Below are 70,633 nucleotides of genomic sequence, written 5' to 3'. Positions count from 1 at the left end.
ATACAGTAAAGTTAATGAATCATGGGGGATGAGAAAAGGAGAGCCTATAAGGAAAAGTAGCTGTGCATGATGCCGGGACAAGGGAAAGGTAGAAAACAGTGGGTGTTGCATGAGTCATGGAGCCTTGTTGGAGACTAGAGTCAATATTAAGTGAGTAAGACTAATAATAAGTCTGAATAACAGAAAGGTGACTGAGCTCAAGTTACATGTGCCAGAGAAAGTCTGTTGTTTTATGTTTACCTTGACAATTCGTGCCTGTGAATACATGCATGGACTAAACTGCTTGCGTGATAAAGTGTGATCAAATTTCCATTTTAACATGAACCAAACCAGTTAATATCCTTTTCTGCCAGCCCAGACATAACAAAGAAACCAACACCTTGTCTCTGTTATTAATAATGAAACACAAATCAACCAGGACCATATTCTTGAAGGAATAAGACAGTTTAACATTTTGGAAAATATGCTAATTTTCCTTTTATTTTATTTATATATTTTATTTAATTTGAGGACCAATACCGCTCTCGGTTCTATGCGTTAATTATGGAGCCAGGAGACAATTAGCTTAGCACGAAGAGTGGAACAGGGGGAAACAGCTAGCCTGGTGGTATCAATATTTTCATCTAACTCTTGGCAAGAAAATAAGAATAAGCTTATTTCCCAAAATGTCAGATTATTCCTTGAAGAATCCAAACTTTAAATATGCAATAACCAATTTGCTTGTAAAACTTTGGATTGAACACAGCCTTTGTTAAAAGTAAACACAGAACCTAACCTCCCTGAGCCTTGTTATTTCACTTTTTTAGAAAATGATTTTGTGTGTGGTTTTCTTGGGATAATATGTGTGTGGTAGATGTATGGCTAAAGACAGTCTTTATGATCATCTGTAAAACTGATATATGCTGTATTGATATTTCACCGGAAAAAAAACATTCATTTAAAAAACAGCTAACTGATGTCACATGTCATCTGATCTTGTGGCATTCCCCATTTACATGGAAACGTGTTGGAGAAAGGAAACAGGAACTTGTGTTTTTGTTTATGCGAATCAAATGTTGGGTGTGACTGAAGTGCCATGTCTACAGTTTTTCCAACAATAGAAGCTGCAAACAGCAGCACAAGACTCAAAGTCACAGGACGGACATGAGGGGTATTACAAAAATCATCATCTCTAGTGCTCAGCTAAGAAGGCACTTCTCTGAGCGCCCCAGACGACAAGTCTCTAGACATTTATTTTCCCTAAGACGATCAGGATATCCAAAGCTTAATCTACAGAGCATCCTGTCTCAACATCTGCTAATACATATATGTGTCAAAGTCTCCTAATTTTGTCAGATAACATAAAACCAGATGGAAAGCTCCCTAGGGAGACAGGGCCCCTCTTTAATTATATTACTCTGTGTGTGTGTGCGCACACACACACACACACAAACACATCAGTCCAAGACATAAGCAGCTAGTGAAAACCACAGAGAGTAGTCCTTACAGATCTGAAGCTGCCCTGAAGGCAAGAGGCCCATGATGGATCAGACATTGATTTGATTTGAAGTGAGTGTGAAAGCCGCCGTCCATGCCCTCTGCCAGAGAGGTGAACCATGATTGACCAATGGCTGTCTGGAGGGTTCACTCAGGAAACTGTAAGTGGACAGGCTGGACCTGCTACTAACAATCACCTTTTGTACAAATCGGCTCGAAATGAATTGTTGATTCACAGAGTGGAAACAAAAAACGAGTCCCAGCTGCCAGCTATTCCATCACCCCATCCCTGAGCTGTTACTTCTTCTTGAATCCACAAATAGACACGTGCAATATACATGTAGGCTATCCATTTTATAGCATGCGAGTCATTCAAGCTGTACTTAGCAAAAGTTTAATCTCAAAGCACAACATATTTGTACAGTTGGCTCACATGAGAGAAGAGGGCCCTATATATGAGATTCTCCTGTTTACACTTAATAAAGTCACGGTGTGATCTGGGTTACTCGTATGAAATCTTGTCCACCTACACAAAGTGATGAATCACAACAAATTGTGTCTAAACAGAACTAAGCAGAGAAAAACTAAGATGTACCTGCTACAGTTGGAGCTGTTGCCTCTCTTGTCCCTCTCCTTTTCACATAAAGCATCACAGACATCATCCTGTAAGCAGTAGTGAATTAATATAATATATATATATATATATATATATATATATGTATATATGTATATAAATAAATTATTTAAGAAAAGCATCTGTGCCGCTCTACAAAATGCTTTGTGCAATACTACATACATGCAACATTTTTTATGTGTTTGTCGATGGAGTTTGAGCTCATTTTAACAGCTTTACATACTGTTGAGTTGTTTAAAGGGGCGCTATGCAGTTTTGACCATTTCTTCGCTGTTTTTCTCGCTTTTTGCTCGCATGTTTCTCTATAGAGATCCCCCCCCTACAGCTTCGGAATAGATATTTGGCAGCTCCTATGTTTACTTGTGTCTGACTCCTCGCTCGGACTCGTCAGTCTGCCGTTTCCTCTTTCTCTGTTCCTCCGACCATGCTTTCCTAGCTTTCTGCTTCTTTTCAGCCGGCTCAGCCATGACGATAGTGTGAAAAACTCTATCGCTACCTTGTTAGCCGGTTACTGAATGGGCGTATGTGTGCAGTGCCGTGAAGCAATTACCTGATATCATGCGATACTTCCTGACGGTGAGGCCGGCGGCTCGCTGGCCGAAAGTTACAAGGGTGGTTTTTCCTCTCACAGGCGATAGGGGGGACCGAGACGACCACCATTCAACTCGAAAAAAGTCATATAACCATTCCAATGACTCCGAAGCTGTAAAAAAAACGGCATAGTTCCCCTTTAATGTATACAAATTCTTTATCAGATCAGATGTTTTGTATGTTTAATCTGAAGATGATTAAAGATATTCAAGATAAGTAAATAAATGTAGTGAGTAAAAGTAGAACTTGTAGAGAAGACATATTTTAGCAGTAAAATGGGAATACTCTGGTCTCTTAACATGACACAGTAGTTGAGTAAATGTTTAGCCGCTTTGTGATCGCACAAATTTTTCCCAGGGACCTTTTGAGGAAATCGTTTTATTTCAACTGCAGGGACTAGTGTCTAAATTAAGTTCTAAGGACATTTTCCAGGGACATTTTACCCTCCAAAAAATACCTGCTCAGGAGGTAATACTTCCTCCTGAGCTATTCGGGGCGCTGTGTGCAAGGATGGCCGTTGCTGATTGGTCAAACACAAACAGCGCTGTTGCTTCAAGTCGTGTACTGCTTCATTCATAAAACAAGAAAATAGGCTAGTATCAATTTAGGAGCATTTTAGGATGAGGCATGAACATTGCTCTTTGTTTGATGACATTAAAACAATTAAAGGAACACGCCACCGTTTGTTGAAATAGGGTTATTCACCGTCTCCTCTATAGTTATATTGTAAAGGAATCGTCTATTAGATATGGATGCAAATAGGTTGTCAAGGAAAATATTTCTCTGGGATAAACATATTCTTGGTCTTTGGTCTAACGACATATGCAAATTGTTTTGTAATTATGGTTTTGGGGATTTGTTTCTTAATAATGAAAAGCTGAATATCGGTTTGTTTAAAGAATCTGTGTTTGCTAAAGACAAAAAGCAGTGGGATATATGGGCTAAGCCAAAATTGCGTATTTTTGTAATGATAAAACCAGAATATGGCACTGAGAATTATGTTGTATATAATTTGTCAAAAAGGCAAAGATCCTTATGCGCTCAAGTGAGATCTGGTGTTTTGCTTTTGACTATTGAAACAGGATGATATGTTAATGTAGAAGAGGAAAAACGTATTTGTCCTATGTGCTGTTTGAATGATGTAGAAAATGAGTTCCATTTTGTTTTCTATTGTCCTTTTTATCGTGAGCAGTGTGATTTTTTGTTTTGTAGGATAAAAGCAGAGATTGATTTGGTAAATATGGATGATGCTCAAAGATTGAGATGGCTGTTCACATATGAAACATAAATTGCTCTTTATCGAGTGTAGATGAGAACTAGTTGTTTGTGTGTCGTATGTGTGTACGTGTATATACATGTATGTATGTGTATGTCTATATATTTGTATTCATGTATTTGTTCGAAGGATTTGTATATGCAACGGGAAGATGTTTGTTGAATAAGTGAATTTGTGGTGTCTTGTAATCCCATGTGGGATGGGCCACGATGTTTGGCATGACACAGAAATAAAATATAACTAACTAACTAACTAACTAACTATATAGGTGGGCAAAAGCATTTTTGTCTCAGTGCGTGCATTGTCTTAGTCCTGCAGCGCACTAGCCTAGCTTAGCGTAGTGAATGGAATCCTTTGTTGCCGGTTAGCATGTTGTGCCAACAACAACAAAAAACAACCTAATTACTTCTTGTGGCCTGCGTATTCACAAGTACAAATAGCAATGCAGATTAAGACTAGACAATTTACTAGGCAGATAATGACTTTGGACTATATTGGGTGGAAGTACAGCCGAAGCACTGCTACTTTGGCGCAGAGATATCACGCAGCAATTCTGTGTGAGTACAGGTCTAATATTGGTCGATCTATCCCGTAAAAATAACCATGCGTCATGTTTACAATAATCACTTACTCTGTGGACAGCTATTTATTGGGTCCATTCAGTATTTTTTCCCAGTTGACTTTATCGCACCACTCCTGTGAGACTTTGCTGTCTGCTTACAGACTTATTTTTAAAAAGAGAAAAATCGTGCGAGCAAGCTGAAAGAGAGACAGAGATAGAAAGAGAAGTGAGTGAGTGTGGTGGTGCTGTGAATAAGAGAATTAAACGTTATTTTCAGATTTTTTCACAGCAGTTACATTCTAAAACATAAATAAATAACCATCAAACACTCAGCAGATAATTAACTGTGGAGACAAACACTCTTGGTTTAATTTTTAGTTCCTTACAAAGTAGTTTTAGGGACTGTTAATTCCAAGGAACTTTGGGATGAAAGTGTTACATTCAGCCACTGGTTTCCTGACGTCATGGAGCTTGACCAAATCACACATTTCCTGACTGCTTCTAATTTAAGTTAACCTTTCATGATTCCAGTTGCTGCGTTAAGTATTTTGCATTTTCTTTCTACAAATGATTCTGTTTTTTGTTTGTTTCAATTGCCACAACAATGACTCAACCTGTAACCAGTTCACAAAAGCTTTAATATTTACTGTTAGAATAACCTCAGGAAAACCCCTGTGATGCACAGGAAATGATGTGCTTTGCACCTGCAATTTGCCCGACAAAACCCGAAAAGAACAGAAACTGAATCTCCTTTGGCAGAAAAAAATTCTGACACAAGAAACATCCCGGTACTGTCCGCACAGTTTGATTGACAAGTGATCTCTGGTACAGAGCGGAAGCACAGCAGCAAAAAATAATGTGGAGATTTCAAGGACTGGCCTGTGGAGGAAGTAGGGCATGAAGGTTGCTAGTTAGTGTGCAGTTAACACTTCAAGATACACAAGGTTTATCTAGGTACAAGAGAAAAGTAAACAGTAAATCACAGCGGAGCACAGCGCTGACTGAAACACAAACACTGCTCTCGCTGTCATACAGATGGTATTGATGATAACCCACAAGCTTTTTGACACTCCTGATAATGACACACTCTGCCAGCTGCCTCGGGACCATCCTCTTTGGCCACCACAGCTCAAAGCAGATATCCAAGTGTCTCGATGCTTAACAGATAATAATCACTCTAAACAATATGAGTTCATAGGAGCTTGCGTGGACTGAAAAACCTCTGTCTGTCCCCGCGAAAGGCATCCCTTCATCACATCCTGCTCATCAAGCTTACAGTGTTGATAAGTCCTGTGCGCTTGCTGCTAATAATTAATGAATGGATATTTCCTGCCTCATTGTTTTTCAAAAGAGAGTGTGTTTTGACCCATTCGGCCTGCTGAGGCTGAAGGGAGAGCAAAATATAATTTCCAGAACCATAATGAGAACAAACAGCACAGCAGAAATACGATTCAAAACGAACAGTGAAACAAACAGCACCTGTCATATCCTGATCAATAGGCTTTCCTGTGGGAATACAGTGCTATTGGTATGCTGACAGAGTGACCAGCGCCCGTCCTATTTCCTGTCATAAACAACTCTGAAGCATGGGCCTGCTAAATAATCAAAAAGTTAGAAAACCGGATGCTGGTGTAGGCACAGCAAATCCAGATGTATTATTTACTCCACATCTTTGTTTACACAAAAACACAATAATCCTCACAGATTTGGGGCAGTGGGGGGTAGGAAAGGCAACCCTCCGAATCAGCGCAGGGATCTACAGTCTTTGCAGTAGAAAAGAAAAGCATTCAATTGTGTAGAGAAAATAAAGCCAAAGGCAGCCGAGTACAAAGGGCCGCAGGTCCCAAGCGAGCGCCTTTAGGATTCGACCGAAGAGTTGACTCGAGGAGGAAATCATAGGGCTGAGGGAGCACAGGGGGTTGGTTTGTTTAGCTATAAATCCTGGTATTTTTTAATTCACAGGGGGCACTCCCTGTCTGCCTCGATACAAACATGAGGAGAAACAATCAAAGACTTCTTTTCATTGGCATTGTGGTGTTCTTTTTGAAATAATACACATTTCAGACTAAGAGTTTCCTTTGTTTCCACATTCCCCGTTTTGCTGAAAAGCTACAGCATCACTGGCAAAGGACAACACATTCAGCAAAATAATGCGCGTACCTGTGTTTACTCCAGGTAAAACAGAAAATTGGCACATCATTTGAATTGCTTCACAATAGGCTCCAGCTTGATGAGCAGACTATGATTAACTCATGTGACTCATCAACTGAGGGCAGAAAAACAAAAAGAATTGTGTTAAAAGACGTGACGATTTTTTACTACCCACTGCCCTTTCCTGGCAACTGTAGAAGGAGGGAAAGAAAACGACTATTTGTTTTCTGAAAGCTCCAGGCAGTCAGTGTAGACGGTGTCATCTTTCAGACAAGGAGGCACCACAGGGGCGATAAAGCGTCCCTTTGGCCAGGGCTGATAAATGTTCCTCAGCCTCATGTCTCTCGTCACAGGAAGCTCCGTCCATCGACGAGGATGCTCATATACACAAGTCCAGCCTGTCGTTTTTCCATCACTGTGTTTGAATAATGAATAAAGTCTGTCTTCTTGTGCTGAGTGGTGCCATAAATCAGCACTAAAAGCAAAGTGCCGAAGGCGATAGTTTTATTTTACGCACGGATCCTCTCTGGAAAGGTTCAAATGTTTAGGTGTACTTGAATAATCTGACACTGAGAGGTAATGCAAGTGTTGCCATGTTTACTCTGGTGCTCCTCAGAAAAAGATGCTGAGTAGCAGAATGATATAAACGTCTTTACCCTTTTCTGCTAAAGTATCCTATGAAATAGTCTCTAAACGGTCTTTTTTAAAAGCCACATTTTCTAAAATAAATCCAAGATGAAGTTAAAGCACATTAATCAAACCATCACTAAATTGCAGATTGAAATACAGCTGATCATACATGTGCCTGATTCTTAAATCATATTCATGATTAACACATAAGGTGTAAAAAAACTAATGCTTTGTGCTGGCCATCGTTTGTGAGAAAAACGGCTGCTGACACGTCATTTCAAAAGAATCTCCGACAGGACTCTTGACGGTGGAAGTAATGAGGCGGTCTGGCTTGGCAGCAGGTTTATTTCCCTCTCTCCGTCCTCTGGTCATTTGACTCTGGAAAGCTTATCTGCTGTCATCTGGCCCATTGTCCCGTTATCTGAGGGGATCAGGGCTGAGCTGAGCCTCCTCCACCACTGTCCACACAGGACAGATGGAGTAGGACCTCCACCTGCAGAGAGCCTAAAAGAACACTTGCTGTGATCTTCTGTCGTATACAAATGCAGCAGAGGGATCTCCCAGTGTCTGGAGAAAACTCATTCAGAACGTGATTGCAAATACTGCGACAGTTACATAACCTTGTTGCTTTGGGAAAACCTGAAAAGGACAGGGTTATTTAGTGAACATCTGAACTGCCTTGTAAATGAATACATTCAAATCATCAAAGCAGGGCAGTTTGCATAGCATTTGTATAATGTATATACACACGACAGATAAACCTCCATGGGGCACTGCAGGCCGTTTGCCAGTGTTTTAATACTGTTGCAAGGTGAAACCACAATGGAGACGTTGGTGAAAAAGGAAAAGGAACTCCAGTTGCATTTATCATGGACTCATAGAAAACACCCTTCCTATGCAACAACACGCTGCATTTCTCAACCGGCCTTGTGGCTTGCTTTGGATCTTTGCCACATGTGGATATATATTTCTCCAGTAACTGCTCGAGTGCAGTGTCACCCATTTCAGTTTTTATTGGTACATGCCCCCGTTGTCTAATTCTGCAGGGACTCCATGTCAGGACAGGCAGCAGTAGGATTCAGGGTAATCAGCGTGAAAATGTTCAGGAGTAAAAAAAAAAAAAATCTTTTCAGTTGTTGCCCACCAACGTTGTCAGACGTCAGAGTAAGTTTGCTAGTATTCCAGTAAGAATAAATAAAAGTAAACCACTTGTATATTGCTATCCTACTGTCACCCAAAAATAACTTTAGCACCACAGTTTGTCAGAATAATGCACTTAAATAGCCTGGATAGCACACCTGGCAGAGCAGGTGCATATATATATATATATATATATATATATATATATATATATATATATATATATATATATATATATATATATATATAGATATAGAGAGAGAGAGAGAGAGAGAGAGAGAGAGAGAGAGAGAGAGGGGTTTACTCTTCGATGCAGCAGCTGTAGGTTGGACTCCGACCTGCGGCCCTTTCCTGCATGTCATTCTCCCTCTCTCTCCCTTTTCATGTCTTTAGCTGTCCCATATAAATAATGGCCTAAAATGCCCCAAAAAAATTATCTTAAAAAATGAATGATGCACTTATTTTAAACTGACTATGGACCGTCAGAAACAGATACAGTATTTAACAATATCCACTAAGTTACATACTTCAAACTCTTTCTGGAATTGAAGACTCCAATAATTCTTTACTCAAATGAGTTTAGGTGTCATTCCTTGGCGCACAAAACGATTGCAAAGACGTTGTTCAGTTCACCCTGGTAAGTTAACTCTTCATGGACAAATCTGAAGTCAAATTCTCTCATCCATCCAACTTTTTTGATGCAATTCTTATACATTTGTCATTGAAGAAAATTGCTTGAAAAAGGTAGATGATTATTGCTTATGTCAGTAATGTTAATGTAATTTCTGTTGAGCACACAGGCTGTTTATGTCATACTGTATTCACTGGGGTATTGTGAGCTTGACTGAGGTCGAGGAAAGAGTTTTTAAAAGGGCCAAGAGTACATGCAGCAACGCAGCAAAGTAGGAAGTTTATTACAAGAGGGTGCCTTCCAAAGATAAGGAGCAAGCTTTGTCTTTAAAGTGGGTCTATTGTTCCAATTCAAGCTCTTTTTTCAAAGACAAACATTTAAGCAAGCAAGCCGGATGCTTTTACAAATATTTCTTTCTGTGTGGAAATATAATCATTATTTTTTGTTTGTGCCAACTTTGCGAAGACAAAAAAAAGTTTCCAGTGGTATTGACAGCTTCTACGTGCCACTTAAATCAAGCCTCTTTGTGAGATTATGGTCACTTCTTCACTATAATTGCATCTATGATTAAAGTTGTGTGATAAATTGTGTATTATTAGAGAATCGTTTTTCTAATGTCACGTTTTACTCGCTGAGGCTTGATGCATCTTGACAGAAGACAAAACCCAAACACAGATCGGCGAGAATGAATGTTGAATATCTCACCTTGGCTAAGGGCCACCGACCCCCCCTACCAACCTTCTTCCCCTTAATATACTTCACAAACCAACCATGGTGAGATAGAAAAACAAACGCACCCTGATAGAGCCTTGACTGATAGATAGATAAAGAAGTTATGCATTCCAGCGTGAATAATGAACATGACTCTATGCTCAAAAATGCAGGATCATTCAGATCATCTTCAGTTATTTAAAAACAACAAAATCCAGACCTCAACCCCCCCCTCCCCTACTAACGTTACAGAGGTCAGGATGCAAAATATATGCCACAAAGTAGATTTAATACTTACAGTACCACAGATTCAGTGTGAATAATAGTAATGGGGTTGCGATATGAGATGAAACAAACACTACTTTAGTAAGTAGAGGATGTTTTGATGCTCTAAATCAAACTGCCAGTGAAAAAGAGCACTACAAATATACAAATATAACAAAAAACTGTCTCACTCCCACAAATTTCTGTCTACAATAGCTTGGCAAGCACATACAGTTCTTTTACACAAACCACTTTTCAGCGCTCAGACAAGAGATTACCTTTAAGAGATTAATGGTATTTAAGTTACCCAAAAACTCTGTGTGCCTGGGCAACACCCAAAGTCAGCTTCTACAACAAAGGCTGGATTTTTTTTTTTTTTAAAAGACAGAAAAGTAGGTGATATTTGAACAGAGGTATCATTATGAAAAATGATCCCGTGCTGACTTGCTGAGGGGGCCTGGGATGAGTTGGAACTGGAGGACTTGGTGTTGACTGAACAGCGCTGTTCATTCTTCTCTTTATCTCTCTGGCATTCTTCTGCCTCATTTCAATAGCCATTCTTCACTGAAGAGCCCCCTTCGCTGCCGTTCACACTTCTTGTGATTTGTATTCAAAGTAGCTCACAGATCTTTTGTATTCCGAGCCGATAGCAATCTGAATCCTCACACTGACAGCGGAGGCTGCAGATATCCTGCTAAAGCAAGAAAATAAAAGTTCTTATTTATTATGAGGAATGAAATCTCCTTTGTGAAAATCCTACAAAACGATTATCTGCATGAACACACAGACTCTGCAGATGATGAAAGGTGCATTGCGAAAGCAGATTGATTGCAATGCACTGATTACACCTAAAAAGCTACAAGACAGGGCACAAATGTGGCACTGGAAAAGGTGTTCTTTTTTTTTATGAATTTAAAATAATAACACCATCAAAATCTCCATATTTAATTCCAAGAATATGAGAAAACATTCATAACTTTTGTGTCACCTATCAGTATGTCTGTACCAAAGTCCCAGTATTTTTGATGATCTGGGCTTTTTATGTTGAAATTCCAATTGCAATTTCGGCACACAACATTCAATAAGTTTTGATTCATGCACTATTTGGACGTTCTTTAAATAACTTCATAAATAAGAAATTACAACATTGAATTGATTGAATATGTTCTCATTTAAAAAGAAATAAATTGCTATGTTTGAGACATTTTGCTCATAAAATGTATGTTTCATATAAGGTTAGCAAATTGATCCAATACCATGCAACTGCACCATTTCAGTGACCTCACAACACCCAAACACACATAATGTTGAATTCAAAAACAGCCGTCAGGAATTTGAGAAAAAAAAAGTATGAATGCTTCAGATGAACATTCTGAAAATGTAAAAAAATAAGTACTGTAGTTGTGCTTGCAGACAGATAACAGAGAAACTGTCAGTGTCTGAATGACGTTGATAAGAGCATCATACCAATACAGTGGCCTTTCTCTGAGCTGCAGATTCCCCCTGTTGCTCTCCTCAGGAGTCCAACTGCAGGAGGATCTGTTGAAGACACACACAGGATTAGTCTACAACCATCTGTGTGTGAATGCTGTTGTATAATTGTTCATGTTTTCTTATTATATTAAAGTAATAATCACTGAGCTGCTAATTTGTTTTTTGTCTGCATTTCTTCTACTAAGCGCTCCCATTGGCAGGGTGTTTCAACACTGCATTTTCACCTGATTGCTTGTAAATTAAACTGTTTCTTTGATTTCCTGCAGGTGCTTCACATGCTAACTACCCTAAAATACATAGTTTCCTTCACAACAGGGGATTTTAGTCATACCAGACACCAGGAGTTTGGAACAGCAAATCCTCCATGATTGTGCTACAGATTGAATCACCTTGTCAGTATGATAGAGAGGAGCAAAACGGCTCTATCAAATTGAGTGACGGAGTCAAAGATGTTTCAGTCATTTTAAACTATTCTGCGTTGGAGATTATATTTTGGGTTTTGTCGGTCATTTTCAGTGGTACTCGGTACAGTCACAACACAAATGACTGTGGTTTTCATTCCTCATTTTTAAAAGCACCCTATTGTATTACTTTTTATCACAGCTCACTGTTGATGATGATGATTGAAACCCAACTGGGAACTGTGGTGAGTTTTTGGGGGGTTTTCAGGCTACAAACAGAGTTGTTTACAGTTGCTAACTCTCCGTTGCTAACCTCTGATACAGCCAGGTGGGAAATGTTTTCAGTGCTGATATGCACAATATGGGTGTTCCGTCTGACAAATCCAAATAATAAAGCATGATCTGCTAATGCAACCTAGATGCACATAAATGAAATTTAGGTAAGAAAAAAATGTTGTTTATGTTTTATGAAAATGTGCTGATCTTTCCAAATGGTATGGGATGCTGCAGCTCTAAGAATAGCGTTTAGCTTTTTACACAAGGAGGAGACATCAATGGAATCAATGGTGCAGATTGACTCATTGCATCTATCACTGCTCTCATATATCAAAGGCATGAAATAGTATTTGAATGCCACATAGAGGAGATTCAGTTTCAGACATTAGACAACCGTCCGCTACATCTGAGAGGAGGGTGGGGAGTTTCGTGAGGGCTGGCCCTGTCACCACCACCTAAACTGAAATCAGAGAGGGTTGGTAAAAGCTGTGAGAAAATGAATGTTCTACACTCTGAGGCTCGATAGCCGTTTGATAGAAATCTCACATTATAGGGTGTGTGTGGTTCTTTTCAAATCCACTGGGGGTGATTTAGCACTTGGCAGCGCAGACATAACAGCACTTGAGAAGAGACAGGGTGTGTATAAAGGTGAGGACGGAGTCAGACCTTCGCTGATGAAAACTGTCATCATACACTGTGTAAAGTGTGTAAAATGATTTGTAAAGAGAAATATGAGGCATGGAGAAGTCCCTGAATGACCAATCTAAATGTCAATCCTTGATTCGCGCAGAATCAAGAGGGAGGTGCATAATGTGAGGCTGCTGAGCTGATGAAATATTACCAGAAAAGCGTGTGTAATCCTGAAATTGCTCTAATTTTCCAACAGCTCTCCTGTAAGGAAATCTGTAATATAATATTGATTACTACTGACCTTGTTGAACTTTACAGCACGTCTTTTTCCTGTGGTAATATTGTAACATTCCTATACTCTTGTGGCTCTTCAGCACTTAATATAAGTTAATAATCATATTATCACACTGTTAATCAATTCTATTTTCTTATTATAGGCTACTCCAACACATTTCCTGTATATATACTATATTTATAATACTCCTTTAATGATGTGCAACTGTTGATGCAATGCCATAATGTTTGTATATTAGCCTATTCTTGCCCCAAAAATATCATAGGATTAGTAGCCTATAGTTCTTGCTTGTACATGTCATTACTTCCCATCGCATGAAAAAAACAACTCAACATAAAGGAAGTCTGAGCTGAGAGCAAAAATCACCAGAAATCATTTCAAAATCATCTAAGCCATATGTCATTATATACCTGTCACAGTGGCCAAACTCACACACACACAACAGTCCTTTTCCACGTTGTCCCCAGAGATTTCAACGGTTCAACGGTTGTTGTTGTTGTTGTTGTGTGTTTTTTTTTAAGTTGACGAAATAACAGACACTTTTCGGACAAAACGTTCCACAAACTGCCGCCCTCACCACCGTCAGAGTTGTTGGTTTTATAGTCGACCTGTTTTTGGAGACGAGCGCAACCTACCGCTCCTCCCCCCCGGGGTGGAGGGGAGGGGTCAGGGGCACCGGTGGTGTAGAGCCTATATATGTAGCCATTAGAGAGTTTGCTTACAGACAAGCAACTGATCACCCTGCTACACACACTGGTCCTAACGATAGGCCTACATTATCAACGAGCGGTAAACATGGAGGTGAGTTTCTTTATTGACATCTTTCTAAACTAATATGTGACAGTTAGGTCTGTTTTTGCTTGAGGCTGTTTTATTGCTATTAATGAAAATCAATGTTTTTGTTTACAATGGTTTAATTCACTATAATCAATTTATTGTTTTCTCATTTTCAATAAATAAATTAAATGATAAAATGAGCCAGTTGGAGAAAAACACAATTTAAACTGTTAGACAACTCCAACTTTGGAAACAAGTTAGCAGAATTTACTTTTTTTTTAAAGAGAAATTGTGTTAAGTAATGCTAACAACTGCTTGGATCTCAACTGTTTTCTAACTTTTCAATTCCTTTTTTCTTTCAGCTTGATGTTACATACACCTTTGACAACAGCACTGACAACATGTCAGAGGAGTCTGGCGACTTTGACCTGGACTTCCAGGAGCCATGTGGCAGAGTGCTCAGCACTGAATTCAACAAGATCTTCCTACCGACAGTTTACGGAATTATATTTATTCTGGGAGTCATTGGCAATGGATTAGTCGTTGTTGTCATGGGCTATCAGAAAAAGGTCAAGACGATGACGGACAAGTACCGGCTCCATCTCTCCGTGGCTGACCTCCTCTTCGTCCTCACCCTGCCCTTCTGGGCCGTTGATGCTGCCAAATCCTGGTACTTTGGGGGTTTCCTCTGTGTCTCTGTGCATATGATCTACACAGTGAACCTGTACAGCAGCGTGTTGATCCTGGCCTTCATCAGTCTGGACAGATACTTGGCAGTTGTGCGAGCCACCAACAGCCAAGCCACAAGGAAGCTGCTTGCGAGCAGAGTGATCTATGTGGGTGTGTGGCTGCCCGCCGCTGTGCTGACTGTACCTGACCTGGTGTTTGCCAGGGTGCAGGACAAAGGCTCTGCAAACTTCCTCTTTTTTGACGATAGCATGAAGACTGAAGACTCCAGGATCATCTGCCAGCGCATCTACCCGCAGGAAACCAGTCTCATATGGACTGTCGTTTTCCGCTTCCAGCACATCCTGGTGGGCTTCATACTGCCCGGTCTGGTCATCCTTGTCTGCTACTGCATCATCATCGCCAAGCTGTCGCGAGGCGCCAAGGGCCAGGCTCTGAAGAAGAAAGCGCTGAAGACCACGGTCATCCTCATCCTTTGTTTTTTCTCCTGCTGGCTGCCCTACTGTGTTGGCATCTTTTTGGACAACCTGATAATGCTGAACGTGGTCTCTCAATCTTGCGAATTGCAACAAGCGGTGGAAACGTGGATTTCTATCACAGAGGCGCTGGCCTATTTTCACTGCTGCCTCAACCCCATCCTCTATGCCTTCCTGGGAGTTAAGTTCAAGAAATCAGCAAAGAGTGCACTGACAGCCGGCAGCAGATCAAGTCAGAAAGTGACCCTCATGACAAAAAAGAGAGGGGCGATTTCATCGGTGTCAACTGAGTCCGAGTCCTCAAGTGTTTTGTCAAGTTAACAAACATTCGAACCCAGAGTCTGTGACTTGATAGCATGAGGAGAGAAAAAAAAACTAAGCTTCAATTTCAAAGAACTTACTACATTTTGTACAATTGTAAAAAAAGAAGAGGTTTTTTTTTATACTTTTTGATTTGTTTGCCTTGTTTACTGCAATTGTGTGTCATCTGATGTTTTTTTATTGCAATTTTAGCAACTTCAATGATCCTCAAAGCAGATTGTGTCCTCAGGCAGTGCCTCATTTCCACTCATTCAGCTTCACAATCAAGATCCATTTTCTCTGTTTTCATCTTTACAATCTGTGTTGCTGCATCAAAGCTCAGGCATACAATACCCTATTCTGTTTTCATGGATGGTAGCTGCTCTTGGAAACCTGTACATAGTTTGTAGCATTTGTGTGTTCGCACTTAAGTTGTGTGATTTTCTGAAAGCTATTATTTATTGCTGTCATTCACACTGGAAGTTCTGTAAAATAAACAAACTGCATGCTGCTTTTTTTATACCATTTTATAAGTGTGTTTTTGTATGTAAAAAATAAAAAACTCAATGCTTCTCATAATGACTGTGTGGTGTGTGCATTTTCACCTAAAACCAGCTCCTCCTTCCCTCAGGGGCTGGGGGATGAGGTGTGTGTTGGAGGAGGGGCGGTCTCTTAACACAAATGTCTCCACCTGATCTGGCTAGAAAGCAGAGGGAGGACTGAGCAGGCAGGCCCTGTAATTGCAAGAACATCTGTGCACTTTTACATCTTAAGCAGCCATGACACAAAAGCTAAAATCTTTGGTTATAATTAGCACCCATATGGCTCTTCAACAAAGAAAATAGCATATGAAGGTCCCCTTTGACTCATTTTCTTTCTTTTCAGTTTGCAAGATATACTGCCTTCGTTATGTTTGGCTTGTAAACAAGTGTTATCCTCATTCACTTCACAGAGTGGGTCAATGGGTCAATTTAGCTATTTCCCAGCTCACAAAACAAAATATAATAGTATTCAGGACAAAGGTTATATATTCTGAAGATGCAAATAGGCAGACATAGTCTTTGTTGAGCTGTCATGCAATATATCATTGGCAGTAAATCTGTTGGAATTATATAGTGACAAGATAAGACATATAAATGACAATTGTTGGACACACGTTGACATCAATCTTTCTGTGGGCTCTTCTATCTTCAACACAAACAGTACCAGAGATTTAATCTGGGTGGACTGGTGACAGGGTGATGTTCAAATTGGAGACCAAAGGAAGCTGGCAACAATAGATGTCAAGGAGAATGAAATCGTCAAATGGCCGCTGTGCGATGTAATGCTGGCATCCATTCAGGAGGACTCCAATGGAGACACATTTCCATTTCTTTACATGTAAAAAAGGTGCGAAGTGCCCCCATCAAGCCACGAGGTTAATGGATATTTTGGGGCTCTGGTCTCTCACAGTGAAACAGGATAAAACAAAAGGAGCTGTTTTCAGTTGGAAATTATACCACATGATTCAGAATTAGCATATGAGCTACGCTGCCTCATCCTGTGCAGGGACAGATCTGTGGTTAACACTTCAAGTGTTCAGATGCATTCTCTTCATTTGCTTCTTTCACCATCATCAGGAAAGTTTGTAAGGCTAGGGCGCATGGGTAGCTCACTTGGTAGAGCAGGCGCCCATATAGAGCTTTAATTCTCAACGCAGCGGCTGAGGGTTTGACTCCAACCTGCGGCCCTTTGCTGCATGTCATTCCCCCTCTCTCCCCCCTTTCAAGTCTTCATCTGTCCTATGTAAATAAAGGCCTACAATGCCCCAAAAAATAATCTTTAAAAAAAAAAGAAGGAAAGGTTGTAAGGCTTTAGGATCATATCAACTCTACCATATATACAGAATTGTTCTTGATGTGCACATTTTAGGATTACAAAGTAAACTGACATGTGGGGATAATATTGACCTATATTGCATGTAAGATATCCCAAAAAATTCTTTTAAACAAGGAAATGGTTCAAATGCATCGATATTATGACAAAATCTTAACATTTGCCAACTACAATCCAACAACAGGGTTTAAAGATTATACAGAATAAACCCTAACATTTCTCAACAAAGTCCCCTGTGATAAATAAAGTTTACCTTATGATTTCAATACTTTGACATAATTTACTCAAAACAGAGGCTGTGTAGCCACAGAAAGAAGATGGTTCACAAATACACAACAGATGAATATTCTTTTAATACTACATGACCTGAGAGTTCACAAAAAAAGTGTTTGACGAATTTTACGGATTGTTTGGCTCCCATGGTATATTGCATACCATTTTCAAAAAACTTAACCATTATCACCATAACAAAACATAATGCTTTTATCCAAAATGTCCAAAGTGCCCACTTAAGTGCACCAACAGTACTCAGGGCCCCTTTGGGAATAAACCCTCGGGTGCAAGAAGGTGTCCTTTCATTCATAATTAAAGCTTTTGCTCTCTCTCTGTGTGATGAGAAAATATACACTGCTCAACAACATACACATCTAAATCCATATACTTCCTATTCTGTACAATCAAGAAGTGTTTATTTTAGAATGATTAGGCTTTTCTAACATGATAACATTCTCATGATACTGTAGCCATCATATCTTGCAATACATCAATATCAACTTCCTGTGCAATGCTGCAAAAATCCAACCTTTCTGACGTCTATTATATTAGTTAAAACAAACTCATGTGTGTTGAAGTAGTGAAGAGTTCCTTGTTTGCTTTATGGGTTAAAGGGCAAAGCTGTTGAAATGGACAGGAAATACCTTCGACTGGTGATTCATTACCACTGTGCATCTACATTTCTGCAACTTGACACCATTGCCATTATGTGTAGGGCCTCGTTTAAGTTTTGCTGTTGAGATGTACTAAACTAATAAGTGACATTAAGTGCCAGTAACTGCAGATATGATTTTAAATGGCTGTTGCAAACTAAGAAAGAAAAGAACACAAATACCACAGGTTCCTTTTGGGCAGTGGCCTGCTCCATTATTGGTTACATTGTTTTGGTTGGAAAGTGAGCCGGAGGAAGGCTGTTTCCTGCATCAGGAGCTCCTGTGGTCAACAGCCTGAGAAAAGCTTTGATGACCCCCCACTGTATTCAAACCACCATCACTCGCTGTGCTTGACCATTCTCGCAAAGGTCACTGGATACCTGGATGCACTCAGTGCACTCGACCAAAGGCGTGAAAGCAATTTCATGGAGAGTGTCACTTTTACCACATGACCACACATGGTGATGGATGTGTGCATGTTGTTGTAGTTGTGAAATGTTGATTTATTTACTTCAGATATTTTAAAATGTAATTTTCTTCGTCTCGTACACACCCATTCCTATTGTCGTGGGTAAAGCATATAGTTATAAGGGGTTTCTGTATTAAGGAATCTTCTAATCAAAATCATTTAGACCACACACTACAATTTGCATTAAGTGAAGGTGAACTAATAGCTCTTCCTATTATTTTACTGCCATGCATCTCTGTATCTGAAACATAAATACCCACACAATACTGTACCTCTATATACACTGCCATAGGGGGCATCTCAGTCTACAGTACATCATTCATTATCATGCATTACAGTTTTACATTTGTATTCAATTCACATGCAGTCTGTAGCCTACTTATTTCTAATTGGCATAATATGATAAAATAAGATAATCCATTATTAGTCCCACAGCGGGTAAAGATATAAAAACATATACGTAAACAGTAAAAAACAAACAAAAAGCCCAGTTAAACAGGCATAAACCATAAAAAACAAACAGTAAAAAAAGCAGTAAACACTAAAGGCAAAAAATATAATAAGTAAACAGACTGAAAGGTTGAATACACAGTATTTAAAGTATTTCACGGAGGAAATATTGATATTGATATTGATATTGATATTGATATTGATATTGCACAGTTAAGTAAACATCAGTAATGCATTTAAGTGAGCTGTCAGTTTTGGAATGTAGTCTACTTGGCATTGACATATATAAAACTTGGAGGTTACTTGGAGCAGTGTTGATTGTAAAGTCCGACAGCCGCAGGAAGAAAGGACCTGAGGTATTTCTGATTTATCCCATTTCGTAGCAGTATGTATGATTATGAACAAGTTGACCCTTGACTCAAAGCCCTTCTCCATTAGGTATTGCCATTATTTTGTCTACTTCTATTTTGTAGACCTGACAATAAGTCAGTCGGAACTACACTTCATGTCATTTGTTTCTAGCCGGAACCCAAAGCATCCGGTATGCGGTGCTCCGTCAAAACAAGTCCTTCCTTCCTATGCCCGTCCATGCTTTGAACCGCTTTGAACAGCTGATGGTGCTTCTCTCTGCCAGACAGCCGTGAAACGTTTTGTCCTCATTCTCCAAGAATATAGCTCGCCATGACTAAAGAGGAAGTCCAGGGGTAAGAATGGTGTGAAAGTGACTAACGTCTTACAGCCAAGCTATAACTAGCGTGTGCTAGCAGCTAGTAACGTTGCGGATAGCAACTAACGTTAACGTTAGCCAGCATTACCTAAATATGCTGCAGATTGCATCAGCAGACATACATACATAATAAAGTTTTACCCGTGTGAGGAAAATGTTTAAATAGCAAGAAATATAAGGCTAAACACAAGATAAGCCCATATACCGGCTAATTTATTAACGTTACATTAAATATTCGCTCACTTCATGATGACCTTGCTTAACGTGCGATTTACATAGCTATAGATATGTGACAAGATGTTACATGTCTATTAGGTGTCTGGTGAATTCGTCGTGTAATAACTTGGTTAATATAAAGAAGAAAAAATGTCAGCCTTTATACTTGGTCCACTTTGAATAGATGCAGAACTGAAATCTGGCTTCTTATGGATCGGATACAATTTTGAAGTCCTCTTCCTCCACACTAACTGGTTCACAACATACAACAACCCAACCTGCCAGGTCGTGTTCATGCACATTCCACTGCCTCTGGTCATGGGCCTACCCTGTCAACAACAACACACATCATTCTTTGTTAAAGTAACTTGTACAATTATAGGACTCCTGCATTGAATTCTATTTTAATGTAAAGAGCTTTCAAATGTAACTTAGGATGACTAAGCCTGATATAAGGACTGATAACAGGGTCTTTTTAATGTGCAACTGTTCTAGCCATTTATTGTCTTTTATGATACATCTGATCGTAAAGGCAGTTTATTGTTGTTTTTTTTGTCAGTTGCAATATGGGATTAGCTGTTTATGTTTAACTTTGCAACATATAATCATTTGTTTGGAATTAAATTTGCATCAAAAAGTATGGACAGCCACAAAGCTTGTCTGTGTATTATTAGACAGTAGATTGCAGGCATCTGTTGACAGCTGCTCCAGACAGCCAGACTCATCTCACTTTCCTAAGGGTTAAAAAAGATTGTTGTTCCAGTTTAACACAACCAGCTGGTTGGTGGACATATTATAAATATCAGCCAGAGTGCATTATTAATCTACTTCCTTAATCTACCTGTAGTCCAAGTTCATAACACTGCTATAACACAAGGTATCATTAGGCTACTCGTATGTATGTTTTAGGTTGTTAAAGAAATGCAGAACCTTTTGCTTTTTTTAAAACTTTGAAGGAGCAGGCCCATTACAAAATAAATAACCCAAATTTTGTTTTAGGTGTTAGCGATAAATATATGCAATTTATATATACATAAAATAATTCATTTTAATGGGAAATCATAAGATAAAAGTCTTAGTTTTACATTTGGCAGTAAGGGCAGTATAACACCTGTTCTGAAGTCCTGTCCTGTCCCCCCCACCCTTGGAAGACAAGGTCATCATCATCTGTTGTGATTTTTGTTTCTTGTTTAGACTTTATTTGCTATGTATAGTTGGTCTTTGGTCCCTGTTATTTCCTGTGACTAAATAGGAGCAGCTCCCGTTTTGCTCATAGGCTTCCTTCAGGTTCAGACATCTGGTCATCGGGGAGACCAAACAGCCTTCTCTCATTCACCTGCAATCTTAGCACACTTTTATAACCGTGAATAATGCAAGTCTGATTTGAAAGAGTACAACGTTCAGACTGTTTATAATATCAAGATCACCTGATTTATTGCAGCTTTTTTCTTTTACAGCCTTTTATTATTTGACCTTAAACATTGGCGTATCACTTCCCGACTAACCCCCAGATACTGCCCTACTGTTGCACTGATGTAGGCCAGCATAAATCACTTGCTCTAGTTTTCAGTTTAACTATGTGTGACCTATTTATTACATTTACATGTGTAGTGTTGTATTCAGTCTAGAGCTGGGCAATATATCGATCTTATATCGATATCGTGATATGAAACTAGATATCGTCTTAGATTTTGGATATCGTAATATCGTAATATGGCATAAGTGTTGTATTTTCCTGGTTTTAAAAGGCAGCATTACAGTCAAGTGATGTCATTTTCTGAACTTAGCAGACTGTTCTATTATTTACCTTTACCCACTTAGTCATTATATTCACATTACCGATGATTATTTATCAAAAATCTCATTGTGTAAATATTTAGTGAAAGCACCAGTAGTCAACACTACAATATCGTTGCGGTATCGATATCGAGGTATTTGGTCAAAAATATCGTGATATTTGATTTTCTCCATATCGCCCAGCCCTAATTCAGTCTACTGTCCCGTTGCTGCAACAAAACAAACTTTACTTTATAGGCAAATGTAACACGCTTAGCACTGACATGGTGCTGTGTAGTCTGGCATTGGCTTTTAGCAAATAAAGACACCTTTACGTTCAGATAAAACTTAATGTTATCATAATCGGATAATCTGCATTCTTCACAAATTCTATAATGGATTAGAAAGTGCTGCTGAGACTAGTGTCCTCTTAAAGCTGTAGTGTTTATCTAGCTAATCTTACTTTCTGACATCTCTGCTTTTAGCCGCTCTCCTAACTCCCATCTCTCCATTCACACACGCTACAGCTGTTTTGTTTGAAGTAACAATGGGATTAAAGGCAGCACAGACTTAGAAGCTGGAGGTGGCGATGGCTCAGAATTCATTTTCCCAGGCGGTCAACAACTTCCTGATGGGATGCAGGAGAAATAGAAGGTGGAAGTTGACTTAAATGTTTATGTTGTGTACCTCTTCCTGTTTCAGGGCGACGGAGGAGGAGCAGCAGGCTCAGTCAAAGAAAGGCCTGAAGAAACAGCAGAAGGAAGCGGAGAAAGCAGCAAAGAAGGCTGAGAAACAGGCCAAGCTGGTCAGTGTTGTTTTTTTTTTTCTGGCTTGTTGTTTCACATCCGTTGCCCCCTCTTACAGCTGGTAAGGCTGTGACGTGCAGTTCTGCAGGGCATTGTGGGTCCAGGAGGGTCGGTTAGCCGCAGGGGGGGGCAAGAGTATCTATTGTTTAAGTATTCCTGTTATTTTGAATTTGTTTATGTCCACCCAAACAAAGTGCTATTTTCCTCTACACTGAGTGCACGACATGGACGTTAAACCTTTTAAACCGTAAGGGTCACGCTCACTACAACCACAGTCTTGTGGTGAAGTGTGTTGGGTCATAATCTGTGATGGTGAAATAACAAAAATGTTTTGGTCGTCAGACCTTTTATCAGGTACAATTTAACCTGTGTTATTGTCATTAATAAAGTGAGTAATAAAAAGAGATCAAGATTGCGCAGGATTCTCTGGTCCTTTTTGTACAGTAACGATCTCAAAGAGTCTTTCAGGACGCCATTTCCTTTCATGAATTCATCCAGTCAGCATGTGTCATGGAAGAAGCAGGGGTTGTCAACGTTTTAGACGGAGTTACAGGAAAACGCATCAAAACAGATTCATAAGAAAAATTTTCTTACAACACAAGGTTTATTTCCACTGACTGGTCCAACATGAATAAATAAATAAGGACCATGTCTCCAGAACAGGACATGTTTTACTGGTTGGACAGTAGAAAATAAATAAATAAAGAGAACAGGACTTTCTTTTCTCTGATTCGTTCCGTTTAGTTGTCTCTATCTATTTCTTCACTTACACTGTCACTCTGTTGAAATATGCACACGTCACGTGGTAAGCTCCGTAGGGTTTGTCACATAGTGGACCCGTGCGCTGATGTGCACTAACATGTACAAGTGGCGTCGGTAACTGGCCAGTGAAACATGATCATTATAGCATTTCAAGCTCTAAATCAAACACAACTAAGCCACACAGCCAACAGACGGGACACAGCGCTCCACAAAATAAACAATATATTGCATACTTTTTACGACACATCGAAATATTGCGATAACGACAATTGAGTCGATATATCTTGTGCCCCTACTGCTACCTATATCAGTGTGGCATAGTAAGCCTTGCCGAGGGTAAGCCCTGAAAGCTGAGTTGAATGTTCATTGTGTGAGTGTTAGCTTTGTTATTGGCCTCTGTGCACTTCTTGTGCTGACAGTGTGGGTTGGTTGCGTCACGTCTGTAGCAGGTCTAAATCTAGTTGATCATCAGCTGCAATATCATCCATCATGTGACTGGATTATCATATCAAGGATGGGCGATTGCAATTCACTCCACCGCCACAAGCCATTTCCATACACCAATATCAATTTGCATAAGAAATGGAATTGTAACTTTGCCGAGACTCAATCTCATCGCACTCAGGCATTTGCCTAGAAGTCAGTGCAGAGATAAAGAATCTGTCCACTTAGGCTTTTTCTATTACAAATAATACAATACCTCCTCCTGTCATTACTCATTGTCTATGATGTGTTAGGGCAACGGGAGCTGTGCAATCCAAGGATCTAAAGCTTGGCTCCACGAGCTATGATTTATTAATTGTATTCAAATCCCTGATAGCACGAGATGAAAACACAATTTACATGACTGCTGTAGCAAAACGTTTTAAGTTGCTACATTTGAGGTTAAATGGTTTTGAAAAAATTTTATGTTTGAATTTAATAGATAGTCCTCTTGTTGTTACTTTCTGGCTTTTTGTAATGCCCTTTAAATCCCTGTCGCCTGTTTGTGTTTCAGGCTGCCGAACAGCAAAGCACAGAGGAAGATGTAAGTATCCCCTACAGACCACAGTACTCATCCTCCAAGACCAATTCTGTCTGACTTTGATTCTACCTCGGCTTTCAAACGTTTGCAGCAGTTTGTATGCAAATGTCTGCACGCTCAACTACATGTCTCTTTTCCGTTCGACAATTTTCTCCGAAGATCGTGATAAGCCTCATTATCTGTTCTGTCTGTTATCTCAGATGTGGTAGACAGTCTGACGCTTATGAAATCAAAGTAAAAGAGTTGCCTTTAAGAACAATGGAGAGTTGGCACCCTTACACTACAAGTGGTGTGATGTTTTGTTTAGCTGTGTGATGAAATTGCTGATATCAACTGCTAAGATTCATGCTTTTGTTCTTTCAGGACTTTGCCAAAGACAGATATGGTGTGTCGGCTATGGTCCAGTCCCAACAGAAACTGGGTTAGTATGAAAGTTACTTCCTTTACTCATCAGCGAACCAAACACCCTCTCATTGCTGAAAACACATACAAGGTTTTTGCTCTTAAGAGTAGTTGAATATAGTTTCCTTTGGTAGAGTTAACATTTTGGCCTGCCCTTGTCACAATTGATTGACTGATCACTCTCTTTAGATATTTATATCCGATATCAGAGTAGAGTGTTTTTCTAATCTGTATGCGGCAATATTCTCAATTTCCTGTCAATCATCTGACACCTACCAGAAGTGGAAGTCTCTTAAAAACTCATAGTTCTACAAGCTGCTTTGTCTTTTTATTTGTATATCTTTTTGGCTCTGCCTTACCTAGGATAGTCATTAATTTAAAGATTTAACTAACAATCTACTTTTATTTATTTGAAATTGAGTTAAGGTCTTAGGGCTAGGGTGGCAAAGTCAACTCAAGATCACTCCGTCCTTCTTCTCAGGGTAAAGGCAAAAGGACACTACAAGTCAGTAATATGAAAGTCACACGTGCGTCGGCCCCATTTTGGGTAAATGCAGGTTGAACGTGGATACTTTAGTGCAAAGGGTTAAAAGGCAAATTTGACCTGAACATCCACACTCGAGGCGAGGAAATAAACATTATTAGAAAATATGGCATCCTCCTGGAATGGAGAACGTGCAGCGACTCTCAAATGGTATGTTTTGATACAAGAAAGACACCCTGATTCAGAACTTCTCAGATTACCTTAGTCTGGCTGTCAAAAGTTACAGATAACACGATTACAACTGATAAACATCATGAAAAATGCTACTGGTCTCTTCTCTCAGCACCACTGCAGCAGCGATAGTTGCAGTAACTAATAGTGTGTGATAGCTCCTGGATGAGACTAGCAGCCGACGGACCTGTCTGAGATTGTCCATCTGTCTGGAGGCTCTTTCGGCTCCAGTGGCAGCAAACAAACTAGGGCCTCCCTCACCTGCATGCCAAGCCTAGCCATGGGGACGTGGTGGTGCAGTGGGGGGGGTAAAGGGCTTTCATGTGGGTTGACGCCGAGTTCTCAGCCAAAAGGGCGACTCTGTTTTCTCTGGTGTAGCCTCAGTGTCTGCTTCTTCTGCTCACTGATAATAAGGAGAAAGCATGCCCCTGAGTGACACAGGTGAAACTAGAGTCAATTTGTCATGTAGCCCACAGAGAATGGCTGAGTTAGACAGCTTTTCGGCAGCCCTCCTAGTGTGTCTTATTTATTAGGCACGTCTGTAATTTGAGCATTTTATTGTGTGTACGTCTGTACACGCACATACTTGCTTATTCATTTCTTTCTGCCTTTGGGAGTGTGCAGGGGGGAGTAGGAGGGGTGTTAAATTCTTTACACAGAGGTGAGGATAGAGGCAAAAAAAGTCCTTTGAAGTAATAAATTGTGTGTGTGTGTCTGTATCTGTGTGTCTGTGTCTGTGTGAGCCAGACAGGGTGTTGGTGCGCGTCCAAGACCTTACTCCTGAGAATGCTGACCAGCTGATCTGGCTGCGTGCCCGAGTCCACACCAGCAGAGCCAAAGGTGAGATCACTCTCACATCTTTGTTCACCTTTTTTCAGCTTAGAGCCACTTTCTTTGTGCAAAAAGCACAAACCGCCAAGATTAGATGACCCCTGTGCTAATCCTTGGTGTACTGCAGTGAAATGTCTAAAACATCTGCCCTTGGGCCAGCTCCTCACGTCACTCCCTTTCACTTCAAGACCAAACCGCAATGCTGGTTGCCTTTGACTTGCTTTTAGATTTCCCATGACCTAGCTGACTGATATTACTCTCTTAAGGCTGATCGACACTGAAGTTGAGAAACTACAAAGAGACGGGCAGCTTTTATTGCCAAAATCAATAATAAACTGTATGAACGAACAAACAAGATCTTCCCCCATTTTCTGCAATATTATTCCTCTGTGGGATTGTGCAGACACTTGCAGTGCAGTTTTTCCCCCCATTCCTTCCATGTTAAGCAAAGTTTGACAACCTGCGGGTGTTTTTGATATCAGATAACCTCTATTTGCCGGGTTCCAGCTACTTGCAGCCACAAAGTTGCTCTATTTGAATACAATGAACCTACTCAGCCTTGCCCGGTTATTACATCTCTGTATGAAAAACAAAGCCTTTTTTTGCTGCTGTGCTAAACTTGTGATTGCAAACAAACTGAAGGTCTCAATGATTATCTTCTAGTCATTTCCCTTCAAGATAACTTCCAGAGTCAAGAGTCACTTCCCCTCCACTTGCGTCTTCATTCTCTCTGCTCACTATAAGGATTTCCGTGTGAGCACAACAATATCCTCATTTGGTCTAGGATGAGCTGCATCTGTTGGTGGGATTTTGGCATCGCTGTTATCCCCACCACCCACCCCCTTCTCACAGGCAACAAACATCAAAGTGCTTGGGTGGTCTGCTGCCCTGAGTTTTTGTTGGCTAACTTGTTTACACTCTTCCTAGGTGTGCGTGCCTGTGTGTGTTTGTTAGGAAGGTAGCAATCACCCTTTCTCCACACAGTGCTCTTCAAAGAGAAGACTCCGTTCACAAATGTTTGACACTTTACCTGTAGATGACGTCCTTCCAGCTGGGGGAAACCTTCTTCATCTGGAGTCACACGTAGACTTTTGACTAGACAAATGCACATTGCGTCAGAGAAGAGCGCCCAAGCTTTTATTGTAACAAACCTGTTAAGCTTGCATTATGAAGATCTTAACAGCCCGGCACTATCTGTTTTGTTTTGTTTTCAGGGAAGCAATGCTTTTTGGTCCTGCGTCAACAGCAGTTCAACGTGCAGGCACTGGTCGCAGTGGGAGATCGTGCCAGCAAGCAGATGGTCAAGTTCGCTGCAAAGTGAGTACCGAGACTGCTCTTCCTGTCAGAGAGGGCACAAACAATGGTGGGAAAATCCTGGGCCCTAATCGTCCACCGAACCATTTTCACACATTCTGAGTGAGGTGGAGGGTGGGGGAATCAATCATTTTTCACTTGACAACAAAAGCTGTCTGTTAACAGGGCGGGATACAGCAGCGTTTTAATGGAACGGTTCCTGTCGAGATGGCAGATACAGCAGCTAGGATCAGAGGAGGAAGAAATGCTTAAGAGCCAAGCATCATTATTCATGTTAGCAGCCAAATTGTAGCCCATTACTGGTAGTCTATGCATGAACATGACTATCAGCGGATATGCACTTTATTAAAAGGGCTAAAGGGGGAGGGCTGATAATAATGCCACTTTAGGGGGCTCTTTTGTAAAATAATTCTAAAATTGGACTTTAGGCATAACATAACATCATTCATGTAATGTAAAATGCTCATCAGATGATTGGAAGCATCTGTTTTACTACCATTGTTCAATGAATTTAATATATTTGTAAATGGGGAAGACCATAATTATCGTGTATTACTTAACCGGCACCTCTGCAGACATTGCTAAATTTGGCAAAGGGCAACACCCACACATGTAATCTGCCAGACCAAAATGGCAGTTAAGACATTGAATAATAAAGAAGCAATGCAATGTTAAGCAATGCAGAGGTTGCAGCTGTATTTCCAACAAGCCTCCTATAAAGTAGCAGCTATAATAGCCTTATAGCCTCACAAAAAGCTATAATTTAAGACTGAAGAAGAAACTAGTGTCTGCGGTTTCATCCTCCCAGAGAATCTTACAAAAAGTTGAAAGAAAGCGGTTTGATTAAAACTATTAACTTAATGGCACGTCACTGACAAAGCAGCATCAAACATCATTGGGATGTGTCAGGCTCCCTCATTGTTCCAGACAGTGACCTCATACCCAGCGCTGAGGGCACTGCGGGTTGACGAGTGTCCCCAGCTTCTCACTTCCCCTGATCATTTAGGACCGAGCGACAAAACGGGTAAATTAGACGGCATCTACAGCTAGACATAGTACAGCCAGATTCATTCAAAAAACATGAAGGACTTAATAAAATAAGTACCTGATGAGCAGTGTTGGGCAAGTTACTTCAAAAATGTAATACATTATAGATTACTAGTTACTGTCATTTGAGAGTAATTAGTTATATTACAATATTACTGTCTCTGAATTGTAATGCGTTACACTACTTTTGCATTACTTTTGAGTTACTTTCGCCAAAATACCAGCAGAAGTTGACTTGGCAGCGAGCTTGTGAATTTCATCACTGGATCAATAAAGTCTCCTCTTTATCCACTTTAATACATCATAGATTATTCATAATATTTGTATAATTAATATGGATATGCAAAGTAACTAAAGCTATAAAAATAGATAAGTAAAACGTACAATAGGCAAGTAGGAGAAAATACAAATACTCAATTAAAAGTAGACCTACCTTACAGTTGTATTGAAGTACGGCATTGTTGTTAAATGTTTGTTTAAAGCACTTTGAATAAGACAGTCATGTTGTTTAGTTTAAAACAGTCTAAAGGAAATGGTCAATTGTAGTGCGATTAAAACTCACTTTTTACATACACTTTACAGTAGATTTACAGCTGACATGTGAAAAGGTACACAACCTTATTTAACAATAATTTAGTTTTACTGCGAACCGTCACAGGAAGTGCTTTTATTTTGAAGTAGCCTACACGGAAGTTGTCTGTTGTGTACTCTTGCTAGCTTGTGTTGAGACGAACGTGAGACCCTAGATGCAAACATCTCCGTCAAGCTAAGTTGCTCACTTTTCTTGTGTGTAAAACTGCAACATATTGAGCAGTAAATGGTCACAGTAAAAGACAAGCGTCATTCGAAGCAGTTCCACTACAGGCATAGTTACTCTCCACGGCTGATAAACTGCAATGATATTTATGTGTACTAGCAAGCCTAAACATTAATTCCCGACATGTTTAAATCTGTCAGCGGCTCGGACACATTGCTGTCTGCGCTGACGTACCGTCACCTGTTAGGTCACGGATGTTATGGAATAATACGGCTTTTTTTTTCATGTGAACAAACGTTTCGCGGTGCTGGGAAATTCTTAAAAAGTGTTGCGTTAAAATGCGTTGTAACTCGCGTTACTGAGATTATAACGGGTATAATATTACCGAAATTTAATTAGTAATGCGTTATATTACTGCGTTACAGCAAAAAGGAATACATTACTGTAATTGTTACTTTTGTAACGCGTTACTCCCAACACTGCTGATGAGTGATGGAGTTCATGTACACACCTGCTTGAGTCCTATGTAAACAAGTCCGAGCTACTAAAGTTGATGAATATTCAAAGGCGCATAAATTACCATTTTACACATATTCATTCAACTCCTGTTTCGTCAGTGAGACCCTAGGAGCCTCTTGGCGGTTTGTTGCAGTATGTTGAGGTTTACAGGAAAACACAGGTACACGTTTCTAATGAGGGCGAGGTCACTGCTGCTCAGACCCGAGTCTTGACCTCGGCTGCCTGAACACACTGACCCCACTTTGTTAGAAGTGTCAGAATCCCATGACCGCGCCGTACTTCCCCCTCAGTCACTCAGCTGACCTGCTCCCAGCCGTTTTTTGAGATTCAGCTTCAGTTTCTGTTGTCCTGCAGTGCTTTTGTAGCTTCGACACAGCCATAGAAATTATTATTATATATTATATTTTGTTTAGGACGTCGTACATACATTTCAATATATTTTTGTAACTCTCGGATGATTTGTTTTATGCGTAGCAGTTTCTCAATCTCGTTCTGCAATGTTAGCGGTTGGGCGGTTAGATTGTTGTGCAAAACAGTCACCCAACAACGGAGTAAGTGAAAGTGATGACACGCTTGCCAAGGCAACATGGTCTTGGAAAAACACTCATAAACAGCTAAGTCACGCTAACTATTTACCAAGGGGTTTTCTGAGCGATGCTGCTAGGATCAAAATATTGTGTGCTTTTTTTTTTTTATATTAAAATCTTTCAGAACAGGTGGCAATGTCAGTTCCTGTGGCTTTCTGGCTCACGTCTGGTTTCACACACTGTGGTGTGGTGATTGACAAGCTGAGTAAGACCCTGGATTACAAGTAAATCTTGTCTTCTTTCATATATTGTATGCCAAAGTCATCCCCCTCTCACTCACACATTTCAATTAAGGGATCTTCAGGCTCTGCAACCTTTGCTCCACTTAAGTACCTCAGGAGTGTCGAGTGTGAAGCACAAGGGAGCTGTGGCCGATTTGGCTCTTAAAACTGGAATGACAATAAATGTCTGATCGTAAGAAGTTTGTAGGTTTGATTCAATCCTGACTCACCTGATTCAGTCCAAGCGTCTTAAAGAATTTGATGATTTGGATCATTTGGACCCATTTGAAATAATGGCATGCCCTGTGGTGTTCGCCTGTGTGTGCGAGACCATCACTAGTCAGTGAGAGCAGCAGCCCTACCACTCTATAACATGTAAGTAGTTTAAAAGGTTTATAAACGAAAAAGTCTAGTCTCACTTACCTCTACTAGAATGTAGCCATGCAGCTTTGTTGTTGTTTATGTGGAGATTTCGAGATATCTGGCTCCACTCCAACACAAATGGAGGTTAATGAAAAGGCCTGTTTTTGCAGCCTCGGTTTCTTGTCTTTTTGGTTGCCTCAGCGATAAAGCAGTCAAACGTCTTGCTGGGTAATGAGAGTTTGAGTGAGATCTCAGGTGCTGAGGGTAAGGTTGGCACCGGTACTTGTTTGTGGGCTTCGAGGACCAAAAGCGACAGGATGGTGAAAGAGCCACAATGTGTAGCGTCTTTCACCTTTTGAAATTGGGAAGTCAGTCTGGTGAGCTCTGCTTGCTAATTATGTAATGTAGTGATGCCTTAGCAGCTGAAGTTATGGCCGTATGTGTCTTTCATGGCCAGAGTGTTGTGTTCCTGGGACATTGATTCAGTATGAAAGCAGTCTCTCTCCCTTTTTCTCGTATTTCTCGTATGTGACATTGTCAACACTCCGTCTCGAGGTAATCACTCTATTTCCCTCGGTGTGTGCTGAACGTTTTGTCGGCAGCCACTGGGCCATGCAGCGGAGGTTATTAATGTGGAGGTTTATTTATCTAACTGATCTCCTACTTTGGGGGAAGGACTATGGCGGCGGCAGCTGTCGTGGGGCTAAAGGGACAGCAGGACCCCAGTGTTCAGGCCCTCATTACTGCTTTTTTAATGAGGGGGAGCGAAGGATTACAGTGGGTTTCCCATCTGGTCTTGCGCTGCATGACAGTCAGTGTTGTTCCTCTTATCTCTTCTGGGTTTCAGTGAGAAACTTGTGTAGGAAGATGCTGCTTTGTTTAAAAAAGAACATGGGGACAAAATAAGAAATGGGTCCCCTTGACATGCTGTAGTTAACTTTATAAACTATATAATAGGGGAATTCTTACCCCTGGGCTCAATATCAAACTTGTTTTTGTAGTAGAGCTTGGTACTTTCCGGGAGCTGTAAAATGATGTAAGCTGCAACTCTTTTCTAAAAGCACAACAATCACCCTCTTAACTTGCTTGCTTCTGTTTATTTACATCTCCTTTTTGACTGATATAAAATGAATAAGGTGAACAATGTGATTATGCACATGGCTGTAATGTACGCAGAACTGTGCACAGAACTAAAGCAATGGAATCCAGGTCAAAAAAAGGTGTGTGTGTGTGTTTATATGTATAGTAGATATATAGGCTAAAAAGAATAAGATAATTGTGAATACAACGTAAATATGTGTTAAATGAAATAATAATTACAATAATTTACTGAGTTATGGAAAAGGGGTAAGATTAAATAAGTGTTGACTTCCTCCTACTCCTTTTCAGACATGTCTATGTTGGTTTTATTTTTTATTTTATGTTTTGTTTGGATTATTTTGATATGTCTGAAATAAATTTCTTCATTCTTTCATTCATGTATCCTGTTATCTGCCTTAAAATTAGCTGGTGCTAATTTAATTGCACATACCTCATTTGATAGACAGTTGGGTCAAGTAGGGCCTTTATACCTCTTAAAATCCGTGTGATACCACTGGATGCAGAAAAGAAAACTTTTTTGAAAGAATAATATGGTGACAAGAATCATTTTAGGGTCCCAGAGTAAAATTGTGGCTGTCTAAAATGAATGTGAGGAAATGGTGAAAGACTACCCTGCTGCATCCTGTTTATTTGAGCCTACGTAAGTAGAGGCATAATTGTGTCAAGCAGAGAAATGAGAATAGCGGTTTTCTTTTGAAAGCCACAAACTTGCGGTATCTCAACTTGCCCCCTTACCCGTTAGCTAATGTCATGTATTTTTAGAATTTGTAGTGATTTTGGAAGAAAAACAGCCTCTCGTTGTCACCCCACCAGCCAACTCAAAACCACTCAACCCTATCCCACGCTACCCCCTGCAAAATTAAAATGCTTGTCTGAATGCATCAGTCACAGTTTAATGGAAATATTGTTCTCAGGCTGTTAGCCTCCCACACAGATGAGTTTGTTTTCTAAGTGCTAGTCGTTGTTTACACTCCACGCTCCCAACTGTCTCCACCAGCATCACCAAGGAAAGCATCGTAGACGTGGAGGCGTTGGTGAGGAAAGTGGAGCAGAAGATCGAGAGCTGTTCCCAGCAGGACGTGGAGCTGCACATCGAGAGGGTGGGCATACTTTTCACTGCGTTCATCAAACACGCACAGAGTTCTTAACACACACCTAAACTCTTCACTCAACACAGTTCCTGGTCATTAGTTACTCCAAAACTTTGCATGTGTGTTTATGTTGAAATTGGGACACTATACTAGTTGCATGTAAGCTAGTGAATACCTAGAAGTTGAGGGATGGAGGACAACATTTTCGGCACACACTCCAATAGTGTGCCAAACACCTTTTTTTTTTAAAGATTCTTTTTTTGGGGCATTTTTAGGCCTTTATTGACAGGACAGCTGAAGACATGAAAGGGGAGAGAGGGGGGGAACGACATGCAGCACAGGGCTGCAGGTTGGAGCCAAACCCGGGCCCGCCGCGTCGAGGAGTAAACCTCTTCATATGAGCGGCCGCTCTACCAACTGAGCTATCCGGGCGCCCGACACAAACTTTTTTTTTTAAAGATAATTTTGTTGGCATTTTTTAGGCCTTTATTTGTTAGGACAGTTAAAGCTTTAGTGCGTAACTTTTTGATATTATTGAACGTCCGTTACATTCAAGCCATTGCCAATGAGTTGATACAAAGCTAATTAAGACTATCAGCTCCACACAACTCTCTCTGTATTTCTCAGTATGGCTGTGTTCAGAAGATTGTGTCGTCCGGTGACTTTCCTGCGCAGAAGCTCGAGTGAAGATAATGACCTCTTCTGAAAAGCCCATCATGTTTTTTTAATCCTCCGTGTCCTCCTTGGCTACTAGCGACTGCGTGGAGGAGGGGTGGGGGCGCGTGCGCGCTCACAGAAAACTTGTCATGTGGATGCGCTGACAGTTTTGTTGTAATTACTTAGAATTTCTCATGGGGGAGAGAGAAACTATGCACTATAGCTATAGAGAGAGAGGGGAAATAACTTGCAGCAAAGGGTCGCAGGTCGGAATTGAACCCGTGACCACTACGGCGAGGACTGAGCCTCTGCACGTGGGGCACACGCTCCACCAGGCGAACTACCCACCTGCAACACCACAAACTTTGACGATGTCTTTAAGACATTGTCAATATGTAAGTATTGCAGGGCTCAGCGAATGTATCGACCAACTGTACATGATCCTTAGCAGCACATAAACACACATAGTCAATCACACATAAATTGTTGTCACTCATAAATGTTTTTTACACGTTTTGAGGTTGTCATTGTCTTTCACTTTGCTTTTCATCCCCTGTATGTGGACTCCAGGTACTTTCCATTGTCAGCACATCTAATGGAAATGTTTGTGGTTTGTCACCCTCTGAATGTTTTTTTGGTTTCTTTCCCCTCTCAGATTTTTGTCATCAGCCAAGCAGAGCCTCGTCTCCCCCTGCAGTTGGAGGATGCCGTCAGGCCTGACGGAGAGGGGGAAGAGGTGAGGATGGATGGATGGATGGATGGATGAAAGGGCATGGAAAGCATACTTGGCCCAGAATTCCCACTACTGACACTCCAGTGCTATTTTCTCTACTGGGCCTACTAATGTGAATTATTGGCTGATACCCAAGGCTGATCTTATTCGTTCTTTTCAATGAAGCAATTCACACCGATTGTATGACATTAGGCAGGTGATTAATGGAAGGTCCGCTATGTGTTGTGGTTTGGCTGAAAAAGAGGAAATCTAACCACCAACAATTTAGGACACAGTGGAGTAGCAAGTGTGGTACATTCTCAAGGTGAAACTTTTTCCTGTCAGGTGAAAAGAATCAGCATGTAATGCCAATAAGACTGCTCAGTCTCAACCAGACAAAAAACATAGACCCTGTTGACTCTCCTCTAAACTGTGCTTTAATTAAAAGAAATATCTTATATCAACTTTTCAGTGTTAGAAACAAGAACTGACTGTGAGAGAGTCCACTGTAAGCCTTAATGCATCTGCATACTTTTAATTGAAAGCCAAATTCTAGCATATCCATGGGTGAACTTTGTCCGTCACAGAGAGAAGACATTGTCAGTAAGAATAGAGAATCGTGTTTTTGGCAGGGTCGAGGATTGGTTTAATTAAACCTGGTTAAATCAAACAAGATGATGAGCAGAATGGCTCGCATTGAGTGACATCACATACAGTGAGTAACATTACTTTGTTAGACTCGCCCCCAAGTGGTGTTTATAAGAGCTGGCGGGCAGGGTTTAGGGTGCCTACTGAATTCCAATTAAGGAGATTAATGCATCAATGCTGAATAATTTTAGAGAACCGTGGTGCATTTAAGAAGTCATTATATTTCCCACCCACAGTTGAGCTGGTTATTAAACTTTGTCGCTGGCTTAACAGCAAGTCAGTTCGATACAAGTGTGATTAGTTGGTGATTCGACTCAAGAAACTTTTTTTTCTTTTGAATTTGGTTTTGTTTATTTTGAACCAGTATATGTAATCAATACATGTATAACCGTTAGATAATTATAGATCTGTGCAAATACCTACTACAGTACGCTCTGTGTCTTGTCAAACATGTTGACAACATTGGCAGGTTAGGAGAATTAGCTGCAGAAGTTGCCAGTGGAAATGATGTGTCCCTTAAACAGGTGGTTGGATGCTTTAGTAGTCTTTCTGCAGTACTTGAGTGCAGCTTTATGAACTTTACATACAGCAGAAATGTCACGAAGCTGTCCATCTTTCTTTGGGAAACTGAAATGTTGCTATAATTCTGACTTACGGTCGGAGAAACATAATGCAGCATCTGTTACGTTAAATTCTGGTATAGTGACTGTAAACAAAAATAGCCGATGACAGATATTGAGCTGCATTTGAGGGAAAAAAAACATGTTTTTCTCAAGAATCTTCATTTGCTCAATTCAAAATAGTGACATAGTGATTAACAATAATGTTGCAGCCACAGCCACAAACCTTTCTATCCACAGGTTGAAGCTGTCGAAATCAACATCATTTAAATAGGTGCAGTGAAAGCCTCGCCACACCCGAATAGCTATTGTTTTTCTATACCTGTGGATCTACCTTATTCAATATCAAATGTTATATTATCATATTACTTTATATATGTATCATGAGCAAATCAATATATGGGTGTCACTATACCAGTGACAGCTGAGAGCCGGTCCGTGTTTATCCAGTAAGCCGATCTCTGCAGCTGCAGCAGCATCCCAGGTGCTTTCTGCTGGGATTCAGCATGCCAGTCACACACTGGTAGCAGCACCTGTCTTCCCCAGAGACACGGGCCTTAACAGGCCTGTCTACCCGACTGTATGCCCGTCTAACCTTTTGTCCCTCCGCATGGGGCTGTTTGGAGCAGGATGTGGCTACAAAGGCTATTAGCTCAAACTCCAGTGGGTCCTAAGGGAAGTCTGACATCCATGACCCTGGAAGCAGTGGTTCCTCCCGTGATGAAACATTTATTCTTTCATTTGTTTTTTATTCTTTTCTCTTCTCTTTTTATTGCCCTGCTGTCCCACGTTGCAGATGTCTCTTGTTGCAGTTGAACCCGTAATAGTTGCTGCAAGGAACAAAGCAGCTGTAAATGTTTTACTTGTTGGTTTAAACTGTATAAGCATTGTCGTTGTAAAGTGTTTCATTAGGTAAAATAAATAGCGTGTGGATTATTGGTTTTGCAGGGTGATATTCTGGCAATAGTTGATAGGTGAACTAGGAATTTTATACAGAACAGGACCGTCTTCCTTTTGAGATTTTAAATGCCTCTTAAAAGCATTTACACTGGCCACAAACACAAAGAACAAAACAGGAGCTGGGCAGTTCCATTACATTTCATAGTCTTGAGGGATTTTTGGTGATGTGATATTTTTTTGTCTGCCCCCAGGAAGGCAGAGCCACAGTCAACCAGGACACCAAGCTGGACAACAGGGTGATTGATCTCAGGGTAAGTTGCTACCAGAGCTGAGGAAAAACAAGTGGACAAAACACTGAATTTGTGACACAGCCTGCAGAGGATCTGGCTCAATGTATCTAATCTCGCAAGCGACATGTTCACATTTAAGGGTTGAGTGGTTGTCTGGTAGGACGAAAACAAAAAATATATAGATCTATGAAGCCTGTTTAGTATTTCTGTCCATTTCTTTAGTTTTATAAATCCTTTTTTAAATTTTTCTTTTTATTTACAAATGTTACAAAGTCAATCAAATTGTATCTAGTAATATCGTAAACTTGTAAGAGATGTAAAGCAATTGTCCACATTAAAGGGATCTTATAAGTTACTATCAGCATTTCAAAATGCAAAGCAAACCACTTCACCTCTAAAGTGAAAAAGAGATAGTCTGTGATTTAGTAGGCTGATGCTACCCAGAGATGTGGAGATGTGTTAAACCAGTGCCAGCAGCAGTAGCAACTAAGCCACAAAGCGTCTCATTGTTTTGATCAGTGCCTCCCACGTGCGTGATGCAGCAGGCAGGAAGGCACTAACACCACAGCACAGAGCCGCGTAGCTCACATGCCTCACAACAACACCTGTTTGTGTAACACTGTGCACTTTGAGCTCAGTGACTCGGGTCTGTCATCAGTTTTACACTTTAGAGCCCAGTGAAGCTATAAAGTGGTTCCCACACTGGCTGACAGACACTCCAAAAGGTAACCGTAACCCCTCCCCTAATAATAATTTAGTTCCTACGGAACTCCCCTTGTAACCTGACCATCAATAAACATAAGGCGCTAAAACACAGTATAAAAGTTAAATTGAATTTAGTTTGCTGCACTCACAGGTAGAATTTTTTTGGGAAGTCACCCTGACTAATTAATTGGTGTTGAATAGAGTTGAAGCAAAGTGTTTTTATGTTTAAAAAAAGGATCTTACTTTTTAACAGAAAGGTCGACCTCCTTAGAAATCCTTTCCATAATGTTGTCAGACACTTAGGATATTAATCTGAGCCTGTCAGTGGTAAAACGAGCACTTTTGTATAGATAAATACAAGCTGGACAATTGCCCTATTAACTTACATTGTAGCTTGTTTCGCCGCTGCCGACTGCAGCGATCTCACTTAATACTGGACCAGTGTCAAAGATTGTTGTTACCATCAGTCACTTAGACACAAACACATAGGGAAATAGGGCCCAGGTTGAAAAAAACCGGTAGTTACCCTTTAAGTTCTGCCATATCACCACTGGTTACTGTTATCACATTAGACAAACAGAGAAGCTTAACACTCAAATCGTTAAACTGTTGTTAAAAAAAATACCAAGTGGACGTATTACTAAAAAGAACACAGGTGAGCCCAGGAGTGAAATCAGCCAAACATTTGAAACTGCTTTTGAAACCTGCCTGTGGTGGATCATCACCACAGGCCGGTCTTAAGCTAGCAATATGTGCCACTGAGAGGTATGTCAGGTTTAGGTCTGTTTCATAAAGTTCCCACACTAGGACACCATCAGACAGAAGTGCCAGTTTGGGAGTACACTAACCGCTACCCACACACTTTCACACCCACTCACTGCAGGAAGTGCTTTCTAATTTGTGAACACGGTCCTGCATGGACTGGTTTTAAGTTGGGGTTCCCAGGTTTAACACGGGCCATAGCCCCAACGTGTAATACAGTACATGACACAAATGAGTCATGTGAGCTTAGCTTGGTTCATTTGGTTCACTGCTTTTTTTTAAAGGTTTGGGTAAAGGTGGTTTTCAAGCAGAAAAGTTTGAGGTCTTTCCCCACTTCTTCATTTTTCTTCAGATTTCAGATAGGAACTGAAGGAAAAGTTCTAGCCAGACAGCCCTGAAGCATTGTGTGCAGATTAATGAGCTTGCCAGTATTTGGACATTATCACCTATCCATTCTGTCCTATTCAGGACTGGACAGGCTCTAGTAATTGAAATAAGGGAGGAGTGAAACCTTTTAATTAACGCAGACCTGTGCATACCGTTGAAAGGAACAGGGTCTGTCTTCATTAAGGTGTATAATAACTAAAGTTTAAAGCCAGTAAAGCTCATTTGTAGAAATTGTGTGGTCATTTCAGATGAGTCAGTCAATTGAAGGGAGTGTTCCCTGTTGCAGTTTTCGGGCTTAGGTTTTTACCCTAATCTCTTGGTTTAGTTTGAGCTATTTCTCTCCCCGCCTTTGTTTCAGCATTTACATTTCTAATGACAGGTTTAAAGTACCTGGGGCTCTCGCTGGCTTTGAATGCATGTCTTGCCCTTGCCAGCAAATTAGAGGTTTCACCCTTCATGTCGAGAGGAGTTGCACGAACAGACGTTGGCATGGATGATTTGTCTTGTTTTCACACATCTGTTACGATGATAATGTGTAATAAACCCAATGGATCACGCTAAGTGTGGTAACGTCTCTCTGTGTGTGGCTGCGTGTTTTTATCCTCCCAAAGACGACCACCAGCCAGGCCATATTTCGCCTGCAGTCCGGAGTGTGCCAGCTCTTCAGGGACACCCTCACCAAAAAGGGCTTTGTGGAGATCCAGACCCCTAAAATCATATCAGGTACAACACACACTCTCTGACCCATTGGTCCTGCCCCATGGGAAAACTAAGACTAACACGGCATTGAATCCCACTCGATTAGATGTTTCAGTAGAGACACGCCATATCACCCACCCACAGGTGTCCTGTGAGTCATCATGTGACAGTTGTAAGGCTGACTTCCTGTATGCACTGTCCATTTTTTTATTTTTTTGCCAGACTGCAATTCACATGAAACTTGAAGTTCAGTTGAAGCTCACAGAACGGTTTCAGTGAGTAACAGAGAGTTTCTGAACCCAAACACAGTCACTTGCATCTATGTTCAAGCAAACAACAGACAAGAAGGTATAAACCTTCAACCTATCAAGAATTGAATCCAGCCCTCTGGGAATTTTGATGCATCAACCAATTCTCACATCAGCTCCTCTACTCTCACATTTCCACACAATGCCTTTTTGACTTGACAGGAGAGGCCTTCCTTAAGCTTGCTCCCAAAAGACCTTATCCCACATCAGTAAAAGAAGGGAGGACTGGAAAAAAAACAACAACTTAAGATTCAAATAGAAATCTTCCCACTGACGTTTAAAAGACAGCTATTTTGAGCTTTTCCTTGCAAAGTGTCTCTCTTATCCTGGTATCTGTTTCTCAACATCAGGTGTGAGAGATGACTTGGTATTCTACATGTTTACAATTTACCTTGTGAAAAACCCTTTCCACTTTTCAGCTGAAATAAATTTATTGTATGCAGCCTGGAGAAAATGCTCAGGAAGGTATATCATTTATAATGAAAGCTGTACATGAGAACGGGGTTTGATCTAAAAACATCAGTTTACAGTAAGCTTGAGTCCAAATAGATGAAAATGATTTGTTTTTCTTCCAACAAAGTAGGTTGTCTCGTACACTGATCTCCCGTCCTCGGCCTCCCACGTGCCTCTGAAATTTGAAATGAAGGGTGGCAAAACCTCTCACTCTCACTTCCTTTTTTCTTCAAGGGCCAATGATATTGCAGTTGCCTGGCATGACTAAATTCAAAACTGCCGCTCTTTTCTTTGGGCGGCATGTAAACCAATACTGTGCTTTTTTTTTGCAAAAAAACCACATGTCCCTGCCTGCCAACACCCAAAGTAAAGTTTGTGCTGTTTGAACCCCCACCCTACTATTGACGACATGAGAATATCAGCTAGTGCCCTCTGACGTGTTTGTGTGAAATAGGGAACCGCAGATGTGTTATCTCAGTCTGGCTAGAGTGAGGCCCGTGTTTTGTTTTTTAAAAAAATGTGCGAGGCAACTGTCTGTGGTTTTTATCAGATGAGTGTTGAAAATGAATACTTTTATTGACTATTGTCAGCATCCAAACAATTGCCATCAAAAAGTCTGTGGCATAGTTTCTGTTGTCGCTAAGCAGTCATATGTACAATTATTATAAAAAAAAAAGACAAATTACAATTAGTTCTAACTGAAATGTCTACTGAAAAGGCGTTTAGGTGGAGGGTGTCTGAGTTTGTGAAGTGAGAAACCCCAGTTTCCTGCTAAATGTGTGCTTGTCAAAACCTACATCTGCCCTTGCAGTTAATGGGCATTTTGTGCTGTGGGGCAGTAAAACCCCTCACTTCTAAAAGTTGTCTTTGTCCACTTCTAGCTGCCAGTGAAGGTGGAGCGAATGTCTTCACGGTATCTTACTTTAAAACCAGCGCCTACCTGGCCCAGTCTCCCCAGCTCTACAAGCAGATGTGCATCTGTGCTGACTTTGACAAGGTCTTCTGTGTGGGTCCAGGTAAGAATGCCCCCCCGCCCCCCGGCCGTCCACTCACACATTTTCATTCACTTTTTTGGCCAACAGCGAAATGAGCAGTGTCATGAAAACCGTAGACCCTATTAACTGAGATGACAGTTTGATAATAACTGCAAATGCATTTAGATTGTTACGGTTTAAGAGACCTTCCTCTGTTGCTTTCACTGTGGAAAGAGCTGCTGGACAGCTTAGTGTGTTAGTGACAAAATGGGACTTGTAATAGACTTTATGGTGCTGTGCTCAGGACAGCGCCCCCCCCAAGCTCTTGTAACTCATGTAACAACATGCATGAAAACAAAAACCCCTATACACAGCCTTCCTTTTTAATTTGCTACTTACATGTGATTTTTAAGATGGAATACGATTCTCCAACCAGATAAATTAAACATTTGAGAGAAGGATACTCATTCAGTATTCTACAGACTGGACCGAGGTCTTTGTTTGCTTCTCTGTAGCTCCACCGGGGAAATCAAAGGGCTTAAGGTCATCAGTGCTTCTAAGGAAACATTGTACTCGCCACTGTTGCCTTAGTTACGGTCGCACCAATTCAGCAAGTAAGGAGAATTGGGATCAACTCTCTCTCGAAATCCCAGCAGCCAGAAGTACTGTGTTTTTCAATGTTGCTTCCACGGCTGTGGGTGCCAATATCTGAAATCGGCTAAAGAGGCTCATCAGCGGGCAAACCGATGTAAACACTCGGCTTAAAAGTATTGAGCAGCAGATGTCGTGTTAGCTATGTTTGGAGTGGTTTCGGTAAATGTATGCAGGGGTCAGATGCATACAACTGTGTAGGTTCTAAACTAAAACTCTTTGTGCATACAAAAGCATAAATATGCATATACCGATTTATAAAGCCATACATATGCATGTATGTCTTTTGGTGATCATTGTGAAATTGTGTGCATGTGCACATACCTGACTTCCATTCCATTCAGCCGTATGTGCGATGTAGACACATCTTTTAATTAACTGCTTACAGTCTGAAGACCTGTCAAATAGAAGAACAGAAAGAAACATTAGTTAGGCACTCCAATTCTGAACAACCACACAATGAACACAGCTCATGTTATTCATTTCTCATAAAAGTATCTGCGATCAGTGATGATTTAGTGTCTAGCATTCATCACACAGAGTTAACAAAGTGCTTCACAATAAAGGATACAATGAAAGATTAGAGAGAGAGAGATTAGCATTATAAACACATTCCTAGTAAAATACTACAGGTTTTAATTTAGATGAATGTACTGGCTCGTGACCTGGTCAGGTGCACATATAAGGACTCGGTGCACCCTGGATAAGATGACGACACGGAATAAAAGGTGTTGCCACCTGTCACTTTTCCTCTACTTGCGTTTACTTTGTTTAGACGTTGATATAAAATCTGCATCATTTCAGTTTTCAGGGCGGAGGACTCCAACACCCACCGTCACTTGACTGAGTTTGTGGGTCTGGATATTGAGATGGCCTTCAGCTACCATTACCACGAAGTGATTGACTCCATCACTGACACCATGGTGCAGATCTTCAAGGGCCTGAGAGACAAGTAAGATTAGGATTCATACAGTAAAGCTCAAACTAAGAGGTTGACATTTTTGTTTTGACTCTACAAATTCTCATGGTAATTTGTTTCACTCAAACTTTCTCTGAGGTGAGGTGAGGTGACGATTGCACCAGCAATTGATGCAAATTACATCCAATAGAGGCTCAAGTCTTGTTTTTCTACACAAGAGGTGAATTTTGACAGGATCTATTCCTCAGGTGGAAATTCAGTGGATGGTAAAAATATTAAAAAAAATACTGTGTTTCTTAGTAAAACAATTTTAGATGTTGAATTCATATTCAGTGGTGTCAGCCACTGCTGCTGTTTGAACATTTGTTGATGTGGCCTTATTGCCACCTAGTGGTGTGAATCAGTGCAGCATGTGTAGATAGCTGTTGAATCAGAAAGAATGGATAAATGAAAACTGGGTAAAGCTCTTCTGGCATTCCCGTAGTTTTTGTTTAGTTTTGTTCCAACCCACCATCGTGGCAGCACTGCTGAAGAACAGCATTGTTTGAAAATGACACTGAGCAGGGAGAGCCTTCTTAGCTGCTATACAGGTTGCATAAATGAAGGATTTTAAAACTTATTCTGTATTTCAGTTTATCCATATCCATTTTTAATTCTTTTTTTGTTAACATGCTGAGGATTCTGTAGCTATACTGATGTGCTAGAACATTTATTATAAGAAAGGAAAAAGAGGCTTTACGTTGGATAGACACAGGGCACAACTCAATGTCTTTACCACTTCAACAACAAACGTTGTTCCTCTTTCTCAGGACAGTTTGACTGTTTATCTTTTCTCGTGACTTTCCACACTGTCCCCCCCTTGACGTAATAAATCAATTTGCATGTACGTTTGACTGATGTTCCAGCACATCATGCAAGGATGACCTGGCTTCCGTGGAGATTTGTTAGATGACTCATGTTGCTTTGAAAACATATCCAAATACTTGTTGGATGTCTTTTAAAAAATGTTAAATAATGCTTTTTGACATTCAGTCAAATCTCACTTCCCTTCGTAGTAATATTTTTAATTGTGAATTAGTTAGCATTGTTACTTTTGCATTTAAATGTATTTTTTCTGCCTCCATGAGCTCTCCTTCACTCTGCTTATAGTAAGAGAACATATAGGGTGGCCAGCAGGGACAGTGTTTGAAACTCAAAATCTGTATAAAACTGTAAGAGAGGCCTATCTTCTATTACCTTACAAAGTTACTGACCAGTGTGGCAAATTTGTGTGGCATCTGGCTGTGTGTGGGCAGGAACTGCAAACTTTGGTTAGTAGTTTTTAATGTGTGTCTGTGTGTGTCTGTGTGTCTGTCTGTGTCTGTGTCAGCTTTCAGACAGAGATCCAGACGGTGAACAAGCAGTACCCCAGTGAGCCTTTCAAATTCCTGGAGCCCACTCTGAGGCTGGAGTACACCGAGGCCTTGGCCATGCTGCACGAGGCCGGGGTGGAGATGGGTGACGAGGACGACCTCAGGTCAGAATACGTCCTACTCGTTTTGTCAGATGATTTCATTTGACAAAAGCGGAAATAAATGTAGACATTAATATTGAAGTAATTCTTGTGACCAGTGCTATTTTATTTAACTATTTACACAGTTGAGAAATGCATAGAAACCGTTCTTTGTCATGCTGTTGGTGTAAAATCACGACAAGATAATTAAATCATTTTTTATAATATTCACTTTGAGGCAAGTTACAGGTAACAATGTGACACAATGTAATGTCTTTTTGGTTTTTCTGTAGCACGCCCAATGAAAAGCTGCTTGGACGTCTTGTCAAGGAAAAGGTATGTCCAAATGTTGGTTGGTTTTCATTTAATGTATGATTTAGTGTAAAGATATTTGAAAATTGGTGGTTGGACACTGACTGTAGAAAATTGCGCCAGCAGATTTGGGAAAACAAAAAGTGATTTGGATCTGTGCGAGTTTGGATTAAAAGTTTGAAAAATACATCATTTGATGGATTGCAGCATTAAAATTGGCACTTATCGGCTGCCTTCATCAGTGTTCCAAAAACATCTAATCGTCAAGTCATAACACCTGAGCCACAGTGAGTGTTCCCAGAATTTCCCCCTCTAGGTGGAGTTAAAAATACTAAAGATACACGGCACATGACAGAAAGAACCCAGCAGTGTTGGCAAAGGCAGACAGATTTTACAGAACTTTCAAAAGTAACCGAAACATCAGAACCCTTTTATCCTGTGGTGTGGAGGAAGATGTTGTTATAATGCAGAACTCGGTAGCAACTTACAACTATAACAGGAAGTATCTCAAGGTGCAATGTTACATTATACAAAGAAAAGGAAAGATATAATTGTCTTGAATGATACATGTGTACCTGTTGTATCCAGAAAGTGTATTTTTAAAACAACTATTGACTTGTTTGCATCAACTCTTTTTTTTCCCTCAGTATGACACGGACTTCTATGTGCTGGATAAGTACCCACTGGCTGTTAGACCCTTCTACACAATGCCTGATCCAAACAACCCTGTAAGTCTCTCACTTACTCATACCCACATACAGTGTACACAGTTACTGGCTACATAGTAAGAAATGTGCAGTGACAAAAGCTTTATGCAAATTAGTTTTGTGGTTGACCTGTGGTTAAACTTGCATTGCGGCCAGAGAACAGCTTTATACTAACCCAAAGACTTTTCAGCTGTCTGTCCTATGCTGGATGTACTGGCTGATAAACACCACAGTGGGGTTTGTTGCACAAAACTAGAGTGTGGTCATGAAGAGTTTAACTTCATAGAATTTTTTTGCATCATTAGAAACCTGCTAGCAGTGTCACAGAAAAGCCACTGCACTGCTAATTTATTTTTTTTCTTCTTGTTGCTGTGTAACCTATATGTCTAGTACGAGTTTGTCAACCAGTTTAGGTGGACAGATTCAACTTCAGTCTTAACATGGTTTCTGCTGTTTCTGGAGTCCCAACGTAGTCCTGTGTTGATGCAGCAGTCTAAAAGTTCAAAGAAAAGGACCGCAGCAGTCCTTTCTTTTAACTTTACACTTTCAACTTCCCAAGTCTTTATGTTTTGTCTGCCACTGTCTTTTCTTCTCTTTCATTTAACAGATTCCTGACCTTGTAGGTGATGTTTGTTTGTTTTTTTTGTCCAGAAATACTCCAACTCCTATGACATGTTCATGAGGGGAGAGGAGATCCTGTCTGGAGCTCAGAGAGTCCACGATGCTCAGATGCTGACTGACCGGGCCATCCATCACCAGATTGGTAAGGGGAGAGAGCGAGAGGGTGGAGCTGCCTCTGATAAAGGGGCATTGAGTGATTTACACATAATATCGGTCTCCCTCTATTTGTGACTAGTTTTAAATACAACGCCAGCAAATTTGTTGGCTCGATGGTTTGTAAAAAGTTAATTAGCAACCTCTTTTTATTTTTACAAAACTACAGATCTGGAGAAGATCAAGGCATACATCGACTCCTTCCGGTATGGAGCCCCCCCACATGGCGGTGGAGGCATTGGTAAGGAATATTTTGGTGGTGGGGGGGGGGGGAGACAGATTTGTTTTCTGTTTTACTGAACCTGTTTTAAAAGAGAACACACTGTATGTGAACATGGTTCTAAGTAGGTTTTTTTAATGGCAGATATAATTTGTTGAGTGTCTGGACTGTCTTTCCTTCCAGGCCTGGAGAGAGTCTGCATGCTGTACCTGGGGCTCCACAACGTGCGTCAGACCTCCATGTTCCCACGTGACCCGAAGCGGCTGACGCCTTGAACCCTCCACCACGTAGACAAAGCAGATGCTGGTGATGGGAAACAATACTAATCCACAACACAGAAAGGGGGAGAGTATAGGAGCTAGTGCCACATTAACGTGCCACTACGATTAACCATTAAGATGAGAGAATGAAGCTTTTGCAACAGTAGGGTTTACTTTATTGATTGGTGTATAACATACATAACATACAACATACATAACAGAGAAAAGGGAGTTGGCCAGGAATTTAAGGGCGTTCCTATAAAGCTGGCCCGCACCTAATCCATCTTTTAATCAAGTCAGTGTTCGTCTTTAAGTTCTTTTCTACGGAGATGTTAAACAAACTATCTTAATACAGATCTGAGTCCCTCCTACTACCAGCACAGACTAAAGACTATTGATTGTGGTCTCTAGCAGTATGACTCTAACTACAGGTGTTTGTATATCATTAGAGGACTAAACACAAACAATAATAAAAACCTCTAAAACAATCAATCCATTAGTTGTTTCCAATTGTTTGAATGATGTGTTTTTGTGTTTGCACTGCTTCTAAATTCATTACTGATAACGTTTGATACAAGTAATAGTTCACAGACTAATGCATTGTTTTTTTACACATGCACATTTTTGTATCACTTCCAGTATAGGCTCAATGTAATCTCTCATGGCTACATGATCTACTAAAATACCACTTGCTGAACCAAAAAGGCAAGACACAATATAAAAAAAAAACAACCGTAAATATGCTTTAGTTTCTCTCTCCTCGTTCACAGTTGGGTAAGTGAAAGACTTAATTCACTGCCCTGCTTCATACATTGCAAGAATAAAAGTGCTCAAGTGTTACCGACTTAAAAACGTATATATAGTTAAATGAATAGTTTGGAATTTCAGAATTTTCAGAGAACAATATGTGGTCTGGGCTTAATCAGTAGCAGCTCCGCTGACTTGAAGGATGAAGAGGAAGATGTGAACAATGTCAATGTAGAGCGAGAGAGCTCCGTAGATGTACTCCTCTGGGCTGATGGCCAACTCCCTGTTTCCAATAAGAAGCTGGGTGTTGTATACTAAAAACTAACACGGAGAAAGAGAAGGCAGATCAAAGTAAAGTCATATAAAGAAGAAATATGGGTTAGTCTGCTTCACTTGTCTTTGTTGAGTGCAGGATGGAGATTTTGACTTTTTTTTTTTTCCTGAAACATAGTCATAAACATTAAGTCGCATTCAAAAATCATAATGTGTAGATATGTAGCTGTTTTAGCATTGTTGCTGAATGAATCCTAATGTTATTGTGACCCTTGACATTTCCTTGAGTACTATCAGGCCAAACTTTCCACCTTTACACAAAGAGTCTACTGCCACACTAGTGCCTCTGTGAGGCAGTGCCTTGAGCTAAGTGCTAACGCTTACTATGTTTACCATTTAAGCATGTACGCATACTTATATTTGCTAGTACACAAATTACACTTAAGTCTGATGGGAATGCTGTTATTTTTAAAGGCATTTGGTCATAAACCATAGGCCTATTGCATGCTAGAGAAAAAGTCAGAGGTTCACCAAAGTTATTACAAATCATCATGAGGGTAACAGAAATGTCATGGCAACACATCCAATACTTGTTGAGACATTTCACTTAAAACCACCACTAAAGTGAACCACAAGTCAAGAGACCACATCCATCCAATAGTTGTTGAGCTGTTGCATTCTGGACCAAAGTGGTGGACAGGGCGACGACAACATCCCTAGAGTCATGCCTCAAACACGGCTAAAAAATTATCAAAGTCCAGTAGTAAATTTGCCATTACAAGTACTGATCATGTTCAATATCCCCAGAGATTCCACCATTTCCATTTTACACCACTATGAGACCAAAACATAGGCAGATTGCTGTGACGTTTCCTGAGCACCTTCATGATCCAATGGCAATAATTCATTTAGATTTCACTGATGGCCTTTCCTCTTGTGCCAACATCAAAACAAACCTGATAGATACAAATATCAAATTATGTTGCTAGGTCTAGCGAACAACTATGTATTTCGGTGTGTAAGGACCATTACGCTTCTTGTTATTCGACAATAACTTTGTCATAAATACCAGGCTCAAATGCTCTCCTTGAAATTCATGTGAGAGTAGACTCACCAGAGTGTAAACGATGGCTCCAATTGCTGCGTAGAGCATATGCAGCCAAGGGATCTGTTGAGTGACACAAAGAAAGGCCTCTGAATGTGAAATCAGTCACAAAGAACCGCTACTCCTCGCACTGAGAAACACCAGTAGAAAGAGAGAAAGATTAAATTAAATTAAATTAAAGAAGAGTCCTCACATAGTGGAAGGAGAGGACGATGGCCGTAACAATTCCAATGATCATGAGCACAACGGAAGCAATGCAGAGAAGTCCCCCGCAGGAGGTGAAGTCCACCTGTGATGAGAAACAAGTCATTAGTGGGATGAAAGTGAAGTTAATATGCTTCAAGGCACATGAAAGAGCAGTCAAGATAATGTGAAAGAGAATCAGAATGATGTAAAAAAAGAAAAAGGAAGTTGGGTAAATGTGTCTTCTACCAGCCAAAAAATTTTACTTATTCGTCTTGAGTTGCATCAGACAGAGAAGTTGGATTCACTTCTTATCCCAAAATGTTATAAATATTTAAAGGAACTCAGTGCACCGTTGTAATGCGAGACAAAGGCGTTCTTTTCCACTGACAACAAAGACATCCACTGACAAGCCACAGGCTACTGAGCTACAGAGACACACAGTTTACGTCTCCATCTACCTTGGTTTGGAAGCAGAAGATTGTGACAGCTATACAAACTAATGCTGTTATTCCCATGGCGAGCAACACTGCTTTTGTTTCATAATAGCTGTAAAAGATACATAGAGTGATTAAAACAAAAACATAAACGATCACAGGGTGTAATACATCTTCATCAAAATGTGCTATATTCATGTATTGTGGTGTATTGCCTAAGTTGGAGCCAAAAACACACCTCGAAATTGTTCCAGCCATGTAAGACAAGGCCACAGTCTGCAAGATAAAACATGAAAACAATAAGGCTTTGAACCTTTTAATTTTTTTTTTTTTTTTATCTTTATTACTGGCTGTCTTTGTTTTGTTTTTATTATTGCTTACAATATGTTCTCAGTTTGGCCATATGGATCTAGTGGATCATACCCAATATTACTGACCCATGCAGTAGTAGTAACGTAAAGAATACTTACAAATACTCCTAGCAGCACAAGATTCCATGGGAAACGCCTCCTGAACACAAATTACAAATTGTGATGAATATTTTAAAATGTATACAAACAGAAGTATCATTATTGGTTATGAATATTTACATAAGACATAATATCAGTAGTAAAACAGTTTTCTAATTTATTCAGAAAAGCCATGCTTACCTCGGCTCTTTGCAGCAGACGAGAATGCAGTAAACCACAAAATAAACGACACTATGGAAATATAAATCACAATGACTGTTACTGTTTACAACAGCATGCCATGAGAATAATAGCACTAAGAATATTGTGGATTCTGGGGACTTGCTCTGTATGTTTTATTTTTATTTTTTTTTAATATTATTTATAAATCTAATTGCACTGAAAATATGTTTTTGTTTTGTTCCTAGTGTGCAACTCACAAAGATGCCCAGTAGATGCCAGGGTATCTGATGACAAACAGCCTCACTGGCTCACTATGAAAGCACAGACAAAAGGGATCACTTGGAGTAAACTGTTCTTCACCCTCCATCAGATACATTAAGCTATGGAATATTAGACTGGGATGAACAGGGACACTTACACAAATGTAAAGACAGCAACAACTGAAAAGGTGACGGCAAGCTGCGCTGTTAAAATTAAGTAAACCTGCCCACAAACACAAAACCAAGCAGTTCTGTTGAGCACACAAGTATACATTTCAGTGGCTGTACAGGATCGTCATTGGCTTGTTGAACAACAAAAAGACACACAGTAAACTGTGCGACCAGTGATGAAAATCCTTACCTTTCGAATGAAGGCATGCCGAATAGATGTGCTTTCCCACTGGGTGCTCAAAAAATCTTCCATGACTCCTGCACAATTGGGAATAGCGAAGTGATAATTAAAACGTATTGCACTTGGAAGCTAATCTAAATATAATGCAAGTCTTGTATCATTTCCTCAGAACCTTGGTTGGATGCAGGCACTCCAGCAGACAAAGTGGGTATTGTGGTGGGCATCCCAGATGGAGAGAAGCCAGGGGCTGCCCACATCCCAGCTTGCGGGTAGACACTCTCATGGCCCCAGTAGCCAGGCGGGCCGGCGCACATGCCCGGACTGGCGCTGTAAGATGGAGGTGGTGGAAGAGGGAAGCCATGTTGTGGCTGGTGGGGGTAGTTTTCATATTTAGGATGGTGCAGTGCATCCTCGTAGGGTGGAGGATTATCAGTTTTAGACGTCATGATCTTACCTTAAAGAGAGGACAAGTGGTGATGAGCTACATTAGACTTAAACTATACAGTACATGTAATGTACTGACACATTGACAAGATAACACATATGAAAGGTAAACATGCTCAGAACATCCAATTCACTACTTGTGTCTGGTCAGTATGGTATACACAGTTATCCAATTACTAAATAAAATCTGGTTGGTGTGCTAAAACTACAATTAAAACCACCTTGTAATAAAGGTAACAATCCAAATTTCTACATTAGTTAAAAGCTATGTCTGTGCACAAATAAATACACAATAAAAAAATAACCTAGTCTAGAAATGTCAGAACAATGACAGAAATAAGAACATTACCAAAAACAAAGAAAGAAAGTGTACTCACCCGGTGGCTTTAGCCTGAGATGGGAGCACTGTTGATCCCTTCTGTCCTCTCTCTTTGGAGGGTTTGCAGACTTACACCACAGGAGGTTGTCATCCTTGTAATAGGATATGTTCACTGAAACGTACACTGGTACTGTCTCAGAAAGCATGTAGGCTACTCTGGTTGCCAAGGGCAGGTTCCTATTTAAAATTATAAAAAAATACAATTGAAAAACAAACCCAACAGACTGTTGTGTCACACATTTAGTTAGATGTTAGGTACTACTTCCAACGTTGAGTTGAATTTATTTCTTTAAGCAGTCATCCTGAGAATATTTTATTTTCCAAGGCCTATTAAATGTCCCTCTAAATTGACCCAAATGTTATCATTATACAGCCTATATTGTCTCACCTTTAGCTACAGCTATAGACTAATGTCAATCAATGTTCCAGCAGGACAGTTAGACGTCGCTAAATGATTTAAATTATTATTATTTATTTAGAATTCTCCATTGAAAATTGGTTTGATTCCATTTTGACCTTGACGCCATATATATAATTCATAAATTAAGCTGGAATTAAGTTGTAGGTCTACATGACACATAGATAAATCAGGGTACAACTTATGAATTTGTTTTTGTGGTGTAATTAACTTTGAATGGGAATAATTTGAGCTTAAATTAACATCTAAACCTAAAATGAAGTTAAATTCAAGCCATAAAACTACTTTTATTGACACAAAATTTAAGTTTACATTTCTGGAAAAAACTGTCAACTTGATATGGCAACTGTTGTAGAAAGAAGTGGCTGATCTTTAATGCATTGCCCATTATCAGCAACCATTCATCCAATGTTCCAAAGTCACATTCTGTTTACTAATCTGATATCATTTTAAAAGGCTAACTGAGAAAACATTGGAGAACCCTTTTGCAATTATGTAAGCACATAATGTATTCTGAAAACTGCTGCCCTGGTTAAAAAAAACAATGCAACTGATCTCATATAAATATATATGGGTCTGTGACATATATACCAGAAAAAAGTGTTTTTTCAAAGATTTCAAATAACAGGCATAAAAATGGTTGACTTTTGTTCTACTAACTCTCATCTTTATAGAAACATATTTTGTTTTTAGATTTTCAATTTGAATCAGAATTTATGTGACAATTTGTTGTATTAGTCCGTAAAATCATCATATGGTGTGACATGAAAATAATTGTATATAAACTGAAAATGGATTATACCTTTCTTAAGTTACTCACTTTATCAAAGTCATTTATCATAACTAAACTGTGATCCATTTTAGTTTTGTGAAAGTTAATTAAATTTGTGTATTATTTTCTAAAACATTGCTCAATGTGAGACCTATGCCATCGGTCTTTCACCATATTTTCTATTTATTGTGACAAACCTTGCTATAAAATTGACTCTTGCTGATACTATGATGTATTCCATGAACATTTTTAGGTTTTATCATTGATAAAGGTATGTTATTTTCACAATTTGGAATGTCACACCAAATTATATAGTGTCACACCATATGATAATGTCGCCATGTGTCTATGCAAACCATGTATTATCCTACTTATTGGTGAGTACTGATCACTCATATGGCAGGAAATATTTAACCACTCTTTAATGCTGGAAGGTAAAATTCAAATTTTATTGATTTATTAGATATTTAACAATAAAACAAAACATTTTTTAATATTGTACAAACCATATGAACATATGTTTGTGTATCAAATTTCATTCCATTTCAATTCAAAACTGGTCTGCAATATGTATTAATATAAGTAAAACAAACACATATTTTATTTGCATATATTTTTATTTCATATAGATTTCGTTGTACATAAGCCAGTCATATTTGGAGAGAGTAGCAAACTGACTGCCTTACTGAGGTTGGGATATGCCACAAACAACTTCCTGATCTTGATTATAAATGCAGTCTCACCTCAGCTATGGCCTCTCCAATTGATGCACTTGATTAGGTATGCATACAGCACCTGAGTAGAAGAGCTTCAAAAGGAGAGATTTATGTCAGTGACACGCTTGTCTACAGTGATTGCAATAACTAGCTTCTACTCCATCAAATTGGGTTTGCCCAATTTACAAATATGTAGGGTTTATACTGACTGGGCTTGGGGCTCTCTAGTGGGTAAGCTGGATGTTTCTGTGAAGGGGGTCTGCTGTGTCTGTCTGATAAACTAGAAATCTGTATCAACGAATAAAACTAAACTAAACTAAACACAATTGACTGTGGATAATTACAGCTGTTAGCTTTTGTGATGATGGACCCAAATACATGTTTTAAAGGACAAAACATACATTGGACTTTGTTATTTATTGTTATATCTGCAGGAAATTACAATTCATATCATATGGTGTGACAATCAAATCATATGGCGTGACAGGCAGACATGTCACACCATATGATGTTTTCAGCACTTAGCACAACCTTGAGTCATTTAGCCACACATTAGCATACTAAAAACATGCTAGCTATAACAAAGCAGAATAGATTTACATGTAATTATGACAAAAAAATAAAATGTCTTTTGCATTTTTATGAAAAATGTGTCACACCAAAAGACATCTGGAAGTGGGACTTTTGTCAGAGTGCCAACAAGATCTGATTTATTGTAAATATAAAAATGATAACTCACCTCAGGTTGTACAGTAGAAATACACTGATAGTACTTTACAATCTTGCTGAAGAAGGTCCTCTCCTTCCCAAGGGTGTCAAAACAGTTGCCCGTTCAAATATCCCAAAATAGTGTCACACCATATGATTTTGATTTCTGTGACAAAATCTTTTTGATTAGAACTGACTCAAAACATTATGCTTGTAATTTGAGTATTTGATGTTCACATAAAGCATAATGTTCTGCACAATATTGAGAAGGTTTTTGGCAAATATATTTTTTATTCATACATGTTTGACACTGAAGACAGCAAAACTGCCATGTCACGTCATCCACCCATATATATATATATATATATATATATATATATATATATATATATATATATATATATATATAAAATCACCTCGCTGGGAATATGCAAAATTTCAAATTCGGAATATGGCAATTAAAAGGGGTAAAGAATTAGCAAAAGAGAAACGATTTGAACAAGACAGATTACTTAACAATATCATTACTATTTATGAAAAAGACAATATGTCTCAAACAGATATCAATAAGTTAACCGAATTACAATCTGAGTTGGAAAATGTGTACCAATATTTAGCACGGGGGGCTTTTATCAGGTCTAGACGGCGATGGATGGAACATGGTGAAAGAAACACTAAATATTTTCATAGTCTGGAAAAAACAAATGCCAGTCAAAATAATATACATAAACTTAAGATTAAAGAGCAGATATCAGAACATCCCCCTGAAATCTCGAATTTTGTGGAAAACTTTTATAAAAAATTATATTCCGAGCAAAATGGCAGTTTTAACACATCTGATTTTTCATCTCTATAACAAATGAGGCACGAAGTATTGACCAAACTCAAAAAGATATCTGTGATCAAGGGCTGTCACTCTATGAAATAAAAAACAGACAACAGCTACATTTTATTCATAGACATATATAAAGTCATTTGATACTGTAAAGCATAGTATTTTATTTGATGTGTTAGAATTTTTTGGTTTCGGTCAATACTTCAAAAGATCAATACAAACTTTGTATAGTGACTGCAATAGCTCAGTTAAACTTCCGTGGGGAACAACTCATACATTCAACATATCCCGTGGTATAAAACAAGGAGATCCTGCGGCCCCATTTTTGTTTCTCTTAGTAATGCAAGTGATGGCCCTACATCTGTACAATGACAACTTTCAAGGCATTAACGTTGTAGGGAAAGAAATAAAATGTTGCCAGGTTGCTGATGATACAGCCATTTTCTTAAAAGATGAATTTCAGGTTAAAAAAGTTATTGATTGTCTTAATGTGTTCTCTAAAATTTCAGGATTAGTGTTAAATATTAAAAAATGTACCCTTTTTCCACTCAAAGAGAGCAACATACATATAACAGAATTTGAGGCTATTCCTGTTAAAGAGGAAGTAACATACTTAGGAATTAATATCTGTAAAAATCAGACAGAAAGGATGAATTCCAACTTTCAACCTCTCATTCCAAAAGTCAAAAATAAATTCGATAGATGGCTCATGAGAGATTTATCACTCAAAGGTTGGGTACTTTTATCCAAAACTGAAGGATTATCCAGATTAGTTTATTCGGCCAAAGTCTTAGATGTTCCAAAACCTTTTATTAAGAAAATAGATTCTGCATTATTCAATTTCATATGGAAAAATAAGCCTCACTATTTAAATAAAAATACTTTATGTAATCCATACAATCAAGGAGGTTTGAATGTTCTTGATTTCCATACATCTAATATAGTTTTCAAGGTGAACTGGATTAAACATTATATAAAAAATAAAGATAAAATGTGGTATTTTATTCCAAACTTTATTTTTCAAAAAGTTGGTGGTATTGAATTTTTACTAAAGTGCAATTTTGATGTTGATAAAATTCCTATTCAGCTATCTAGCTTTCATAAGCAAGCTCTTTTATGTTGGCTTCTTATTTATAAACACAATTTTTCACCACACAAACATGTGATATGGAATAACAAAGATGTAAAGTATAAGAACAAGTCAATATTTTATCCCAGTTGGGTCCAAAACAAAATTTTATTGATTTCCCAGCTGATAAATGACAATGGTCACTTACTTACATATTCAGAATTCTTAATGAAGTTTAATATTCCAATAATTGCAAGAGAATATAGCATAGTGTTTGATGCTATACCCACGGGTTATAAAAGACTGCTGCAGAGTAGTAATGTGTCAAATGACCAGTCAACTTTTAGAACAGATGTCTTATTAAATGGCATTGATATAAAATATAAAAAGTGCAATAAGAGATATTTTAGACATTTGACACATTGCCCCACAGTTGCTCGATGCAAATATTATTGGAATAACCACTTTGGGAATATCAATTGGAATTTGATTTGGACCTATTATAATAAATATGTTGTTAGTAATAAAGTTAAGGAAGTATTTTTCAAAATTGTCCATTGCATCTACCCAACAAATCAAATTTTAAAGAAATATAAACCTGAACTTTCGGAATCCTTCACATTTTGTGGGGTTTTCACAGAGACAATTGCACATTTGTTTTGTGAATGTTTTTATGTCAGATTGTTCTGGATTGATGTGGAGGATGTAATTTATGTATTGTGTGGTTCTAAGATAAGATTACAAAGTAGTAACATTATTTTTTACTATGAAGGAAATTATTTGAAAAAGCCATATTTTCATTTTAAATCTTTTAATTTTATTTGGGAAATTTTATATCCATAAATGTAAATGGTCTAACAGCAAACCGAATATTCACCAATTTAAAAATGACATGAAATTATATTTTGAAACTTTAAAAGGACTGACGTATAAGAAAGCCATCCGGACTCTGACCATCTATAATGCCTTTCAACCTCTTTGATGTAAACTCCACGCTCCCCCTTTTCCATGTTTGTATGTATGTAGTTAATGTAATCAATGTTAGTATGTTTTCTGTATTGGAATAATAAAGTTTTTTTGAAAGCAAAAAAAAACAAAAAAAAAACAAATCACCTCGCTTCCGGGGTTGCTACGTCATTACGTTTCGCTGCAGAGGCTATGGCGCTTCCTGAGTCGATGATAACGTTGGTTGCCACGGTTGCCACCGCATCTTTCTTCTGTTTCTTCTGTTTATGTGTTCGCTACAGACGCAAAGTGCTCTGGAGAAAATTGTTGAGCAAAATAATGGCCCGCACGGAGAAGCCGTTGTTCCGAATCGCGTAAGTATATGACCTTCCTTAATCAAACAACATTGTGTTGTCATCGCGGTGATTCGCGATAGCTGAGCAACATCTATCCACTGGTATTTAAAGAGAGGCCGTCCCACCAAACTGTTATCCAAACATCTTCCAATTTTAAGTTGCTTTGCTAGTCGACAAAAGTACTATCCCTGACATTTTGGTCTAGCTAAAGCCTTTCCTAAAAACGATAATAGTCACTGTTTTAGTCGACATACATACGAGCCATGAACGTATATTTTGACGACCAGTTTATTTTACGAGACGTTGTTGTTAATTATGACATGATGCGATTGTAATTAGTGCTGCATGGTGGAACACATTTTTCGAATCGAAAAAACTGCTTGTGGTATTATAACCAATGTAGCTGATTAGCACTTTGGCCATGCTACATTTGCAGATGTTTCACTTGAGTAGGCGTGACCCCCATTTGAAACATGGTGACTAGCTACATGGTTGGGGTTAACCTTATATACTGTCTATGGGGTTAACATGGTCAACCTCTGCCACCATACAGAATGTTTCCTAGCCTTTTGAATTGTTTCCCAGGTACACGCTCTACACGAGGACCAGACTTGGCTACATGTTCTACAAGAGACAAATGAGAAAAGCGCGAGAAAATTTCCCTGCTGGACATTCCACAGCTCAGGCCATGGAGTTCAATGGTATGTAGCTGTTTACAGTTGTTCATACAGTGTTGCTCAATGGTTCCTCTGTTATTGTGGGGTGATGCTTAGTGCCGTCCATACAAACCGAGGCCCTGTTGGTTGGGTCAAACAGTGCATATGTTGTACAGAAGTATTTTTATTACCATCATTGCAAAGGTGCTATCATCTCAAGACATACTGTGAAAATTACCTTTTAATACTACATGTCTGCTTATACCATTCTGAATGAAAAAGTGTAATATTGTCCTGAATAATTCATTTATTATTCTTTGTCTGCCTCACAGGTATTAAAATAATTCCCATCCCGGTGCTGTCTGACAACTACAGCTATCTTGTAATTGACACAGCCTCCAGTGTTGCAGTTGTTGTAGACCCTGCAGACCCTCAAACAGTTCAGGTGTGTGTGTGTGTGTGTGTGTGTGTGTGTGTGTGTGTGTGTGTGTGTGTGTGTGTGTGTGTGTGTGTGTGTGTGTGTGTGTGTGTGTGTGTGTGTGTGTGTGTGTGTATTGTGTCTAGATATCTTTTCGTTTAGATATTTTTCGTTCAGATCTATGTTACTATGCAATGTGCAATCAGCCCTCTTTGTTGCAAGAGGGGATAGCTTGACTTGGCTTGTTCAACAACACATTGCTGCAGAAAAAGTTGAGACACGCCCAATATTTGCCAGATCTCTTTGCACCACCATCTGGGTTAAACATAAATGGTTGCTTTGACTCTATTTCAGTAACATTTTGTTGGTGTCCCACGCCTCTAAAGTGCTGTCAATGGTTGGATATCAATTTTACCTGAAAGAGACCAAATATAAACTAATATCAATATGTGAGACAATATACGATAATGAGATATGGCATGGTCCCATGGATCAATTTGGTTATATTTCAAAAAATGGTTTGTTTAAAAGGACCCCTAACACATTGCAAGTAGATAAGTACGATAAGAATGGAAAATTGGCGTTATGTGTGTATGATTGTCATTCTTGACCACAAACCACTTTTATCAAGCTCACAAACCCAAAGTGACAATTATGCCTTTCTCTTATTTAGTCAGGTATTGTAAAATGACTCCTTATTTTTCAGCATCACTGTAATTGCACTTCCATTTTATATTGCCTCACAATCGCATGTATTTTGCAGCTCAATAGGCTTTTGAATAAAATGCAGCTGTTTTATATGGAGATTGATAGTTGTAACAGCACTTGTACATTTTCAGGAAGTTCTCAAGGCAGAGGGAGTGACTTTAGAAGCAATACTCTGTACACACAAGCATTGGTGAGTTTTTTTGTTTTTCTACATGTATATTATTTTGATGTGTGGTTTGTTATTACATTTTTATGTATTAAAAAAAACATGAGGAGATGGGGCTAAATATACCAAGTATGACAGATTATCAAAAACTATAGTAGGGGTGCGTGATATATCGACTTAATATCGTTATCGATATCACGATGCGCAATATTATATCGAAAGTGTCACGATAAGTATGCAATATATTGTTTATTTTGTGGAGCGCTGCGTCCCGTCCGTTGGCTGTGTGGCTTAGTTGTGTTTGATTTAGATCTTGAAACGCTATAATGATCATGTTTCATTGGCCAGTTACCGACGCCACTTGTACATGTTAGTGCACGTCAGCGCACGGGTCCACTACATGACAAACCCTATGGAGCGTACCATGTAACCTGTGTGCATATTTCGACAGAGTGACCGTGCAACTGAAGAAATAGATAGAGACAACTAAACGGAACGAATCAGAGAAGAGAAAGAAAAGTTGTGTCCTGTTCTCTTTATTTATTTATTTATTTTCTACTGTCCAACCAGTAAAACATGTCCTGTTCTGGAGACATTTATTTTTTCATGTTGGACCAGTCCAATATGACAGTCAGTTGAAATGAACCTTGTGTTGTAAAAACAACATTTTAATTTGTTATGGATCTATTTTGATCAGTTTCCCATCATTTTTGTAATTTTACAGATGTTTAAAAATATCAAAATTAATATTGATATCGCAATATTCATAATCAATATCGCAATTTCACATTTTGTCAACGTGCTACCCTAAACTATACCGTGTTAAAGGTACACTGTGTAGGAATTTCTCCCATCTAGCGGTGAAATTGTATTTTGCATTCAAACAAATAGTGCTCTCTGGCGCCTCGCTTTTTCAAATGCGTGTTGCAACTACTGTAGCCGTTATGTACCAAGAAGCTATTCATCGAGTTTTCTTTCAGGTGACGAGGTTCGTTATTTCAAACAAACTGCAAACTGCATTGAATCATTAGTGTGAGCATGTGTAAGTATATAATAATTTTGACTTCCCTGTGGAGAAGAAAGCCGGCAACTTCAGCGTCCCCTTGAAAGTCTTCCTCCTTCAGTAGCTCTTTCCACCTGGGAAAGGCTACCCCAATGTTTACCCTCGTGTTTTGAATTTGCCGGTCACGTTGCCTTTTTAATTCCCTTTTTTCGCTTCCTTTGGCGATGAGGACTCCTTCTCCTCATAAGTACGATCCTCCATTATGAACTAAAGTGCAGTGCAGGCTTTCAAATTTGCCGGGGCAGTGACAAGCGCCTCTCACTGATCTCCTTCTCCGTTTCAGCTGCTTTCAGTCACGTGACGCTGGCTCTGAACGAAAACGCGTTGCTAGTGCTTTTATGTACCTCTCAGCGATTTATAGTTTTTCGACATGGAACGACTTGGAATCCTCCTTGGACTTACCCGTCTAATGTAAATACAGATAAGAAATTCTCCGCTTACGAGGATAAGTCAGCTCGTTGGCAGAGGTCATTTTACACCAATGAGGACATATTTATGAATGAAGACTGCTGTTAGCCAATAAAATACTTCTACCACACAGTGTACATTTTAAGGATGTTCTCATGCACACAATTGCTTGTGTTCCTATTTTAACATGTGTTATATCTAATCGAAGAGAAAAACACCCACAGTACTGTGAATACATTTGAAAATGCTATTTATACTATCCAGACTCAAATGAAGGGTATGTGGTTGAAAATGCTGAGGCCAAAACAAACGCGCAGTTTTCTAATGTGTCCACAATACTTGCAAGCCTCTGCTTTCTGTTCCACTTACAGGGATCACAGCGGGGGAAACAAAGGGTTGAAAAGACTTCACAGCTCATGCAGAGTTTATGGAAACGCAGCCGATAACATTCCTGGCCTCACGCAGTAAGTCGCTGCTCGCACAGTATAGCACACTGCTTCCCACAGAATCAGTCGGACTGTACTGAGTCCTGTCTAGTTCCCTCTGTCAGCACTAGTAGCAGCTGACTGCACGGTACATTATCATGGTATGATAAACTGTTCCAATATGCCTCGGGGGGATTATGGCCTAAGAACGGGGCCATCCTAAGCTAGACATCATCCAAACCGCTGGACTAAAGTCTATTTTCCAAAATGTTGACGATCGACATTACAACTTAAACCAGAAAACTCTTTGTTGCCCCATTTGTTTAGATTGGAAAGTACATTTTAAGGTCAACATCATTTTAAAGAAGAGGTCTATTTTAGGGATACTGCACACACATATTTTGTTTAGATCTATTTTTTTGTTCAGAATAAATCAGTTAGCTCCAAGTACAGCCATTAACTTCTCAATGCCCCTTTTCACGTATTAGGTAACCTGCTGTCATAAAAACTCATACATTCTCCTTATAGCACTTTTAATTTTTGTGTGTGTGCCCAGTCCTCTCTCACACAAGGACTCCGTCACAGTTGGCTGTATGCACTTTAAGGCCCTCTTCACTCCTGGACACACAGTGGGCCACATGATCTACCTCCTGGATGGCCGGGCGCTCGACGCCCCCTCCAGCCTCTTCTCTGGTGACCTGGTTTTCCTCTCAGGTTGTGGTGAGTTACAACAGAACGGGCGCCATAGAAATGATCATATAGAACTGACATGTGGTTCAAAGCAACTATTGCTTAAACAAAGAAGACACAGAAAATACACAACGACCGAGGCTTCTGTCATGTGTCATGTGAAGTCATTCTAGACATAATGTTGGTCTTTGTGCCCCCTAAGCCTGCATTCACACTGCCTGCGTCAGCCATCAGACGCTGCGGCAAAAACGCAGGTCTGCCCATTCATTTTGAATGGCGGTAGTGCATTTAGGCTGCAGCAGGGGGGTGCTAATGTGCCTTTTTTTTTTTTTTTTTAACTTCTCATGTGCAATATGAAGTAAGAACTTCCATGACCTCTGAATCAGAAATGGGTTGTATTTCTTAGCAGTTGACCACTTTCATGTATTTTAATTTAATATCTAATTGTTTATTTTTACCTTCTAGAACTTGCAGATATCCAGAGTTGAGTGAAACCTGTTCTTGTTGTTTTCAGGGAGGGTGTTTGAAGGCAGTGCCACAACAATGCTGTCCTCTCTGGACACAGTCGCCTCCCTAAGTGATGATACTTTATTATGGCCTGGTAGGAAAATCTTCACATGTTTTTAGAGTCGAACAATGTGTGTCAGTGTTGTGTGATGTTGATGCTGATGTGGTGGTGGTATGAATGTGTTGCTGTGGCTTGATGTCTATACTTTGATAGACATACTGCAGCAGCAAAGTCTCATAAGAGGGGACTTCTATAGAGTGTATGCCTTTTTTATTTTTTTAGGGTGGTTATGCATGTGAACATTTTTTTTTTTTTTTATTCTATCCATCAGGTCATGAGTATGCAGAGGACAACCTACTGTTTGCTGCTGAGGTTGAGCCTCGCAACATTGCCAGGGAAAGCAAATCTCAGTGGGTGCTGCAGCAGCGAGGCCAGAAGCTGTGCACGGTGAGAAATGATCTATCGTCATTGTTATGCCTTTGTAGCACGCCATTCCAGAGAGGATTCATGTTGTCCAGCACCTGGGAAGAAGGGTTTATCACCTGCCTACAGTGAATGCGTTGTCAGAGCCCGAGCGCTCCTCTTCCAGGCTCTCAACAGTCCAGTCTCATCTGGGATACAGTCTGCAGCAGAGCAAAGGTTCACTGTTGAGTGAAGTGCCTATCCAGAATTTAGATGAGTTTTTATCTGCCATCTATACAACATGGCACTAGAGGCAGTTTCACACACATTTGCAACAATAGGCCTTTTTTACAATATATTTTGCGTAGTCCTAGCAGGAAAAGCACAGGTGTTACTGGTACCATTGACAATAGCTCTGTTCTTTTCTACTACTCTGTTCTAAGTGTCCCAGTAAGCTGTGACAGTGTGACACTCCTAGATATATATGTTTTATATCTATGGTAACCGTGAGCCAGCATGCACAGTAGACACTAAACTATAAATGGAAGTCAGTTTTATTTTATTATTTACTGTGCTTTCCCCACTTTGTCTAAGCAACTATAGGATTATCCATACTACCTCAGCTAGCTTTTTGACAGTGCTTCTTTTGCTGGATATCCATTAGCTACATATTTTAATGTGTTCTGTACGTGGTGGCGAAAGAGAGCTTTACATTAAACCGTACAATAGCAGAAATTCACATTGACACTTGAGCTCCTTGTTTTAGCTGCTTTTAAATTCTGTGGTCCAGGGGCTTGACGTCTGGATTGCCAATCACTGTGGATTATGTCCAATTAAATGCATGAAACTAGCTAAAAGGGGAATTATTGTTGACGATGAGACGTTTTGCTGCATTTCAATTCGGGGCAGAGATGCAGACGTTCAAAGCCATGCCGGTTTAAGTTGGCAGGAATCACTTGTTACCCACAATTCTGTTCCGCAAATGAAGGGCATGTGTATCACTGTGACTGCTAGAGTGAGACTGTTTACATCCACTTTTGAGGAGGGCTGCCTTTTGAACGTGCTCTTCATTTTCAGTGTCCCTCCACTGTCGGAGAAGAGAGGCAGTACAATCCTTTCCTGCGCAGCCACTCTGCGGACCTGCATCTGGCCCTGGGCGTCGAGCAGTTCCAGGACGAAGACTGGACCCAGTTCAGGGCTCGTGTGCTGGAGGAGCTGCGAAAACGCAAAGACCTCTTTAACAGGAGATAGTACTGGAAACACGTAGGCCATCTAAACACTGGCAAACAGAGGAGCGAGCTCACCTGTGCTGGACAGTGGTACATTGTAAAACAAAGATGAGCAGAGCTCTTGGGTACAAAATGAAAGTCCGTTCAAAGAAACTGGTTTTGTAAAAAAAGGGGTATTAAGTCATTTTTGACCATGAGGAACATAGTGGTAACTTCATTCTTACATGATACTGATCAATAAGCCTATTACCTCTCCACACACTGTAGAGTATCTCATGCTAATTTTAATAATAAATGATTGCCTCTTTAACTTCGAGACATAAACAATAACATAGATTTGCATGTGTAACTTTCTGTTATTGTAGGTACAAGCTAATTTCTGATCCTGGTGTGTGAAGCAGAACAGGTCTGCACACTACATGGGTTAATTTAGCATGTTAGGTACTGTATTGTTATTGCATAGTCTGGTTCATTGTTAAGGTAAGTAATACATTGTTTAAAAAAACTGACTTGAAAATCTTTGGTATGCTGGATTTACTTTTACAGTGTTGCTGAAGAGTAATTAACTTCTCCATGGCAGTTGTGATTTTTGGACTTGAGTAATTGATTGTAAATATTTGATTTATTTAGTTATATTATTTTCAACAATATATTGGTACGTTAATTTAACAAATCACAAACACTCTTCGCTGTCCGTACTTTGTGCCAGCACAATGTATGGGGGAAAGTCTGTACACTAGCCTTTCATGTGGATTTTTATTTGCTGAATCTAAGAGACAATTAAGTATTGATGTAAAAGAGATTTTGCTTACGTTAGTTCTTTACGATGCATGTGATTGAGCCCTGTTTTGCTTTTTGCCCACACTGTTTCATTTTGTAATTCACTTTATGATGTTTTGATTCTCTGGGACCCACAGGTATTGGAGGTGGAACACATTTTTTTCTAGTTGCACAGCGTGAATGTGAACAACAACACGTGGATTAGACTGGTAGTGCATTGCCATGTACGAGACGTGACTGAATCGCTGTTGAAGGGATGATGGAAATAATTTAATGATGTACAGGGTGATATTGAATCAAGCAATCTGAATGCATACACTATGTTTTGCAATCACTTTTTTTTACTTTTGTTTAAAATGTGTTAATATTTAAGAGTAAGATGGTGATGGAAATATTTCTATTTCTTTTTTTCCTAATATGAGAATACAATGTGACATTGACTGCAGTACTCTTTAACATTTCAGAAGGAATGTTTTATAGCCAATTTGAAAACTTTGGAAACCAAAATTGTATATTTTTTTTAATATATTGAAGAATGTATTATACTGCGGCAATACAATGGATGCACATTATTTCAGTATAATAAAAAAAAATCTTCTTCCCACGCACATATGAATAGTTTTCTTGTGTATGTTTTCATGCAAAGGAAATAACTCAGATGGAGATGGGCCAGAATGCAAAGGAGCTATATGCACTCTTCAGATGCCTCCATTGCTCCTGCAGTAGGGCTTGTATCAAAGCACCTTGTCCCCTGGTGGTTGTTGACTAAAATGTTATGCTGTTTGTTTGATGCAGATTCCCATCTTATTTGCATATGTTTGAGTTATGAATACCACCACATGGGAGACATGTTTTGTGATGTTTTACTTCAGGTTACGTTTTAATGAGGAAATGTGAAAGTAAACTTTTATTCATTAGAGCTGTGTATGTGTTATTTGTTGTATTTATAAATGTTCAGAACTGACAGCTGAGTTATTTTTCCAACCGCTAGAACTTCCCTAAATGCAAATAAGAGCGTAACCTACTTTATGCACACGCAAAAGATTCTCTAGACAAGGAAAAAGGTGAACTGAACTTTGTGTTGAGATATAGCAGTGTAATAAAACAGAAATAGCAGTAGGATTACAAACCTATTTGTCGTGTCTTGTGTCCACCTCAGGTGCTAGATTTTAAGTCTTCTGTATAAATCAGAGGAGAATTTTTTTTTCCAACATTATAATGCTTCCATTCCATGTAACTGCAATCAGTGCAATCGTTAATGTTAATAACACCTGTCCTTTTGTCATTAAGAGTCAAAGCGGCTGCTGTGAAAAAGGCCTATTACAGAGGCACTTTTTTGACATCGTGATCATGAATAACTGTACAAAGGATAGGACAAACATATATAACTTGACAACTCAACTCAAAACTATTAGGCCTAAATAGTAATTTCAATAAGGAGGGATTGTTTTATGTTTTGTTATAATCTTAGATAAAAAAAAAAAAAAGCAAGATACAATTGTTTCATATTTCAGTTATCAAGTTATCACACCTGCTATACATGTTCAGAGCATTTTTCACAGGACCACATTCAGTAGCTTTAAACACGAGAATGGTTATCCTAATAATAAATAAACCATAAACAATTAATGAACATGCACCTGTTGAACGGTCAAAAAGACAGTAACGGCTTGCAGGCGGTAGGCAATTAAGGTCACAGTTAAAAGAAAATTAGGAAAGTAAAGAGACCTTTCTCCTGACTCTGAAAAACACCAAAAGAAAGACGGCCATGGGCCCTGCTAATCTGCGTGAACGTGCCTTGGGCATGGTGCAAAGAGGCATGAGGACAGCAGATGTGGCCAGGGCAATACATTGCAATGTCCCTACTGTGAGACACTACAGGGAGACAGGAAGCACAGCTGATCGTCCTCGCAGTGGCAGACCACCTGCGGGACAGGAACAGGATGGCAACAACAACCGCAAGAACTGGCCAGTCTGGTGCAGTACATGAGGAGGAGAGGCACTGCAGTACTAAATGCAGCTGGTGGCCACACCAGATACTGAGTTTGACCCCCCCCCCAGTTGTTTGGTTGTAAGGTTTCAAAACAAAACGGGAACATTTAAAATTACCTTTTATAAAACGATATCAATAAATTCATTCAGCTTTTTGTTTTGTATTGTCAATTCACCTGGATAGTTCTCATGGTGGTTTCGTCTGAAAGTTAAGTCTCCTTTTTATACATTTGTTTTGCATTGATATTTTCATTTGGGATGTCTTTGCTGCCTTTTTTTTTTTTTTTTTTTTTTGTATCATACTATACAGATTGACTAGCCTGGGTAAACCCCGACGAACTTCCGGCAAATTTGAGATTTGCTCTGCAAGCCACTCTCAGTTACAACTGAGAAGGGTCTGGTGTCAACCAGGCTAGATTAATACAGCATATCCCTTAAATCAGGAATATTCAACAGGGGGTCTGGGACTCCTAGGGGCTCCTCAGAGTCATGGCAGGGGGGGGCTCCAAATTATTGTTCATTTTTGAAGGTTTTTTCAAAAATTAAATTGAATTTAAAATTGTATTAGCAAATATAAATCTTAAATGCTTACTGGCCTATAGGTAAGGTAGTCACTAAGGCCATCCACAGATACACTCTAAGGATTCACTGTGCCACATGTGTGTTGTAATATTAAAAGGTGATTTATAAAATCACACAATTATTAGGCTATTTTTAATAGCTTAGTATTCTATGCAGTAAAAGGTAGGCCTATTGCTTAGTCTTACACTTTGTTGTAGGCCGAGTTATATGCAACTTCATTTTATACAATATGTAGCTAATAGGGGGTCCCTGATCCGTCTGTCTTTCAGTTAAGCGGTCCTTGGCTTAAAAAACGTTGAGGACCCCTGCGTTAAATAACACCCACTGCGATGCGTGTTCTTGTATCATGTCAGAGCCGCCGTCTTTATAAGCTCCTCCACTCCGTTTCACTAACTGCACTCCGCTCCGTGCTTTTATTCTGATCTGGTCTACGTCACAAGTAGGAAGTGGATACGGAAATGCTTAACAAACAGCTACAGGTGTAGTAGTCAAGCCGAACCTGCTCGTCACAAATCACAGCTTTTCGGTCAAGATGTTAAAGGCGGTTATTTTAATTGGAGGCCCCCAGAAAGGTGAGAATAAAGTGTGTCCTTGTCATGTTTTCAGAGTCCGATGTGCTTGGTTAAAGCGGAGCTAAGTTGCTAACGCTAACAACACTTCTAAAGACCCGCTGGACTTTTTTATAAAACTGACGTGGCATAAAGAGGGGACACCACACACACAAAGAAAATAAGAACATTTAAGACTTCATTTTATGACCATAACACTAACTGACAACTTGTAAATAACAGGTAGTGTTAACAGTTCTATAACTGTTTTTAAACTCCCTATTATTATTCTTATTATTATTGGCTCATTTAATTACCTATTAGAGCCAGTTTCTCTCGTATCAAGTAAACGTACCTCAATTGAAAAAATAGATGTTTTAAGATGATTGTACATTAACTACAGGAATAAGTAATACGTTTAATCGTGGCGTGAGGACACACTCTTCAGTTCGGCATCTATCAGTCCATGCAGTTCATAAATATGATCACTTATATACTTAATGTACCTCTAGTGCTTTGTTGAACAATTGCTTGTCCATAAAATACCAAATTTCTGAAATGACTTTTCTTTTTATATAAGAGATCACATAATGTTTAGTTTTGGTGCACGCTAGAAACATGAGGAAATAGTGATCTGCGTTGTAATCTGATTTGCAAGTAATCACTGACATTGCTTTGCAGGCACAAGGTTCAGACCTCTGTCATTTGAAGTGCCCAAACCCTTGTTTCCAGTAGCTGGTGTGCCCATGCTGCAGCATCACATCGAAGCATGCGCCAAGGTGAGTGCCACTGCAATGCTATCATTTTGCAGCCGAGTATTAGAAAAATGTAGTATACAGTGTAGTGTAATTGTGGAAGCTGAAGTAGATTGTTTAAAGGTAACATCAAGTTAGAGATTGTATTTAGTTAGTAAACCGGTCTTAGTTTAAACTCTGAGCAATCCAAAAAGAAAGTAAATTTAAGTTTAATTAGTCTGTACTAGCCTAACGTGGTGTTAAAATAGTTAAGAGCATGTCGGCCCAGTTGCTGGTTGGTGTTCATCATTTCTTTCCTTGTGTGTGTTGTGATGCAGACAATAGCCCTTCATGAAATCAGTCCAACAATGAACATCTTTTGTGTTACAAGGTACCAAATATGAAGGAGATTTTGCTCATCGGCTTTTATCAGCCAAATGAAGAACTGACTAGATTCCTGTTTAATGCGCAGCAGGAGTTCAAAATTTCCATCAGGTAAACCACAGAGCTCATAGCTACCTCACTAAACGAGTACAGACATACCATAAAGACATTTTCACAGTACAAGAACTTCTTTCTTTTCTTAATTGCACGTCATTCAGTAAAGAATAGACACTAGTTGTAAAATTGGTTCTATTTCTTAGATGCCCCGAACTGTCATCATATTTGAAAACCTTTCTTTGTTGAACGTGTTATTCACAGAAAAACTTAATATATTGCTTCATCTTTTTAAGTTAATGTTAAGTGGTGATACTTTTCTGTGGTGCACTGCCACTGCTGACTGACTGCAGATGCTGTTCTTCCTGACTCTGCACCACAGGTATTTGCAGGAGTATGCAGCCCTGGGCACCGGAGGGGGCATCTATCACTTCAGAGATCAGATTGTGTCCGGCAGTCCAGAGGCTTTCTTTGTTCTGAATGCTGATGTTTGCTCAGCGTTTCCTCTCGCAGAGATGCTCAGCTTCCAGAAGGAACACGGAGAACCAAACAGCTTTGTTATCCTTGGGACAACGGTGAGGTGTCACTATTGATGGCTGTTACTTTCTTTAATAGAACTTGTAAAAGGTAGTCAAAGTAAAACTCCAAGACGTTTATTGTGTTTAGCGTTCAGTATCCTTATCCCAGGGGGGAGGCAATATTTGTTAAAGGCAACATATGTGTCAAACCATTCTGAATTTAGTATTGTGGTGCTCCAGAAACGTCCCAGCCTACAAATCGTATTCTACAGACTAAAGAAAAAAATTTTGTTTGGTAAATCACACTATAATCATTTACATTTTGTAAATTGTAATATTTTTCAATGAAAATGAGAATAATGATACAAAAATTATCATTCCTTCCAATATTGTGAGTCAAAATAATGGCAATTTTATATTTTCTCTCATATCATGTAGCCCTAATGCTGAATATAATGAAATATCAGGTCTCAGTTCTTTGATGTCAAAATTTGATGTATCTTAAACTGTACTGCCTTTTTTCTCTTATCAGGCAAACCGAAAGCAATCCATGAATTATGGCTGTATTGTTGAAAACGAGGAAACAAATGAGGTATTTCACTTTTCCTACCTTATTTCCCTAAATAGTCACAAATTACTATTTCACCTTGAAATAACAACTGCTGTTTTTTTTTTATCCAGGTCTTGCATTATGTGGAAAAGCCAAGCACATTTGTGAGCGATATCATAAACTGCGGAATATACCTCTTTAAACCAGACATTTTCCAGCACATCGGCGCCGTCTTCCAGAAGAACCAACAGGACATGTTGCTGTGAGTTGAAGCTCTTTCTCACGGGAATGCATGTGATAACCATTTATTCCATTTCTTTGGTCCTCTTCATTTGTCCTTTTTCCTTCCCTTCTCC

At 39.5% G+C, this 70,633-nt stretch overlaps 5 protein-coding genes and 1 long non-coding RNA gene across 8 annotated transcripts in view; 4 read left to right on the top strand and 2 right to left on the bottom strand.

Moving 5' to 3' along the window:
• Nucleotides 1-10,113: 10,113 nt before the first annotated feature.
• Nucleotides 10,114-13,779, bottom strand: LOC114563988 (uncharacterized). Of its 2 annotated transcripts, none has more exons than XR_003693712.1 (3): nucleotides 13,595-13,779; nucleotides 11,534-11,605; nucleotides 10,114-10,760 (listed from the first exon to the last, which is right to left on the bottom strand). It is a non-coding gene; the product is annotated as an uncharacterized LOC114563988 (long non-coding RNA). The 2 variants fall into 2 exon arrangements; XR_003693713.1 differs by lacking the exon at nucleotides 13,595-13,779 and adding an exon at nucleotides 13,169-13,279.
• A 74-nt stretch (nucleotides 13,780-13,853) lies between these two features.
• Nucleotides 13,854-15,921, top strand: cxcr4b (chemokine (C-X-C motif), receptor 4b). The gene is made up of 2 exons (XM_028591073.1): nucleotides 13,854-13,963; nucleotides 14,302-15,921. Exons 1-2 carry the CDS (start codon nucleotides 13,958-13,960, stop codon nucleotides 15,421-15,423), a joined length of 1,128 nt encoding a protein of 375 aa, XP_028446874.1. The 5' UTR covers nucleotides 13,854-13,957; the 3' UTR covers nucleotides 15,424-15,921.
• Nucleotides 15,922-19,651: 3,730 nt separating this feature from the next.
• Nucleotides 19,652-47,323, top strand: dars1 (aspartyl-tRNA synthetase 1). Its single transcript, XM_028590957.1, has 18 exons — nucleotides 19,652-19,826; nucleotides 22,544-22,646; nucleotides 24,407-24,436; nucleotides 24,797-24,854; nucleotides 26,298-26,390; nucleotides 27,596-27,698; nucleotides 33,288-33,390; nucleotides 34,694-34,774; nucleotides 37,170-37,229; nucleotides 39,674-39,785; nucleotides 41,404-41,538; nucleotides 42,952-43,099; nucleotides 44,436-44,582; nucleotides 44,852-44,894; nucleotides 45,518-45,598; nucleotides 46,229-46,340; nucleotides 46,521-46,592; nucleotides 46,755-47,323. Exons 1-18 carry the CDS (start codon nucleotides 19,804-19,806, stop codon nucleotides 46,844-46,846), a joined length of 1,596 nt encoding a protein of 531 aa, XP_028446758.1. The 5' UTR covers nucleotides 19,652-19,803; the 3' UTR covers nucleotides 46,847-47,323.
• On the bottom strand, nucleotides 47,222-51,266 carry LOC114563672 (protein lifeguard 3-like). The gene is made up of 11 exons (XM_028590469.1): nucleotides 50,993-51,266; nucleotides 50,830-50,897; nucleotides 50,627-50,691; nucleotides 50,466-50,519; nucleotides 50,227-50,277; nucleotides 50,047-50,086; nucleotides 49,815-49,852; nucleotides 49,601-49,688; nucleotides 49,150-49,245; nucleotides 48,966-49,019; nucleotides 47,222-47,899 (listed from the first exon to the last, which is right to left on the bottom strand). Exons 1-11 carry the CDS (start codon nucleotides 51,264-51,266, stop codon nucleotides 47,750-47,752), a joined length of 978 nt encoding a protein of 325 aa, XP_028446270.1. The 3' UTR covers nucleotides 47,222-47,749.
• A 6,050-nt stretch (nucleotides 51,267-57,316) lies between these two features.
• pnkd (PNKD metallo-beta-lactamase domain containing) lies at nucleotides 57,317-66,002 on the top strand. Its single transcript, XM_028591224.1, has 9 exons — nucleotides 57,317-57,480; nucleotides 58,048-58,163; nucleotides 58,451-58,563; nucleotides 59,376-59,434; nucleotides 61,253-61,345; nucleotides 61,863-62,026; nucleotides 62,511-62,597; nucleotides 62,836-62,951; nucleotides 63,984-66,002. Exons 1-9 carry the CDS (start codon nucleotides 57,320-57,322, stop codon nucleotides 64,155-64,157), a joined length of 1,083 nt encoding a protein of 360 aa, XP_028447025.1. The 5' UTR covers nucleotides 57,317-57,319; the 3' UTR covers nucleotides 64,158-66,002.
• Nucleotides 66,003-67,900: 1,898 nt separating this feature from the next.
• The window catches only part of gmppaa (GDP-mannose pyrophosphorylase Aa), an 11,379-nt gene continuing 8,646 nt past the window's right edge, over nucleotides 67,901-70,633 (top strand). For both annotated transcript variants that reach the window (XM_028591168.1, XM_028591167.1), the window contains exons 1-6: nucleotides 67,901-68,061; nucleotides 68,719-68,816; nucleotides 69,163-69,266; nucleotides 69,592-69,784; nucleotides 70,260-70,319; nucleotides 70,409-70,539. In XM_028591168.1, coding sequence (XP_028446969.1) covers nucleotides 68,022-68,061; nucleotides 68,719-68,816; nucleotides 69,163-69,266; nucleotides 69,592-69,784; nucleotides 70,260-70,319; nucleotides 70,409-70,539 — 626 coding nt within the window. In that variant the 5' untranslated portion in view covers nucleotides 67,901-68,021. The remainder of the gene's footprint in view (nucleotides 68,062-68,718; nucleotides 68,817-69,162; nucleotides 69,267-69,591; nucleotides 69,785-70,259; nucleotides 70,320-70,408; nucleotides 70,540-70,633) is intronic.

This window comes from Perca flavescens, chromosome 11 (genome assembly GCF_004354835.1).
Source record: "Perca flavescens isolate YP-PL-M2 chromosome 11, PFLA_1.0, whole genome shotgun sequence".
NCBI lineage: Eukaryota > Metazoa > Chordata > Actinopteri > Perciformes > Percidae > Perca > Perca flavescens.
This window is presented reverse-complemented; position numbering and strand designations above follow the sequence as displayed.

What these genes read in the sequence shown, in the direction of transcription:
- LOC114563672 (XM_028590469.1), bottom strand. Translation starts at nt 51,266, where the DNA reads ATGACGTCTAAAACTGATAATCCTCCACCCTACGAGGATGCACTGCAC. An exon ending in TTGTGCTGCTAGGAGTATTT is followed by an intron (nt 49,853 to 50,046) that starts GTAAGTATTCTT and finishes TTTATCTTGCAG; the next exon opens with ACTGTGGCCTTGTCTTACAT. An exon ending in ATGGCTGGAACAATTTCGAG is followed by an intron (nt 49,689 to 49,814) that starts GTGTGTTTTTGG and finishes TATCTTTTACAG; the next exon opens with CTATTATGAAACAAAAGCAG.
- dars1 (XM_028590957.1), top strand. Translation starts at nt 19,804, where the DNA reads ATGACTAAAGAGGAAGTCCAGGG. An exon ending in CTGAGAAACAGGCCAAGCTG is followed by an intron (nt 22,647 to 24,406) that starts GTCAGTGTTGTT and finishes TTTGTGTTTCAG; the next exon opens with GCTGCCGAACAGCAAAGCAC. An exon ending in GGCCATCCATCACCAGATTG is followed by an intron (nt 46,341 to 46,520) that starts GTAAGGGGAGAG and finishes ACAAAACTACAG; the next exon opens with ATCTGGAGAAGATCAAGGCA.
- pnkd (XM_028591224.1), top strand. Translation starts at nt 57,320, where the DNA reads ATGGCGCTTCCTGAGTCGATGATAACGTTGGTTGCCACGGTTGCCACC. An exon ending in CAGACCCTCAAACAGTTCAG is followed by an intron (nt 58,564 to 59,375) that starts GTGTGTGTGTGT and finishes GTACATTTTCAG; the next exon opens with GAAGTTCTCAAGGCAGAGGG. An exon ending in TGATACTTTATTATGGCCTG is followed by an intron (nt 62,598 to 62,835) that starts GTAGGAAAATCT and finishes TCTATCCATCAG; the next exon opens with GTCATGAGTATGCAGAGGAC.